Raw genomic sequence first — 72,089 nt, forward strand, 5'->3', positions numbered from 1 at the left:
ACCAGACACATCAGACAAGACTTGAGGGCTTTCATCTTCCTCCCAGTGCAGACGTCACAGGTCACATCTTCAGGTCCAGCATAGCAGAGGTCCTCAGCTGCTCCAGTCTTCTTCAGCTCCTCCACTAACTCCGCTAACACAGTGTTCTTCTGCAGGAGAGGCCTCGGTGTGAAGCTCTGTCTGCACAGAGGACACTCGTAGATGTCCTTGTCCTGCCAGTGACCTTCAACACAGGTCTTACAGTAGTTGTGTCCACAGGGAAGAGTGACTGGATCCTTCAGCAGATCCAGACAGACGGAACAAGAGAAAGATTCTCTCTTCAGATCAACTCTAGTCGTCTCCATGTCTGTGCGACTGAAACCTTCCCTTCACAGGTCAACACTTTTATACTCGCAGTCACCTGGTGACGTAACAATCTGGTCCGACCTGTGGACTCACATACTTTTATACTTCCTGGATAACGCCTGATGATTCTCGACACGCCTTGTGTGCCTCACACTTACACAAACACTACTATACACACAAAAACATATTACAGAAACACACACACAAGCGCATACAAATACACGCAACTTTTTAAGCAAACCATCATAAATCATCGTCATGGCAACCAGGGTCGCTACGGTAGCATCCGACATAGTCATAGTCATACGAAGAACGAGCATCGTCTCGTCTCTCTCCATCATCTTCATTCATTCAAACAAACATGAGAGTAAGAGGGGATGAAAGTGGGAGAGGAAAAGAATGACGACAACACATTCGCTTGACCGCTGTTTGCTTCAAAAGATCCCGCTCTGCTGTCAGTGACGCGGCGTCGTCAGTGACGTCATCGGTGCTGAATGTAGGACTTCTGAATGTTTGCTCCATTACTAATAAATCCTTTATTCATAATGATCTTTTCACAAGAGTTAATTTGGATTTATTATGTCTTTCTGAGACTTGGCAGAGAGAGGAAGAGTTTATTCATCTGAACGAACTCTGTCCAGTAGGGAGCGCTGTCTTGGGGAAGCCTTGCCTCTCTGGTCGTGGGGGAGGTCTTCCTACAGTCTTTAGGGAGAGTTGTTCTTGCAAAGTGATTCCGACACAGGAATTCACTTCTTTTGAGTCTCAAATGATCTTGGTTGGTTCTACAAGACCTTTCTATTGTGTGTCAATCTACCGCCCGCCTGGTCCTTCAGTGTTCTTGAAAGACTTCAGTGACTTCTTATCTTCCATTATTCAAATGGAATCTGTTCTTATTCTTGGAGACTTTAATCTGCATGTTGATGATGTCACATCTTGTTCTGCTAAAGAACTTTTAACTTTAACAGAAGCCTTTGATTTTGAGCAACATGTTTCTGAACCCACTCATCAAAAAGGCCAAATTTTAGACTTAGTTTTTACTCTTGGCCTGGACATTTCTAATGTATCTGTACATGATGTCCATCTGAGTGATCATTCTCTTGTCTTGTTTAACCTGGACTTTATCCCTGAACCTAAGCCTTTGAAAGTTAGGTCTCAGAGACGTGTCATCTCAGCTAATACTGCAGACAGTTTTTCTGCTATGTTTGACCGTCTTTCCTTTGATGACTGCCCAGACGTGGACAGTTTGATTCACTGTTTCACTACTCATTGTGTTGAAATACTGGATCAAGTGGCACCTGTTAAATCGAACTTGAAAATTCAGAAAAACGGTGCCCTTGGACAAATGAAGATCTCCTGAGTCTGAAGAGACTTTGTCGAAAGACTGAGCGTCTCTGGAAGTACACTAAACTTGAGTTGCACAGACTTCACCTCAGGGATCTGATGTCTTCTTACAATGAGATGATAGAAACGGCTAGATCTGATTAAATCAGAAAACTGGTAGCAGCAAATAAGAAAAACCCGAAAGTGTTGTTTGACACGATTAATTCTCTTGTGTCTCCTGCTCCTCAAATCACGCCTGTCTTCTGTGAAGCTGACAGCAATGCATTGTTGAGATTTTTCATTGACAAAATTAAATTGATCAAAGAGAAAATCTCTCCCCCTTTGTTTGGAACCCCTACTGTCTCTGAGCCCCTCTCCTCCTCTTGGTCTTCCTTCACTGCTGTATCTTTGGGTGATATTTCGGCACTAGATGAAAACCTTCCTCTTGCTCAGATGACGTCCTTCCTTGTAGGCTTTTTATCAAAGTATTTGATGTAATTGGCCCCTGGGTTACCAATATGGTGAACCTCTCCCTTTCCACAGGGTTTTTTCCCAATGCATTTAAACATGCCATTGTGGAGCCTCTGCTCAAAAAAACAGGCTTAGACCCAACTGACCTCAGTAATTTCAGTAATTTCAGTAATTCAGTAACTCAGTAATTTCAGGCCTATTTTTTTTAGGCAGTTTTAGTGTATCTGCCAATCAAATTAGGTCTGAATCGGCAGATCTGTTGTGTGGAGTCCCTCAATGTTCTGTTCTGGGTCTTTTATTGTTTTTGCTGTACTTGATTCCCCTCGGTAAAATCATTCAGAGATTTCCAGATGTTTCTTATCACATTTTTGCTGATGACATCCAGCTCTACTGCTCTTTTGATCCAACTGAGCCCCAGAGGCTGAACAGCTTACTCAATTGTTTGCTAGAAATCAAACAATGGCTGAGTGAAAACACTCTACAGCTAAATGTGGACAAAACTGAAACACTGGTGATTGCTCCTGATGATAAGGTTCCAGGGTTGAGTCTGTACTTAGGTGACTTAAGTCAGTCTGTCAAACTGAGCCTGAGAAACCTGGGTGTTGTATTTGATAAAGACATGTCTCTTGTTCAACACTGCAGAAAACTGACCAGAAACTGTTTCCTTCAACTGAGAAAAATCTCTAAACTTAGGAAAATGTTGTCGGAACATGATCTGGAGCTTGTAATCCATGCGTTTGTTTCTTCTCGTCTGGACTATTGTAACAGTTTGTTTTCATGTCTTAACAAGAAGGATGTGTCTCGCCTGCAGTTGATTCAGAAGTCTGCAGCGAGAATTCTAACCCGCTCAAGTAGAAGAACTCACATTTCTCCGATCCTTAAAACTCTTCACTGGCTTCCAGTTTCTTTCAGGATCAACTTTAAAATTCTGGTTCTTACTTTCACAGCTATTCATGGTCAGGCTCCTCCTTACATCAGTTGATGTAAGACTTACACCCCAGCTTGGGCTCTGAGGTATGTGGATCATAATCTACTTATGGTTCCACGCACACGACTCAGGACCAGAGGAGAGAAATCTTTTCAGGCTGTTGCTCCTAAGCTTTGGAACAATCTTCCTCTCTCTTTGCGCTTGATGGATCTACTGACTCCTTTAAGAAACATCTTAAGACGTTTCTATTTGTTCAGGCTTTTCCTTGAGTTTCTGGAACTCCTGTGTTGTTCTCAGTATTATCTTAATCTTTAAAGTGCATATACTTTTTTGAGTATTGTTTTGTTTGTTTAAGCGCTTTGTGACCCTGGTCTTGAAAAGCGCTATGTAAATAAATATTACTTACTTACTTACTTACCTATTTCTAAGCTCCCTTTCTTGTCCAAGATCTTGGAGAAGGTGGTGTCTGAACAGCTGTCTTTGTTCCTGGATCAGAGCGACATCCATGAGAAGTTCCAGTCTGGCTTCTGTAAACATCACTCTACAGAGACAGCTTTATTGAAAGTGTCCAGTGACACTATGATGTCGCCTGACTCGGGTAAATTCACTGTTCTGGTTCTCTTGGATCTGTCCTCAGCCTTTGACACAGTTGATCACCAGATCCTGCTGAGAAGACTGAAGGATGAAGACTGTCTGGGTCTGTGTTACAGTAGTTCTCATCTTACCTTTCTGGGCACAGTTTTAGTGTATCTGCCAATCAAATGAGGTCTGAATCGGCAGATCTGTTGTGTGGAGTCCCTCAAGGTTCTGTTCTGGGTCCTTTATTGTTTTTGCTGTACTTGATTCCCCTCGGTAAAATCATTCAGAGATTTCCTGATGTTTCTTATCACATTTTTGCTGATGACATCCAGCTCTACTGCTCTTTTGATCCAACTGAGCCCCAGAGGCTGAACAGCTTAGTCAATTGTTTGCTAGAAATCAAACAATGAGTGAAAACACTCTACAGCTAAATGTGGACAAAACTGAAACACTGGTGATTGCTCCTGATGATAAGATTCCAGGGTTGAGTCAGTACTTGGGTGACTTAGGTCAGTCTGTCAAACTGAGCCTGAGAAACCTGGGTGTTGTATTTGATAAAGACATGTCTTTAGTTCAACACTGCAGAAAACTGACCAGAAACTGTTTCCTTCAACTGAGAAAAATCTATTAACTTAGGAAAATGTTGTCACAACATGATCTGGAGCTTGTAATCCATGCGTTTGTTTCTTCTCGTCTGGACTATTGTAACAGTTTATTTTCATGTCTTAACAAGAAGGATCTGTCTCGCCTCCAGTTGATTCAGAACTCTGCAGTAAGAATTCTAATCCGCTCAAGTAGAAGAACTCACATTTCTCCGATCATTAAAACTCTTCACCGGCTTCCAGTTTCTTTCAGGATCAACTTTAAAATTCTGGTTCTTACTTTCAGATTTATTCATGGTCAGACCTTCCATCAGTGATCTGATCCAGCCTTACACCCCAGCTCGGGCTCTGAGGTCTGTGGATCAGAATCTACTGATGGTTCCACGCAGACGGTTCAGGACCAGAGGAGAGAAATCCTCCCAGGCTATAGCTCCTAAGCTTTGGAACGATCTTCCTCTTTCTTTGCGCTTGATGGAGTCTACTGACTCCTTTAAGAAACATCTTAAGACGTTTCTATTTGTTCAGGCTTTTCCTTGATTTTCTGGAACTCCTGTTGTGTTATCAGTTTTATCTTAACCTTTAAAGTATATACTTTATCGAATATTGTTTTGATTGTTTAAGCGCTCTGTGACCCTGGTCTGGAAAAGCGCTATACAAATAAAAATTACTTACTTACTTACTTACACTACAGTATGGGACACAGGGGTACATTTGGGGCGGCAGGGTTGCAACGTTTACAGCGACATCAGTATCAGAGAGGGTTGTAAAAAACTAACAACTAATAATTTTATCTGTTAAATGTCGCAATTTGTTTTGTTTTTTTTATGATACCATTTTGATATTCAACGGTAACTGAAGATGTTTTTGTTTTCATCATAATCCTTTGATGGTTTATATTTCTTTAATTTTCCTACAAGTGTGAATAAAATCACTTTTGAAGTCATTTTTATTCAAATTAACATAAACATATTCTCTGTGTTTGTCAGTCATTACGTCGCAGAAACTAATGCTAGCACAGGTAACGATCAGACATAAAGATCACAGAAGCTACTAACCAACTAACTAACTAGCACAACATCACCTGATATGTAGGATGACATCACAACTTGGGTTTTAGCAATTTAGCACAGAAGCTAATTCTAGCAAAGCTAACAACCAGACTACAAGATCACAAACGCTACTAACTAACCAACACAATATCACCTGATGTGTAGCATGACATGACAACATGGGTTTGATGACTGAGGACGAGAGGATACAGTGACTCTAGCAGCCTTTAAAGCTGATGTTTGGACATATTTTGGTTTGAAAACAAATGGAAGCAGTTAACACCAGAGTCAAGTACTGGACAATACTACAAATATATACTTGTTACTACACTATCACAACACCAGAGTCAAGTACTGGACAATACTACACATATATACTTGTTACTACACTATCACAATACCAGAGTCAAGTACTGGACTATACTACACATATATACTTGTTACTACACTATCAAAACACCAGAGTCAAGTACTGGACAATACTACACACATATCCTTGTTACTACACTATCACAACACCAGAGTCAAGTACTGGACAATACTACAAATATATACTTGTTACTACACTATCACAACACCAGAGTCAAGTACTGGACAATACTACAAATATATACTTGTTACTACACTATCACAACACCAGAGTCAAGTACTGGACAATACTACACATATATACTTGTTACTACACTATCACAACACCAGAGTCAAGTACTGGACAATGCTACACATATATACTTGTTACTATAGTATCCCAACACCAGAGTCAAGTACTGGACAATACTACACACATATCCTTGTTACTACACTATCACAAAAACAGAGTCAAGTACTGGACAATACTACACACATATCCTTGTTACTATACTATCAACACTTTTATACTCGCAGTCACCTGGTGACGTAACAATCTGGTCCGACCTGTGGACTCACATACTTTTATACTTCCTGGACAACGCCTGATGATTCTCGACACACCTTGTGTGTCTCACACTTACACAAACACCACTATACACACAAAAACATATTACAGAAACACACACACACGCAACTTTTTAAGCAAACCATCACAAATCATCGTCATGGCAACCAGGGTAGCTACGGTAGCATCCGACGTAGTCATAGTCATACGAAGAACGAGCATCGTCTCGTCTCTCTTCATCATCTTCATTCACTCAAACAATGAGAGTAAGAGGGGATGAAAGTGGGAGAGGAGAAGAATGACGACAACACATGACGACAACACATGACGACAAGCTCCTGCAATAATTGCCAAAAACAGTCGTTTTAACGACTACTTGTCCGGATATTATGCTCATATCACTAAAGATATGTCTCAAGCATCTCGGATCTATGATCGTGATGCTCTTTTCAACATCAGAGAGTCGATGGAGGATTATAATCGCGACCGTTTCCAACGTCCGGTGAACGTGTTTCCGGCTCCGCTTCTCATCGACTCGGACTCTGATGAATATCGTTTGATCTCTCGGGTAGCAGGCGATTTCCACAAGCATTCGAGTCGGTCTGGGGTTCAGGTCCGGATGAGACACGCAGTCGCGATCGCTCTGAAGAACTCTGACGTCATCGGACGTCATCGATGTCTGATCGACATTCCTCTCACTGAAGAGCGTGACGACACATCAGCGGTGCCGTCTGTCCAGACCTCAACGAAAGGTGGTAAGATTTTTTCATTTCCTCTCTTTAATTCGGCTTTTACTACCAAGTTGAACTTCAGTGACAGCTGGTACCCACGTGACCGCTGTTTGCTTCAAAAGATCCCACTCTGCGCGCCTGTCAGTGACGCGGCGTCGTCAGTGACGTCATCGGTGCTGAATGTAGGACTTCTGAATGTTTTACTAATAAATCCTTTATTCATAATGATCTTTTCACAAGAGTTAATTTGGATTTATTATGTCTTTCTGAGACTTGGCAGAGAGAGGAAGAGTTTATTCATCTGAACGAACTCTGTCCAGTAGGGAGCGCTGTCCTGGGGAAGCCTTGCCTCTCTGGTCGTGGAGGAGGTCTTCCTACAGTCTTTAGGGAGAGTTGTTCTTGCAAAGTGATTCCGACACAGGAATTCACTTCTTTTGAGTCTCAAATGATCTTGGTTGGTTCTACAAGACCTTTCTATTGTGTGTCAATCTACCGCCCGCCTGTTCCTGCGGTGTTCTTGAAAGACTTCAGTGACTTCTTATCTTCCATTATTCAAATGGAATATGTTCTTATTCTTGGAGACTTTAATCTTCATGTTGATGACGTCACATCTTGTTCTGCTAAAGAACTTTTAACTTTAACAGAAGCCTTTGATTTTGAGCAACATGTTTCTGAACCCACTCATCAAAAAGGCCACATTTTAGACTTAGTTTTTACTCTTGGCCTGGACATTTCTAATTTATCTGTACATGATGTCCATCTGAGTGATCATTCTCTTGTCTTGTTTAACCTGGACTTTATCCCTGAACCTAAGCCTTTGAAAGTTAGGTCTCAGAGGCGTGTCATCTCAGCTGATACTGCAGACAGTTTTTCTGCTATGTTTGACTCTCTTTCCTTTGATGACTGCCCAGACGTGGACAGTTTGATTCACTGTTTCACTGATCATTGTGTTGAAATACTGGATCAAGTGGCACCTGTTAAATTGAACTTGAAGATTCAGAAAAAACAGTGCCCTTGGACAAATGAAGATCGCCTGAGTCTGAAGAGACTTTGTCGAAAGACTGAGCGTCTCTGGAAGTACACTAAACTTGAGTTGCACAGACTTCACCTCAGGGATCTGATGTATTCTTACAATGAGATGATAGAAACGGCTAGATCTGATTAAATCAGAAAACTGGTAGCAGCAAATAAGAAAAACCCCAAAGTGTTGTTTGACACGATTATTTCTCTTGTGTCTCCTGCTCCTCAAATCACGCCTGTCTTCTGTGAAGCTGACAGCAATGCATTGTTGAGATTTTTCATTGACAAAATTAAATTGATTAAAGACAAAATCTCTCCCCCTTTGTTTGGAACCCCTACTGTCTCTGAGCCCCTCTCCTCCTCTTGGTCTTCCTTCACTGCTGTATCTTTGGGTGATGTTTCGGCACTAGATGAAAACCCTCCTCTTGCTCAGATGACGTCCTTCCTTGTAGGCTTTTTATCAAAGTATTTGATGTAATTGGTCTCTGGGTTACCAATATGGTGAACCTTTCCACAGGGGTTTTTCCCAATGCATTTAAACATGCCATTGTGGAACCTCTGCTCAAAAAGCCAGGCTTAGACCCGACTGACCTCAGTAATTTCAGTCCTATTTCTAAGCTCCCTTTCTTGTCCAAGATCTTGGAGAAGGTGGTGTCTGAACAGCTGTCTTTGTTCCTGGATCAGAGCGACATCCATGAGAAGTTTCAGCCTGGCTTCCGTAAACATCACTCTACGGAGACAGCTTTACTGAAAGTGTCCAGTGACATCATGATGTCGGCTGACTCGGGTAAATCCACTGTTCTGGTTCTCTTGGATCTGTCCTCAGCCATTGACACAGTTGATCACCAGATCCTGCTGAGAATACTAAGGGATGAAGACTGTCTGGGTCTGTGTTACAGTAGTTCTCATCTTACCTTTCTGGGCGCAGTTTTAGTTTATCTGCCAATCAAATGAGGTCTGAATCGGCAGATCTGTTGTGTGGAGTCCTTCAAGGTTCTGTTCTGGGTCTTTTATTGTTTTTGCTGTACTTGATTCCCCTCGGTAAAATCATTCAGAGATTTCCAAATGTTTCTTATCACATTTTTGCTGATGACATCCAGCTCTACTGCTCTTTTGATCCAACTGAGCCCCAGAGGCTGAACTTAGTCAATTGTTTGCTAGAAATCAAGCAATGGCCGAGTGAAAACACTTTACAGCTAAATGTGGACAAAACTGAAACTCTGGTAATTGCTCCTGATGACAAGGTTCCAGGGTTGAGTCTGTACTTGGGTGACTTAAGTCAGTCTGTCAAACTGAGCCTGAGAAACCTGGGTGTTGTATTTGATAAAGACATGTCTCTAGTTCAACACTGCAGAAAACTGACCAGAAACTGTTTCCTTCAACTGAGAAAAATCTCTAAACTTAGGAAAATGTATAATCCATGCGTTTGTGTCTTCTCGCCTGGACTATTGTAACAGTTTGTTTTCATGTCTTAACAAGAAGGATCTGTCTCGCCTCCAGTTGATTCAGAACTCTGCAGCGAGAATTCTGACCCGCTCCACTAGAAGAACTCACAATTTACGATCCTTAAAACTCTTCACCGGCTTCCAGTTTCTTTCAGGATCATTTTAAAATTCTGGTTCTTACTTTCAGATCTATTCATGGTCAGACCTTCCATCAGTGATCTGATCCAGCCTTACACCCCAGCTCGGGCTCTGAGGTCTGTGGATCAGAATCTACTGATGGTTCCACGCACACGGCTCAGGACCAGAGGAGAGAAATCCTTCCAGACTGTTGCTCCTGAGCTTTGGAACCATATTCTCTCTCTTTGCGCTTGATGGATCTACTGACTCCTTTAAGAAACTTCTTGAGACGTTTTTATTTGTTCAGGCTTTTCCTTGATTTTCTGGAACTCCTGTTGTGTTATCAGTGTTATCTTGACCTTTAAAGTATATACTTTATTGAATATTGTTTTGATTGTTTAAGCGCTTTGTGACCCTGGTCTGGAAAAGCGCTATATAAATAAAAATTACTTACTTACTTACTTACTTACTTACTTACTTACTTACACTACAGTATGGGACACAGGGGTACGTTTGGGGCGGCAGGGTTGCAACGTTTACAGCGACATCAGTATCAGAGAGGGTTGTAAAAAACTAACAACTAATAATTATATCTGTTAAATGTCGCAATTTGGTTGTTTTTTTTTATGATACCATTTTGATATTCAACGGTAACTGAAGATGTTTTTGTTTTCATCATAATTCTTTGATGGTTTATATTTCTTTAATTTCCTACAAGTGTGAATAAAATCACTTTTGAAGTAATTTTTATTCAAATTAACATAAACATATTCTCTGTGTTTGTCAGTCATTACGTCGCAGAAACTAATGCTAGCACAGGTAACGATCAGACATAAAGATCACAGAAGCTACTAACCAACTAACTAACACAACATCACCTGATATGTAGCATGAAATCAGAACTTATGTTTTAGCAATTTAGCACAGAAGCTAAATCTAGCAAAGTTAACAACCAGACTACAAGATCACAAACGCTACTAACTAACTAACACAATATCACCTGATGTGTAGCATGACATGACAACATGGGTTTGATGACTGAGGACCAGAGGATACAGTGACTCTAGCAGCCTTTAAAGCTGATGTTTGGACATATTTTGGTTTGAAGACAAATGGAAGCAGTTAACACCAGAGTCAAATACTGGACATATACTAAAAATATATACTTGTTACTACACTATCACAACACCAGAGTCAAGTACTGGACAATACTACAAATATATACTTGTTACTACACTATCACAACACCAGAGTCAATTACTGGACAATACTACACATATATACTTGTTACTACACTATCACAACACCAGAGTCATGTACTGGACAATACTACACATATATACTTGTTACTACACTATCACAACACCAGAGTCAAGTACTGGACAATACTACAAATATATACTTGTTACTACACTATCACAACACCAGAGTCAAGTACTGGACAATACTACACATATATACTTGTACGTTACTACACTATCACAACACCAGAGTCAAGTACTGGACAATACTACACATATATACTTGTTACTACACTATCACAACACCAGAGTACTGGACAATACTACACATATATACTTGTTACTACAGTATCCCAACACCAGAGTCAAGTACTGTACAATACTACACACATATCCTTGTTACTACACTATCACAACAACAGAGTCAAGTACTGGACAATACTACACACATATCCTTGTTACTATACTATCAACACTTTTATACTCGCAGTCACCTGGTGACGTAACAAACTGGTCCGACCTGTGGACTCACGTACTTTTATACTTCCTGGATAACTCCTGATGATTCTCGACACGCCTTGTGTGTCTCACACTTACACAAACACCACTATACACACAAAAACATATTACAGAAACACACACACACGCAACTTTTTAAGCAAACCATCATAAATAATCGTCATGGCAACCAGGGTAGCTACGGTAGCATCCGACGTAGTCATAGTCATACGAAGAAGAAGCATCGTCTCGTCTCTCTTCATCATCTTCATTCACTCAAACAATGAGAGTAAGAGGGGATGAAAGTGGGAGAGGAGAAGAATGACGACAACACATGACGACAACACATGACGACAACACATGACGACAACACATGACGACAACACTTGAATAGAGACGTTGTTCATCCTCACGTCCAAGTTTTCACAGATCAAGAACATCTTCAGGACCTCAAGACACACAGGCTTGAGGGAAACACCACGCACACACACACACACGCACGCACACGCACACGCACACGCACACACACACGCACACGCACACGCACACACACAGTTTAATCCTGAGTCTATACGCTCTATTATACTTGACTGGAAGTTCATTTTGATCAAATACACTTAAGTATTAGTATAGTAACTATACTAAGGTATATGTACTTGTAGTGTAGAGTTGCCCAAAGAAGAAAGTATTATACTCTACTTGAAGTTCATTTTATGAAGTATACTAAAGTATAAGTATAGTGAGGATAGTAAGGTAAATGTACTATGTACAAGACATGTTTACTGTGGAACAGACCTCTCTGTTACAATGGTACCATCAGGATTCAGGAAGGTTTTGAAGGTTTCTTCGTTCACTTGTATGAAACAAAGTTCACAACGATAAAACTAACAATAGAAAGTGATTAAAATGAATACATTTAAATGTGACTGGGATTAAAGGAAGGACCGATTCAGACGTCAAGTGTTCCTTTACAAACTGTTGCACGTCATCGATGTTTGATTGACGTTCCTCTCGCTGAAGAGCATGACGACACGTCAGCGCTGCCGTCTGTCCAGACCTCAACGAAAGGTGGTAAGATTTTTTCATTTCCTCTCTTTAATTCGGCTTTTACTACCGAGTTGAATGTGAGTGACAGCCGTCACCCCCGTGACCGCTGTTCGCTTCAAAAGATCCCGCTCTGCTGTCAGTGACGCGGCGTCGTCAGTGACGTCATCGGTGCTGAACGTAGGACTTCTAAATGTTTGCTCCATTTATAATAAATCCTTTATTCTTAATGATCTTTTCACAAGAGTTAATTTGGATTTATTATGTATTTCTGAGACTTGGCAGAGAGAGGAAGAGTTTATTCATCTGAACGAACTCTGTCCAGTAGGCAGCGCTGTACTGGGGAAGCCTCGCCTCTCTGGTCGTGGGGGAGGTCTTCCTACAGTCTTTAGGGAGAGTTGTTCTTGCAAAGTGATTCAGACACAGGAATTCACTTATTTTGAGTCAGATGATCTTGGTTGGTTCTACAAGACCTTTCTATTGTGTGTCAATCTACCGCCCGCCTGGTCCTACGGCGATGTTCTTGAAAGACTTTAGTGACTTCTTATCTTCCATTATTCAAATGGAATGTGTTTTTATTCTTGGGGACTTTAATCTTCATGTTAATGAACTTTTAACTTTAACAGAAGCCTTTAATTTTGAGCAACATGTTTCTGAACCCACTCATCAAAAAGGCCACATTTTAGACTTAGTTTTTACTCTTGGCCTGTATATCTCTAATGTATCTGTACATGATGTCCATCTGAGTGATCATTCTCTTGTCTTGTTTAACCTGGACTTCATCCCTGAACCTAAGCCTTTGAAAGTTAGGTCTCAGAGACGTGTCATCTCAGCTGATACTGCAGACAGTTTTTCTGCTATGTTTGACTCTCTTTCCTTTGATGACTGCCCAGACGTGGACAGTTTGATTCACTGTTTCACTACTCATTGTGTTGAAATACTGGATCAAGTGGCACCTGTTTAAATCGAACTTGAAAATTCAGAAAAAACGGTGCCCTTGGACAAATGAAGATCTCCTGAGTCTGAAGAGACTTTGTGGAAAGACTGAGCGTCTCTGGAAGTCCACTAAACTTGAGGTGCACAGACTTCACCTCAGGGATCTGATGTCTTCTTACAATGAGATTGTAGAAACTGCTATATCTGATTAAATCCGAAAACTGGTAGCAGCAAATAAGAAAAACCCCAAAGTGTTGTTTGACACGATTAATTCTCTCGTGTCTCCTGCTCCTCAAATCACGCTTGTCTTCTGTGAAGCTGACAGCAATGCATTGTTGAGATTTTTCATTGACAAAATTAAATTGATCATAGAGAAAATCTCTCCCCCTTTGTTTGGAACCCCTACTATCTCTGAGCCCCTCTCCTCCTCTTGGTCTTCCTTCACTGCTGTATCTTTGGGGGATATTTCGGCACTAGATGAAAACCTTCCTTTTGCTCAGATGACGTCCTTCCTTGTAGGCTTTTTATCAAAGTATTTGATGTAATTGGCCCCTGGGTTACCAATATGGTGAACCTCTCCCTTTCCACAGGGTTTTTTCCCAATGCATTTAAACATGCCATTGTGGAGCCTCTGCTAAAAAAAACAGGCTTAGACCCAACTGACCTCAGTAATTTCAGTAATTTCAGTAATTCAGTAACTCAGTAATTTCAGGCCTATTTTTTTTAGGCAGTTTTAGTGTATCTGCCAATCAAATGAGTTCTGAATCGGCAGATCTGTTGTGTGGAGTCCCTCAATGTTCTGTTCTGGGTCCTTTATTGTTTTTGCTGTACTTGATTCCCCTCGGTAAAATCATTCAGAGATTTCCAGATGTTTCTTATCACATTTTTGCTGATGACATCCAGCTCTACTGCTCTTTTGATCCAACTGAGCCCCAGAGGCTCTAAACTTAGGAAAATGTTGTCACAACATGGTCTCGAGCTTGTAATCCATGCGTTTGTTTCTTCTCGTCTGGACTATTGTAACAGTTTATTTTCATGTCTTAACAAGAAGGATGTGTCTCGCCTGCAGTTGATTCAGAACTCTGCAGCGAGAATTCTGACCCGCTCTAGTAGAAGAACTCACATTTCTCCGATCCTTAAAACTCTTCACCGGCTTCCAGTTTCTTTCAGGATCAACTTTAAAATTCTGGTTCTTACTTTCAGATCTATTCATGGTCAGACCTTCCATCAGTGATCTGATCCATCCTTACACCCCAGCTCGGGCTCTGAGGTCTGTGGATCAGAATCTACTTATGGTTCCACGCACACGGTTCAGGACCAGAGGAGAGAAATCTTTTCAGACTGTTGCTCCTAAGCTTTGGAACGATCTTCCTCTCTCTTTGCGCTTGATGGATCTACTGACTCCTTTAAGAAACATCTTAAGACGTTTCTATTTGTTCAGGCTTTTCCTTGATTTTCTGGAACTCCTGTTGTGTTCTCAGTGTTATCTTGATCTTTAAAGTATATACTTTATTGAATATTGTTTTGATTGTTTAAACGCTTTGTGACCCTGGTCTGGAAAAGCGCTATACAAATAAAAATTACTTACTTACTTACTTACACTACAGTATGGGACACAGGGGTACGTTTGGGGTGGCAGGGTTGCAACGTTTACAGCGACATCAGTATCAGAGAGGGTTGTAAAAAACTAACAACTAATAATTATATCTGTTAAATGTCGCAATTTGGTTGTTTTTTTTTATGATACCATTTTGATATTCAACGGTAACTGCAGATGTTTTTGTTTTCATCATAATTCTTTGATGGTTTATATTTCTTTAATTTTCCTACAAGTGTGAATAAAATCACTTTTGAAGTAATTTTTATTCAAATTAACATAAACATATTCTCTGTTTGTCAGTCATTACGTCGCAGAAACGAATGCTAGCACAGGTAACGATCAGACATAAAGATCACAGAAGCTACTAACCAACTAACTAACACAACATCACCTGATATGTAGCATGAAATCACAACTTATGTTTTAGCAATTTAGCACAGAAGCTAAATCTAGCAAAGTTAACAACCAGACTACAAGATCACAAACGCTACTAACTAACTAACACAATATCACCTGATGTGTAGCATGACATGACAACATGGGTTTGATGACTGAGGACCAGAGGATACAGTGACTCTAGCAGCCTTTAAAGCTGATGTTTGGACATATTTTGGTTTGAAGACAAATGGAAGCAGTTAACACCAGAGTCAAATACTGGACATATACTACAAATATATACTTGTTACTACACTATCACAACACCAGAGTCAAGTACTGGACAATACTACACATATTTACTTGTTACTACACTATCACAACACCAGAGTCAAGTACTGGACAATACTACACATATATACTTGTTACTACACTATCACAACACCAGAGTCAAGTACTGGTCAATACTACACATATATACTTGTTACTACACTATCACAACACCAGAGTCAAGTACTGGACAATACTACAAATATATACTTGTTACTACACTATCACAACACCAGAGTCAAGTACTGGACAATACTACACATGTTTACTTGTAACTACACTATCACAACACCAGAGTCAAGTACTGGACAATACTACACATATTTACTTGTAACTACACTATCACAACACCAGAGTCAAGTACTGGACAATACTACACATATATACTTGTTACTACACTATCACAACACCAGAGTCAAGTACTGGACAATACTACACATATTTACTTGTAACTACACTATCACAACACCAGAGTCAAGTATTGGACAATACTACACATATTTACTTGTAACTACACTATCACACACCTTAACGCAAGATGGCGCCGACAGGACGGCATCTTTAACAGCAGCTCCGAGTGCTTTTTTGGGTTTATTACTTTTTTCCGAGGATTGCCTCCGTCTTTTCAAACGTTTCTTTTCATCACACTGTCTCTTTAAGACTCGCGGACATTTCTCTACAAGAATTGGAAACTTTCAGTGAAAAAGGAAAGTTTTCATCGCTTTTTCTGGTGCGCAACGGGCGTCCTGCGCGCGTAATGGCCATTGTCTACAGTCGGGATCAGCTGCTGGCGCTGCGTTTCTCTGCGGTGCGGCCGGAGGAGCGACCCATCATCCCCCGGGAATTTATGAAGAGGAGACGGGGACGCCGCGCCGGAGTTAAACGCCGGGACCTGAGGAGAGCTTATCGACCGGCGCTCCCGTCCGTCGTCATAGGCAACGTGAGATCTCTGCCAAACAAGATGGACGAACTCGCGGCGGCGACCAGGTTCGACCCGGAATATCGACGGTGCAGTATGCTGATGCTCACGGAGACGTGGCTGAACCAGAACCACACGGACGCGATTGCTGAGCTGGATGGATTCTGTTTATTACACACGGACCGGACGGAGATGAGCGGGAAGGGAAAGGGCGGAGGACTGGCGGTGTTCGTTAACGAGAAGTGGTGCCTTTCCAGGCACGTCACTCTAAAGGATCAACACTGCTCTCCTGACATTGAACTTTTGGCGCTGAGTCTGAGACCTTTCTACTTGCCACGGGAGTTTTCACATGTTGTCGCGGTGCTTGTGTACATTCCACCGTTGGCGAGCGCGGAGGCAGCATGTGACGTCATCACTGGAGGAGTGAACGGATTACAGACTCAGAGCCCTCAGGCCCTCTTTATCATCTCCGGTGATTTTAATCACACATCTCTTTCCCCCTGTCTGCCCAAATTCATGCAGTTCGTCACTTGTGCCACCAGGGACAATAACACACTGGACCTTTTTTATGTGAACATTAAAGACGCTTATTTATCATCCCCCCTTCCTCCTTTGGGACGAGCTGACCACTGTCTGGTCCATCTCCTACCTGTTTACAAGCCACTTGTGAGCAGGCAACCAGCAGTGACTCGCTAGGTCAAGAAGTGGTCTGAAGAAGCTGAGGAAGCTGAGGAAGCTCTGAAGGTCTGCTTTGAGACCACGGACTGGAGCATCTTCAGTGAGTTCCACAAGGAGGATATTGACGGTCTGACCACATGTGTCACGGACTACATCAACTTCTGTGTGGAGAGCATTGTACCAACCAGAACTGTACGATGCTTCTCCAACAACAAACCCTGGATTAATCCTGATATAAAGGCTCTCTTAAAGGAGAAGAAGAGAGTCTTTAGGTCAGGAAACAAAGAGGATCTGAGGGCAGTTCAGAAGGAGCTCAGAAGAAAGATCAGGGAGGGAAAGGAGAGGTACAGGAGGAAGATGGAAGAGAGTCTGGCCAACAACAACACCAGAGATGTCTGGAGAGGTTTTGAAATCCATATCCGGACATCAGACCAGGCTCTCTGTAGCGGCGGGGGATGATTCTGAGTCAAGTACTGGACAATACTACACACATATCCTTGTTACTACACTATCACAACACCAGAGTCAAGTACTGGACAATACTACACATATATACTTGTTACTACACTATCACAACACCAGAGTCAAGTACTGGACAATACTACACACATATCCTTGTTACTACACTATCACAACACCAGAGTCAAGTACTGGACAATACTACACATATATACTTGTTACTACACTATCACAACACCAGAGTCAAGTACTGGACAATACTACACATATATACTTGTTACTACACTATCACAACACCAGAGTCAAGTACTGGACAATAATACACATACATATATTGTTACTACACTATCACAACACCAGAGTCAAGTACTGGACAATACTACACATACATATATTGTTACTACACTATCACTATATATTTTATCGTTGACCCTGTATCGTGACATGTATCGTATTAACGTATTCTTGACACTCCTTGAATCTATGGCTTCTAACAGGGGTTGCTATGGCAACAGCGGCACTGTAGTGTTGACGTCTCTCTTCACAAAAATGCAGGAGCCCAGTCCAGCAAAGATGGCCGCCACGGACCCCAGCTGTCCATCAGCGGCAGAGCCGGGCGGCCAGTGGCAGGAAGGGGAGCAGAGCAGGGGGACGGAACAGAGCCCCATCTGGACCGTCACAGACCAAGACCCCCCGAGTCCGGAGCAGACCCCTGCAGGTGCGGCGACACACACACACACACACACACACACACACACACACACACACACACACACACACACACACACACACACACACTTCAATCGTAAAATATCTTTATTTAAAATTAAAAAATTAAAGTTACTTCATTCGATTTTTTTTTTATTTTTAATTAAAAAAAAAAAACTTCATAAAGATGTAAATATTTTAAATTTACTTAAATCGAAAAATATGTATATTTAAAATTTTCAATTAAATTAAATTTCAAAATCTTTTTTGTTTCTGTATTATAATCCCCCAAAAAATACAATTAAATAAAACTTTCAATCAAAGAAAATATTTTGAAACAGTTTAATTTGATTGAATAAATAGTTTTTAATGAAATCATTTTTTTTAATTTGGATAAAAAAATGTTTAAAAATCATTAAAGTAGAAACTTGAGCAACAAATACTTTGTACCTTCAAGAACTCGACTGAACAATAAGTCAAACAACACAGTTTTCAGCTTCATTTATAAAATCTTTTTATTTAAGAAAGTGCGTCACAAACATGTTAATTTCATAAGTTACAGGTTAAAGACAGAAGGACTACAAACATGGCCGACGAGCAGGAGGAACGGGTCTACGGTGGCTCTGAAGGACAATCTTCAAATCATGATAAGAAAAAACACTTCTATTCCGGCTGTTGTTTGTCCTCCCGGGGCCACCGTACTGGTCGCAGGTGTGAGGGAACATCAGGACCACGAGAGGACCACAAGAGGACCACGAGAGGACCACGAGAGGACCACGAGAGGACCACGAGAGGACCACGTGAGGACCACGAGAGGACCACGTGAGGACCACGGGAGGACCACGGGAGGACCACGGGAGGACCACGGGAGGACCACGTGAGGACCACGAGAGGACCACGAGAGGACCACGTGAGGACCACGGGAGGACCACGGGAGGACCACGGGAGGACCACGGGAGGACCACGTGAGGACCACGAGAGGACCACGAGAGGACCACGTGAGGACCACGTGAGGACCATGTGAGGACCACGAGAGGACCACGAGAGGACCACGTGAGGACCACGTGAGGACCACGAGAGGACCACGTGAGGACCACGTGAGGACCACGTAAAGGACCACGCGAGGACCACGCGAGGACCACGTGAGGACCACGTGAGGACCACGAGAGGACCACGAGAGGACCACGTGAGGACCACGTGAGGACCACGTGAGGACCACGAGAGGACCACGAGAGGACCACGTGAGGACCACGTGAGGACCACGTGAGGACCACGAGAGGACCACGAGAGGACCACGTGAGGACCACGTGAGGACCACGTGAGGACCACGTGAGGACCACGTGAGGACCACGTGAGGACCACGTGAGGACCACGTGAGGAACGTCTGGACCACCTCGGGGTCAGGTCAGCTCCAGCGCCTGATTGGCCAGCCTCAGCTTCTCCCTCAGCTCCTCCAGCTCTCGCTCGGCTCTGGTTCTGACCGCGCTCAGCTCGGCGCGCGAGTCCTCGTACATGCGGGCGGCGCTCCGGCGCTCCTGCCAGGGGGACGGGATGTGACTCGGGTCTGGCGCCGGTGCGAGGTCCGACTCACCTTCTGAGCGACCTGCAGGTCTTCCTTCAGCGACGAGACCTCCTGCTTCAGACTCTGCAGCTCCGACTCTCGGACTCGCAGGCTGACCTGAGGAGGAAGTGACGGTGAGTCGCCGTGACCTCGGCTCCGTCGGTGACTCACGGACCTGCAGCGTGTAGACCTCCGTCCTCGGACCCGGACCCGGCGAGCACAGGCGAGTGATCTCGGCGGCGAGGCTGCTGCTCAGCTCCTGATCCGGAACATGTGGTTACACAACCAGGTGGAAGGTCGTGACCCCGAGACTCACCTGGTTCCTGGTCCTCAGGTCCTGGTTCTCCTGCTGACACTGACTCAGAGCTTCTCTCTCGGCGTCCAGAGCCTGGACCAGGTGACAGTTCTCCAGACACTTGAGGGAAAACTGCTGCGAGAGAACCTGCAGCTCCTGCTGAGACCAGGCCGCCTCCTCGCTGCACACACACATGTACACATGTACACACATGTACACACACATGTACACACACATGTACACACACATGTACACACACATGTACACACATGTACACACACATGTACACACACATGTACACACACATGTACACACACATGTACACACATGTACACACACATGTACACACACATGTACACACACATGTACACACACATGTACACACATGTACACACACATGTACACACACATGTACACACACATGTACACACATGTACACACACATGTACACACACATGTACACACACATGTACACACATGTACACACACATGTACACACACATGTACACACACATGTACACACACGTGTACACACACATGTACACATGTACACACGTGTACACACACATGTACACATGTACACACACATGTACACACACATGTACACACACATGTACACACACATGTACACATGTACACACACGTGTACACACACATGTACACACACGTGTACACACACATGTACACATGTACACACACATGTACACACACATGTACACACACGTGTACACACACATGTACACATGTACACACACATGTACACACACATGTACACACACATGTACACACACATGTACACATGTACACACACATGTACACACACATGTACACATTTACACACACATGTACACACACATGTACACATGTACACACACATGTACACATGCACACACACACACACACACACACACACATGTACACACAAATGTACACATGTACACACACATGTACACACACACGTACACATGTTCACACACATGTACACACACACACACACACACGTACACACATGCACGCACACACACACACACACACACACACACACACACACACACGCGCGCAAACGCACACACACATTTACACACACATGTACACACACACATGTACACACACATGTACACACACACATGTACACACACACATGTACACACACACATGTACACACACGCACACACATACGCACACACACGCACACACATGTACACAAAACATGGCAAGTCAGAAAATATTAAATAAATATAAATATATATAAATATTATAATCAAATACTTCTTACTACTTCAGTTTCATGACATCAATTACAAGTTCATTTTAAACTGTATACGTCTATTAAAGTACATTTACTTTTATGACATTTTACTATAATATTAAGTCTTATTTAATAGTTAAAAATCTACTCGAGTTAAAGTACTTTTACATTAGTATAAGTAAATTCAAGAATATAAAAATCTACTCAAGTTAAAGTACTTTTACGTGAGTATAAGTGGAGTATAAAAATATCCATGAGTAAAAGTGCTTCTACTGAAGTACAATGTAAAGTCAGGAGTATTAAATCTACTCCAGTAAAATTAATTTGACTTAAGTTCAAGTACATTTAAGAGTATAAAATCTACTTGAGTTCAAGTATTTTAACTGATGCTGAAGTACATTTAAGATCCTATGAAAGAGTTACTTTTAGTTAATTACAAATGAAAGTACCAATAATTGAACGAGTAAAAACAACAACTAGTAAGTACTATGTAAAAGTACTTTTAGTATAATTTAAATGTAAGTATAAAAATCTACACAACTGAAGTACACGTCAAGTCAAGAGTGTAAGAAAGAGTAAAAGTACATCTTGTCCAGAGTGTAACGTAGGACTTGAGAACTGGACGAACCTGTGCCGTCTGCACACCTGGTCCAGGCGAGCGTCTCCGCTGCTCCTCTCCGCCTCGCGCCTCCTCCTCACCTCCTGCTGCAGCTGCAGACGATGCGCCTCCTCGATGGCGTCGATGGCTGCGACACAAACACACGCTCGTCCTTCGCTCGCTCCGAGGCTCACCTGGCGCCTCACCTGTGGCCGTGGCCGACGCCTCCTCCTGCAGCAGACGCTCGCTCTCCAGCAGGAGGCGCTGCACCTCCTGCCGCTGACTCCTGCGCAGCTCCTCCACCAGCTTGAGGTGAGACTCCTCCAGGGAGGTCAGGGCGGAGTCGCACGCCGCCTGTGCGCAGGTCAAAAGGTCACGACCCGGACGAGTCCCGACGGCTCCTCGACTCACCTTCAGCTCCTCCATCTACTCGTCGTGTCTCCCCTGCTCCTCCTGGACCTCCATGAGTTCCTCCGTCTGCGAGCCGGTGCTGACCTCCTCCCTCGTGCTCCTCAGCCTCTCCAAGAGGAGCTGGTTCTCCTCCCGCAGCGAGCAGCAGCAGCTGGAGGAGGCGAGGAGCTGCTCTCTGGTCTCCTCTTGTGGTGGCCCTCTCGCCGTCGCTCCGGAACACTGAGGGGTTTGGGTTCCGTAGACTCCTGGGTCAGGTCCGGTTTGGGGAGGACTTCAGGAGCGCCGCAGGAGAGGTGAAGGCCCGGCAGGCTGGAGACATGGAGACCAATGTATAAGATATATATTATATATAGTAGCGACTGGTGCATTATGGGTCCTCAAGTTTGGCACCATGAGTGAGAGGTGTGGGAGAATTAGTCTCCGTCACATGTTTAGACAAGCCTGTACGGTCTCTGTTAAATAAAAGGCACCTGTCTGTGGCAGTGTGGAAAAGACACCCTTGTTCTTCTTGCCTGACGCTCGCTACATTGGTGTCAGAAGTGGGATTTCTCTTGAACAATGGACAGAGAAATCTACGAACTTGAGCGAGCAATCGAGCTAAATCTTGGGCTGCAGCGCCAACACCGTCCTCCCCTGGTGGAAAAGAGAGCAACGCCAAAGATGATTTCTGATCGCCCCCTGGTGGCTGGAGGAGCCCGGCTTCTGAGGAAAGACAGACCTGATGGAGCAAGTGCCATACGGAAACACCTCCCTCTACTGGAAGAGAAGACCGGAGAGGAGGAGCCGCCTGCGCACTGCCCCCTGGGGGTAGGGAGGACTTGGCCACCGGCGGATAGAAGATTGGATCGGCATTCTCTACCACCAGAAGAGTGAGCAGAGGAGCAGCCTGGCAAGTGTCACCTGTTGGCGGAAAGAACAAGACTACATGCAGATGATGGCCCGGACACAATGATACAGATGAGTACGCCTCCACACACGCGAACGGTTAAGCTGCCCAAGTACAATGGACTGGTACCACTTGCGCCATACCTGGCACAGGTGCAACTAACAATGCGGCATAATGGGTGGAGCAATGCTGAAGCTGTGACCCATTTGGCTCTGGCTTTGGAAGGAAAGGCGACACAAGTGCTTCTAGACCTAGCCCCAGTGGAAACCATCGACTTCCCCAACCTGACCACTGCACTTCAGAGACGGTTTGGCCAGCCGTGTCATGCCGACCAGAGCAGAGAGCAGCTGACTAGTCGCCATCTACGAGAAGGGGAGAATTTGGGCACCTTCGCCGCTGACGTGCAGCAGTATGCCCGGCAAGGCTATCCGCATTTCAATGCTACATCCCAAGAAGAACTAGCACTCCACGCTTTTCTACGAGGGCTGGCACCAGAAAAACTACGACAGCATGTTCGTCTCTCCATGCCGGTGTCCCTAACCGAGGCACTGAGGGAAGCCTCAGTGCCGCCACAATCCAGACGACGACCCCGTCCGACAGATCGATGCCTTCGGTGTGACCAGCTCGGCCACTTCGCAAGAGATTGCCCTGCTCCGACCCCTATTACCAGGGTGGTGGGAAACTGCAGTGGAGTGACGCAATGAGGGACCGCCCACTCCAAAATCCACTTTCCCTCCAAGGCAGATGGACATTGGTTGGACGTTGTGGACATACACAAGGATTGTACCTGTACTGCCAACTGGATGGTCAGCCATGTCAAGCCTTGGTGGACACTGGGTCCACCATCTCTTTGGTCCGTCCAGGCACCCTCCTTGAGGCCAATAGCCGAGTTTCCGAAATGTGGGCCCCAACCAACACCAAATTGATGTCAGTAACTGGAGAAAAGTTTAAAATTTTAGGGAAAAAGATGGTGACAGTTCGAGCGGGAGACCAAGTGTTGGAGCATGAGTTTTGGCTTGCCAACATCCATGATCCGTGTATCATTGGGCTGGACCTGTTGAGTCGTTGGGAAGCTCAAGTCGACGTAGTAGGAAAGACCATAATCCTGGGCAAGGAAAAAGTGGAGCTCAAGTCTAGTAGGGAGGAGAAGGCACAGCCTGATCATCGGAGGATGACAGCAGCAGTTCAAGAGATGCCAAGATCTTGTGCTCCACAAACGGCATTATCACCAACCCTACTAGCTTCTTCCTCTGCAGAGACTGCGGAAGCAATCCACCAACTTTGGCAGCGCAGTAGTGACGGCATGGAACCTCAGCAAGGCCAGCAGTTGAAATGTCTGCTTGACGAGTATAAAGACATTTTTGCTGCCAGGGATGAGGACTGTGGGCGGACTGGACTTGTCCAGCACGCTATTGAGACTGGTAACGCTCAACCCATACGTCTACGCCCCCATCGGTTAGCCCTCTCCAAGCGGAAGGTTGCAGTTGAAAAGATCCAGGAGATGTACAATGCTGGAGTAATTGAACCATCAGATAGCCCCTGGGCAGCCCCCGTTGTCTTGGTCAAGAAGAAGAACGGTACTTGGAGGTTCTGCGTGGACTATCGGCACCTGAATGCAGTCACCAAGAAAGACTCGTATCCTCTTCCTCACATTGATGATGCGCTTGACAACATTGCTGGGTCCAGTTGGTTCAGCTCCCTTGACCTCCGCAGTGGATACTGGCATTTGGAATTGGCCCCGGAGGCAAGACCAAAGACAGCCTTCACCATTGGACAAGGACTGTGGCAATTCAGGGTTATGCCTTTTGGACTCTGCAATGCACCTGCTACGTTCGAGCGACTGATGGAGAGAGTTCTAGCTAACGTGCCCCGTGACCGCTGTGTGGTGTACCTGGATGATCTGCTGGTGCATGCCGCTGACTTCGACGGAGCCCTGGCTAACCTAGGTGAGGTTTTCTCGGCTATACGTCAGGCTGGGTTACGGTTGAACCCTGCAAAGTGTCATCTGCTGACCAGAGAGACTGAGTTCCTTGGCCACATTGTCAGTACTCATGGGGTCGCCACCAACCCAGAAAAGATAGCTGCAGTTCGTGATTGGCCTACTCCTGCAAATGTCGGCCAGTTGCGAAGCTTCTTGGGTCTGGCTTCGTACTACCGACGGTTCATCCAGGGTTTTGCCACCATTGCCAGCCCACTCCATCGTCTCACAGATAAGGGCAAAACATTCAACTGGGATGCTGACTGTTCTGCTGCCTTTACTCAGCTCAAGACTTCCCTCACTGAAGCTCCCGTCTTGGCATATCCTGATGGGCAGCGGCCCTTCATTGTGGACACGGATGCCAGTAATGTTGGCGTTGGGGCTGTCCTTTCACAGCAAGGGGAAGATGGAGAACGAGCTGTGGCCTATTTCAGTCGGGCACTTAGCAAGGTGGAGAAGAATTACTGCGTCACCCGTCGTGAGCTGCTGGCCATGGTCCTGGCCCTGCGTCAATTCCGGCCATACTTGCAAGGTAATCACTTCCTTATTCGAACTGAACATGCTTCGCTCACCTGGCTCTTGAGTTTCAAGAACCCTGAAGGTCAAGTGGCTCGATGGCTGGAAACGCTCCAAGGTTTTGACTTTGAGATCAAGCACCGGGCAGGAAAGCTCCATGGAAATGCTGATGCCCTCTCACATCGCCCCTGTGCTGAAGCTGAGTGTCGGTACTGTTGCCGACAGGAAGAACGGGACCATGTGGCACAAAGGGTGATATCGGTGCGCGCCAGCAGCAGGGAAGAGGATGGGTTGGAACTTACACTTCCAGAGCTGAAGCAACAACAGGCCGCCGACGCAACCTTGGCGTCGGTGAAGGGTTGGTTGGAGGCCGGACAACGTCCAAGCTGGTCGGAGGTGTCGGCTTTAGGACCCGAGGTGAAGGCATACCACTCCCAATGGGGCAACTTCGAGGTCCACACTGGTGTGATGTACCGGCAGTGGCAAGCACCAGGGGGAGGAAGAGACCTCCTGCAGCTCATGGTGCCCAAGGCTCTCCGGCCCAAAGTTCTTCAGCATGTCCACGGCTCAGTGGGGGCAGGACACTATGGAAATACAAAGACCCTACATCGCCTTCGGAGTCGGTTCTACAGGCCAGGATGCAGACGAGATGTGGAGCTGTATGTCCACTGCTGTGATGCCTGCACTGCCCAGAAGGGGCCAACACAGCGGTCCCATGCCCCACTCCAACAGTACTTGGTGGGGGCTCCGATGGAGAGAGTTGGAGTGGACATTCTTGGTCCCTTTCCGGTGTCAGACTCTGGCAATCGCTATGTCTTGGTGGCCATGGATTATTTCACCAAGTGGCCAGAGGCCTACGCAGTACCAGATCAAAGTGCCATCACAACAGCAGAGAAGTTGGTGGACGAGATGTTCTCTCGGTTTGGAGTTCCTGACGAGCTCCACAGTGACCAAGGGCGAAACTTTGAGTCCCGGGTGTTCCAGGAAGTCTGCAGACGGCTGGGGGTGAGGAAGACAAGGACCATGCCGCTCCACCCACAGAGCGACGGTTTGGTGGAGCGATTTAATCGGACTCTTGCCACTCAGCTTGCTATCTTGACGAGTGAACATCAAAAGGACTGGGATCGTCACTTACCCCTGGTTCTGTGGTCATACCGATCTGCTGTGCAGGAATCCAGCCAATGCACTCCTGCTGCTCTGATGTTCGGGAGAGAGCTGCGGACACCAGTGGATTTGGTATTTGGCGCCCCGCCAGAACCTGAGATTCCTGGAGGAAAGGAGATGGATTACCTCCGCAGACTGAAGGACCGACTACAGGTGGTACACGACTACAGTCGGCAGTCTCAAGACAGTGCTGGCGCCCGGCAAAAGAGGACCTATAATACACGCTGTCGAGGGCGTGCCTTTGAGCCGGGAGACAAGGTGTGGGTTTACTGTCCGGTCCGCAAAAAGGGAGTTTCCCCTAAGCTCCGCAGTCACTGGCAAGGACCTGGTGAAGTAATTGACCGCTTGTCTGAAGTGGTGTATCGGGTGCGGCTGCCAAACAGAAGACGCATGGTGGTACTGCACCAGGACAGACTTTCACCATACCGTCCCCTGAGTCCTTCCCCAGCCGGTTGTGATTTTCCTGAAGACGGCACCTTGAGCCCCATGGACCCTTACTCTCCATCTACACCTGTCGCACCTAGACAGCCTACCCAAAAGCATCGGCGACCTGGGAGGTTTAGAGACTTTGTGCTAGATGTTGGGGTTGTCGGGGACGACTGACCCCTCAGGTGGGGGCTATTTAGCGACTGGTGCATTATGGGTCCTCAAGTTCGGCACAATGAGTGAGAGGTGTGGGAGAATTAGTCTCCCTCACCATGTTTTACATGTTTAGACAAGCCTGTACGGGCTCTGTTAAATAAAAGGCACCTGTCTGTGACAGTGTGGAAAAGACACCCTTGTTCTTCTTGCCTGACGCTCATTGAAGCTCGCTACAATATTATATATATTTATATTAATGTTCATAATGTGTTGAAAGATTGTTATTTTAATTGAATCAAATGCATCTTTTTAAAATGAAAAACTTTTAAATTCTACTAAAAAAATAAATACAATTTTTCTCTTTTTTTTATTCTTCTTTTATAATTAATATAAAAATATGGCATAACTATTTTTATACACATACGCATTTCTTTATTTAATTAAATTGTATTATTCAATAAAAACATGTCTAACCTTCAATAAATATTTCAATAATTACATTTATTGAATCTGAAAAAATCGGACATATTTTAAATAATATATATATATATATTTTTTTTTTACACATAGAGTTTAATATTCTGATTTGAATAAATAAAAAATAAATGTTCTAAATGAAATACTGTTTAATTCATAGTTTTTTAAATTCAATATAAAAATGTTGCTATAATATTTTCACCAGAGAACTTAGTTCTAGTATATTAACTATATATATATATATATATATAGTAATAAAGAAATGATTTCACCAAATTATTAAAAAAATTAACAAAGTATATAAACGAATTCAACTAAAAACAAACAATATATCTCAAACTGTATTTTTAAGAGGAAAATTCATTCAATTAAAAATTATTCCTTTTTCTAAATTAAATCATTAAAATTAAATGAACAAATTCAACCTTAGATATATGGATTATTGAATTCAATTATTAAGTAAAATATATATTCAGTGCTTAAAAACACATTTCAATGAAGTTTTTGAAACAATTCTCTGACGCTGATATATGTACTTCCATACAATAATACTCTGACACTGATATACTTCCATACAATAATACTCTGACACTGATATACTTCAATACAATAATACTCTGACTCTGATATACTTCCATACAATAATACTCGGACACTGATATACTTCCATACAATAAACTCTTAACGCTGATATACTTCCATACAATAATACTCTGACACTGATATACTTCCATACAATAATACTCTGACTCTGATATACTTCCATACAATAATACTCTGACACTGATATACTGCCATACAATAATTCTCTGACTCTGATATACTTCCATAAAATAATACTCTGACACTGATATACTTCCATACAATAAACTCTTAACGCTGATATACTTCCATACAATAATACTCTGACACTGATATACTTCCATACAATAATACTCGGACACTGATATACTTCCATACAATAAACTCTTAACGCTGATATACTTCCATACAATAATACTCTGACACTGATATACTTCCATACAATAATACTCTGACTCTGATATACTTCCATACAATAATACTCTGACACTGATATACTGCCATACAATAATTCTCTGACTCTGATATACTTCCATAAAATAATACTCTGACACTGATATACTTCCATACAATAAACTCTTAACGCTGATATACTTCCATACAATAATACTCTGACACTGATATACTTCCTTACAATAATACTCTGACACTGATATACTTCCATACAATAAACTCTTAACGCTGATATACTTCCATACGATAATACTCTGACACTGATATACTTCCATACGATAATACTCTGACTCTGATATACTTCCATACAATAATACTCTGACTCTGATATACTTCCATACAATAATACTCTGACTCTGATATACTTCCATACAATAATACTCTGACACTGATATACTTCCATACAATAATACTCTGACGCTGATATACTTCCATACAATAATACTCTGACACTGATATACTTCCATACAATAATACTCTGACGCTGATATACTTCCATACAATAATACTCTGACACTGATATACTTCCATACAATAATACTCTGACTCTGACATTCTTCCATACAATAATACTCTGACGCTGAGATACTTCCATACAATAATACTCTGACACTGATATACTTCCATACAATAATACTCTGACTCTGAGATACTTCCATACAATAATACTCTGACGCTGATATACTTCCATACAAGAATACTATTGACGCTGATATACTTCCATACAATAATACTCTGACTCTGATATACTTCCATACAATAATACTCTGACACTGATATACTTCCATACAATAATACTCTGACACTGATATACTTCCATACAATAATACTCTGACACTGATATACTTCCATACAATAATACTCTGACTCTGATATACTTCCATACAATAATACTCTGACACTGATATACTGCCATACAATAATTCTCTGACTCTGATATACTTCCATAAAATAATACTCTGACACTGATATACTTCCATACAATAAACTCTTAACGCTGATATACTTCCATACAATAATACTCTGACACTGATATACTTCCATACAATAATACTCGGACACTGATATACTTCCATACAATAAACTCTTAACGCTGATATACTTCCATACAATAATACTCTGACACTGATATACTTCCATACAATAATACTCTGACTCTGATATACTTCCATACAATAATACTCTGACACTGATATACTGCCATACAATAATTCTCTGACTCTGATATACTTCCATAAAATAATACTCTGACATTGATATACTTCCATACAATAAACTCTTAACGCTGATATACTTCCATACAATAATACTCTGACACTGATATACTTCCTTACAATAATACTCTGACACTGATATACTTCCATACAATAAACTCTTAACGCTGATATACTTCCATACGATAATACTCTGACACTGATATACTTCCATACGATAATACTCTGACTCTGATATACTTCCATACAATAATACTCTGACTCTGATATACTTCCATACAATAATACTCTGACTCTGATATACTTCCAAAAACGTGAGATCTCTGCCAAACAAGATGGACGAACTCGCGGCGGCGACCAGGTTCGACCCGGAATATCGACGGTGCAGTATGCTGATGCTCTCGGAGACGTGGCTGAACCAGAACCACACGGACGCGATTGCTGCGCTGGATGGATTCTGCTTATTACGCGCGGACCGGACGGAGATGAGCGGGAAGAGAAAGGGCGGAGGACTGGCAGTGTTCGTCAACGAGAAGTGGTGCCTTCCCAGGCACGTTACTTTAAAGGTTCAACACTGCTGTCCTGACATTGAACTTTTGGCGCTGAGTCTGAGACCTTTCTACTTGCCACGGGAGTTTTCACATGTTGTCGCGGTGCTTGTGTACATTCCACCGTCGGCGAGCGCGGAGGCAGTCATCACTGGAGTAGTGAACGGGTTACAGACTCAGAGCCCTCAGGCCCTCTTTATCATCTCCGGTGATTTTAATCACGCATCTCTTTCTTCCTGTCTGCCCAAATTCACGCAGTACGTCACTTGTGCCACCAGAGACAATAACACACTGGACCTTTTCTATGCGAACACTAAAGACGCTTATTTATCATCCCCCCTTCCTCCTTTGGGACGAGCTGACCACTGTCTGGTCCATCTCCTACCTGTTTACAAGCCACTTGTGAGCAGGCAACCAGCAGTGACTCGCTCAGTCAAGAAGTGGTCTGAAGAAGCTGAGGAAGCTCTGCAGGTCTGCTTTGAGACCACGGACTGGAGCATCTTCAGTGAGTCCCACAAGGAGGATATTGACGGACTAAATTCATGTGTCACGGACTACATAAACTTCTGTGTGGAGAGCATTGTACCAACAAGAACTGTACGATGCTTCTCCAACAACAAACCCTGGATCAATCCTGATATAAAGGCTCTCCTAAAGGAGAAGAAGAGAGTCTTTAGGTCAGGAAACAAAGAGGATCTGATGGCAGTACAGAAGGAGCTGAGAAGAAAGATCAGGGAGGGAAAGGGGAGGTACAGGAGGAGGATGGAAGAGAGTCTGGCCAACAACAACACCAGAGATGTCTGGAGAGGTTTGAAATCCATATCCGGACATCAGACCGGGCTCTCTGTAGCAGCGGGGGATAAAAATTGGGCCGACAACTTAAACAGTTATTTTTCAAGGTTTGAGGTGTCGGCTCCCCCCCCTGCTCAACCATTCACACCTCTACACTTACCTTCTCCTCTCCCCCGAGCTTGTATTGTTTCAGCCCCCCCGCTGACTCCACAGGGGACAATGCCCCCCCACCCCAGCCTGTCCCTCACACCTCTCCAGGTGAGAAATCAGCTTAGGAGAACCAAGACAACAAAGGCCCCTGGACCAGACGGCATCGGTGGCAAAGTACTCAGGACGTGCTCTGACCAGTTAAGTGAAATTGTTGGACTTCTGTTCAACATGAGCTTGACCCTGGGAAGAGTTCCACTACTGTGGAAGACGTCCTGTGTGGTACCGGTGCCGAAGACTCAGCACCCTAAGGATCCCAGCTGCTACAGACCTGTGGCCTTGACATCCCACCTTATGAAGGCTCTGGAGCGGCTGGTCCTTAGTTACCTGAGTCCTCTGGTGCGCTCCTCCATGGATCCGTTGCAGTTTGCCTACCAACCTGACATCGGCGTGGAGGACGCCATCATCTTCCTTCTCCACCGAGCACTTTCTCACCTGGAGTTGCCTGGAAGCACTGTGAGGATCCTTTTCCTGGATCTAAGCAGTGCTTTCAATACCATCAGGTCAAACATCCTGAGGGACAAGCTGGAGCTGTCTGGAGCGGACACTCACCTCACGGACTGGATTGTGGACTACCTCACCAACCGTCCACAGTTCGTGAGGACCCGGGATGGTGTTTCGAGGACTGTACTGTGCAGTGTAGGGGTCCCCCAGGGAACAGTGTTAGCACCGTTCCTCTTTTCACTGTACACTGCAGACTTCCAACACCTGTCTCCCACCAGTCACCTGCAGAAGTTCTCGGACGACTCCGCCATCGTCGGCCTCATTAGGGACGGGGATGACGGGCCGTACCGGGGACTTGTCCAGGACTTTGTTGACTGGTGCCTGGAAAACCACCTTCAGATCAACTCCAGCAAAACTAAGGAGTTGATCGTGGATTTCCGGCGGTGTCCCTCCATCTCCCCCTCACCACTGAACATCCAGGGACAGGACATTGAGATTGTCACGACTTACAAGTTCCTGGGTGTTCACCTCAACAACCGCTTGGACTGGGTGGATAACACTGCTGCTCTTTATAAAAAAGGGCGGAGTAGAATCTACCTGCTCCGGAGGTTGAGGTCGTTTGGTGTCCGGGGGCCGCTCCTGAAGTCATTCTATGACTCAGTAGTGGCCTCTGCCATCTTCAACGGTGTGGTCTGCTGGGGGAGCAGCATGACAGCAAAGGATAGGGCTAAACTGGACAGCCTTATTAAGAAGGCCAGTTACGTCCTAGGGCGCCCCCTGGATCCTGTGGAGGAAGTGACTGGAGGGAGGATGCGGAGCAAGCTGGGCTCCATGAGGAGGAACTTGTCTCACCCTCTCCAGCACACACTGAGGGCATTGAGGAGCTCCATCAGTGATAGGATGCTCCATCCCCGGTGTGTGAGGGAGAGGTACCGCAAGTCTTTCCTCCCTGCTGCCATCAGACTCCACAACAAAAACACACCAAGATAACTATTTAACTGCACCTCTTGTTATTTATGTAAATATGATTGTGTAAATATTATATAGCTCAGATTTATCTTTTATTCCATTTAGATTTTATTTCTCGTGCTGTTGTTAAACCGAATTTCCCCTCGCGGGACTAATAAAGGTTTTCTGATTCTGATTCTGATTCTGATTCCATACAATAATACTCTGACACTGATATACTTCCATACAATAATACTCTGACGCTGATATACTTCCATACAATAATACTCTGACAGTGATATACTTCCATACAATAATACTCTGACTCTGATATACTTCCATACAATAATACTGACGCTGATATACTTCCATACAATAATACTCTGACACTGATATACTTCCATACAATAATACTCTGACTCTGACATTCTTCCATACAATAATACTCTGACGCTGAGATACTTCCATACAATAATACTCTGACACTGATATACTTCCATACAATAATACTCTGACTCTGAGATACTTCCATACAATAATACTCTGACGCTGATATACTTCCATACAAGAATACTATTGACGCTGATATACTTCCATACAATAATACTCTGACTCTGATATACTTCCATACAATAATACTCTGACACTGATATACTTCCATACAATAATACTCTGACACTGATATACTTCCATACAATAATACTCTGACTCTGATATACTTCCATACAATAATACTCTGACTCTGATATACTTCCATACAATAATACTCTGACTCTGATATACTTCCATACAATAATACTCTGACACTGATATACTTCCATACAATAATACTCTGACTCTGATATACTTCCATATAATAATACTCTGACACTGATATACTTCCATACAATAATACTCTGACTCTGATATACTTCCATACAATAATACTCTGACTCTGATATACTTCCATACAATAATACTCTGACACTGATATACTTCCATACAATAATACTCTGACTCTGATATACTTCCATACAATAATACTCTGACTCTGATATACTTCCATACAATAATACTCTGACACTGATATACTTCCATACAATAATACTCTGACTCTGATATACTTCCATACAATAATACTCTGACACTGATATACTTCCATTAAATAATACTCTGACTCTGATATACTTCCATACAATAATACTCTGACTCTGATATACTTCCATACAATAATACTCTGACTCTGATATACTTCCATACAATAATACTCTGACACTGATATACTTCCATACAATAATACTCTGACACTGATATACTTCCATACAATAATACTCTGACTCTGATATACTTCCATACAATAATACTCTGACTCTGATATACTTCCATACAATAATACTCTGACTCTGATATACTTCCATACAATAATACTCTGACACTGATATACTTCCATACACTAATACTCTGACTCTGATATACTTCCATACAATAATACTCTGACACTGATATACTTCCATACAATAATTCTCTGACTCTGATATACTTCCATAAAATAATACTCTGACACTGATATACTTCCATACAATAAACTCTTAACGCTGATATACTTCCATACAATAATACTCTGACACTGATATACTTCCTTACAATAATACTCTGACACTGATATACTTCCATACAATAATACTCTGACTCTGACATTCTTCCATACAATAATACTCTGACGCTGAGATACTTCCATACAATAATACTCTGACACTGATATACTTCCATACAATAATACTCTGACTCTGAGATACTTCCATACAATAATACTCTGACGCTGATATACTTCCATACAAGAATACTATTGACGCTGATATACTTCCATACAATAATACTCTGACTCTGATATACTTCCATACAATAATACTCTGACACTGATATACTTCCATACAATAATACTCTGACACTGATATACTTCCATACAATAATACTCTGACTCTGATATACTTCCATACAATAATACTCTGACTCTGATATACTTCCATACAATAATACTATGACTCTGATATACTTCCATACAATAATACTCTGACACTGATATACTTCCATACAATAATACTCTGACTCTGATATACTTCCATACAATAATACTCTGACACTGATATACTTCCATACAATAATACTCTGACTCTGATATACTTCCATACAATAATACTCTGACACTGATATACTTCCATACAATAATACTCTGACACTGATATACTTCCATACAATAATTCTCTGACTCTGATATACTTCCATAAAATAATACTCTGACACTGATATACTTCCATACAATAAACTCTTAACGCTGATATACTTCCATACAATAATACTCTGACACTGATATACTTCCTTACAATAATACTCTGACACTGATATACTTCCATACAATAATACTCTGACTCTGACATTCTTCCATACAATAATACTCTGACGCTGAGATACTTCCATACAATAATACTCTGACACTGATATACTTCCATACAATAATACTCTGACTCTGAGATACTTCCATACAATAATACTCTGACGCTGATATACTTCCATACAAGAATACTATTGACGCTGATATACTTCCATACAATAATACTCTGACTCTGATATACTTCCATACAATAATACTCTGACACTGATATACTTCCATACAATAATACTCTGACACTGATATACTTCCATACAATAATACTCTGACTCTGATATACTTCCATACAATAATACTCTGACTCTGATATACTTCCATACAATAATACTCTGACTCTGATATACTTCCATACAATAATACTCTGACACTGATATACTTCCATACAATAATACTCTGACTCTGATATACTTCCATACAATAATACTCTGACACTGATATACTTCCATACAATAATACTCTGACTCTGATATACTTCCATACAATAATACTCTGACTCTGATATACTTCCATACAATAATACTCTGACACTGATATACTTCCATACAATAATACTCTGACTCTGATATACTTCCATACAATAATACTCTGACTCTGATATACTTCCATACAATAATACTCTGACACTGATATACTTCCATACAATAATACTCTGACTCTGATATACTTCCATACAATAATACTCTGACACTGATATACTTCCATACAATAATACTCTGACTCTGATATACTTCCATACAATAATACTCTGACTCTGATATACTTCCATACAATAATACTCTGACTCTGATATACTTCCATACAATAATTCTCTGACACTGATATACTTCCATACAATAATACTCTGACACTGATATACTTCCATACAATAATACTCTGACTCTGATATACTTCCATACAATAATACTCTGACTCTGATATACTTCCATACAATAATACTCTGACTCTGATATACTTCCATACAATAATACTCTGACACTGATATACTTCCATACAATAATACTCTGACTCTGATATACTTCCATACAATAATACTCTGACACTGATATACTTCCATACAATAATTATCTGACTCTGATATACTTCCATAAAATAATACTCTGACACTGATATACTTCCATACAATAAACTCTTAACGCTGATATACTTCCATACAATAATACTCTGACACTGATATACTTCCTTACAATAATACTCTGACACTGATATACTTCCATACAATAAACTCTTAACGCTGATATACTTCCATACGATAATACTCTGACACTGATATACTTCCTTACAATAATACTCTGACACTGATATACTTCCATACAATAAACTCTTAACGCTGATATACTTCCATACAATAATACTCTGACACTGATATACTTCCATACAATAATTCTCTGACTCTGATATACTTCCATAAAATAATACTCTGACACTGATATACTTCCAAACAATAAACTCTTAACGCTGATATACTTCCATACAATAATACTCTGACACTGATATACTTCCTTACAATAATACTCTGACACTGATATACTTCCATACAATAATACTCTTAACGCTGATATACTTCCATACGATAATACTCTGACACTGATATACTTCCATACGATAATACTCTGACTCTGATATACTTCCATACAATAATACTCTGACTCTAATATACTTCCATACAATAATACTCTGACTCTGATATACTTCCATACAATAATACTCTGACACTGATATACTTCCATACAATAATACTCTGACGCTGATATACTTCCATACAATAATACTCTGACACTGATATACTTCCATACAATAATACTCTGACTCTGACATTCTTCCATACAATAATACTCTGACGCTGAGATACTTCCATACAATAATACTCTGACACTGATATACTTCCATACAATAATACTCTGACTCTGAGATACTTCCATACAATAATACTCTGACGCTGATATACTTCCATACAAGAATACTATTGACGCTGATATACTTCCATACAATAATACTCTGACTCTGATATACTTCCATACAATAATACTCTGACGTTGATATACTTCCATACAATAATACTCTGACACTGATATACTTCCATACAATAATACTCTGACTCTGATATACTTCCATACAATAATACTCTGACACTGATATACTTCCATACAATAATACTCTGACTCTGATATACTTCCATACAATAATACTCTGACTCTGATATACTTCCATACAATAATACTCTGACACTGATATACTTCCATACAATAATACTCTGACTCTGATATACTTCCATACAATAATACTCTGACACTGATATACTTCCGTACAATAATACTCTGACACTGATATACTTCCATACAATAATACTCTGACTCTGATATACTTCCATACAATAATACTCTGACTCTGATATACTTCCATACAATAATACTCTGACACTGATATACTTCCATACAATAATACTCTGACTCTGATATACTTCCATACAATAATACTCTGACACTGATATACTTCCATACAATAATACTCTGACTCTGATATACTTCCATACAATAATACTCTGACTCTGATATACTTCCATACAATAATACTCTGACTCTGATATACTTCCATACAATAATACTCTGACACTGATATACTTCCATACAATAATACTCTGACACTGATATACTTCCATACAATAATACTCTGACTCTGATATACTTCCATACAATAATACTCTGACTCTGATATACTTCCATACAATAATACTCTGACTCTGATATACTTCCATACAATAATACTCTGACACTGATATACTTCCATACAATAATACTCTGACACTGATATACTTCCATAGAGTTCCCACCTGGCAACATCGGGAGCGTGGGCCGGGTGGACGTTCTTCATCAGGGCCTGGATCCAGTTCTTGCGGATCCCGGCCGTCATGGCCGAGAGCGTGAAGACGCCTCTGCTGGTCTGAGAGTAGAAACATCAACGTTTGTCCTGAAGAACATCACCTGCTGGTCTTCAAACTCTCACGTGGATCTGGAAGCCGTAGTTCCTCTGGACCTGCAGCTCGGACACGTTGTAACACTTGGAAAGATCCAGTTCTCCCTCCAGGTCTGACGCCTGGAGATTGATGAGAGTGATTGACGAGAGTGAATCGAAGAGAGTGATCGACGAGAGTGATTGATTGACAGCTCAGGGGACGACGACTTCAAAAGTACAAACCTCTTCGGCGACGGAGTCCTTGTAGTACCTCAGTCTGTCCGCGGAGAGAACGAACCAGTATTTCTTCCACTGAGAGAAGAATCAAAGAGTCAATGAAGTACAAACTGTTGACGTGTGGAAGTGTTTCTACCTGCTCGCTGTCGTCCAACAGAACCATCCAACCTTTCTTGAAGTTCAGCAGATCAGGCTGCAGACGAGAAACATTTGGTTTTCACTTTCAAACCTCAGACGCCTTTTAGTTCATTCTTACATATTTAATCTTTGAATTAATGAATTATATCTAAATAATGTCATTTCTTTGCTCGTTATTAAAGCAGCACTAGGTAACATTTGTATTTTAAATATGTATTTCCTGCAATATTTGGTCACATTTGAGCTCCGACATCAATTCTCGATGTACATCACTTTACATGGAGAATCTGTGACTCTAATGCAGAAGAAAATGTTACGTAGTGCTGCTTTAAAAGTTTTAAAAGTAACATTGTGTTATAACAATTGTTATAATCAGTTTTTCTTTTGTTTATTGTTGTTAAGGTGGTTCCTCGCGATATCGGGGTTCACCTCACGCAGTATTGTTGTTTCACAGATTATTTTTCATATTTCCATATTATTATTTTATAATTATTATTATTTTATACAATATATTGTATAAAACTTCAGTCAGAAAATACAACAATCCGCCTCCTCATCATATTTACCGCACCGGCCTTACTTAGGGTGCCAGCTAAACTCCCATGATGCCTTTCTTCACACTGCTCTATTTAGTGACGGCTGACTGGTCGCTACAATACTAAGTAAGCAAGTAAGTCATTTGTATTTATAGAGTCTTTTCCAGACCAGGGTCACAAAGCGCTTAAACAATCAAAACAATATTCAATAAAAATATATACTTTAAAGAGTCATCAAATCAAGGAAAAGCTATGATAATGTTTAAACATCTATGTTGCGTGTGTGTGGCGGGCTGGGCGGCAAAGCACCATCAGGTAATAACTAAGATGGTTGTCTATGAACGAGGTAAAAAAAAGGTCTTCATTTTGTTTTTCTTTAAAAGGTTTACAGCGTTGACCGGGTCTTGAGACGGAGGCGCTGATCCTCATCATCACCACCAGTCAACTCTTAGTCAAATGATCAGGAAGTTCCCGCAGACGACTGTCATCTCTGAGCAGATGAGTACAAACGAGAGGACGGGAGGATGACGACGAGGACGGAAAGATGGAAAGAATGAGTCTCGTTCATGACGACACCACATCAGCCTCGCAGGCATCGGAACCGGTTTCGTACCGGAACAAAAGAAAGAGTCGGTGGTGAATGAATAAGTTGCTCCTTCTCACCCGCCGACACATGGAGCTCCGCGGGCTTCTGTCCAAACACTCCTGACACCAGAGCTATAAAAGCCGTGAGTCATGTTCCGTGCTCCGTTGGATTTGTATTTAAAAGGCTACAAATAAAAGAATGTTGTTCTATTTCGTCCTTACTGACCGCCAGAGGCGGTGCTTCAAGCACTGAATGTATCCATCTCGCGCATGCGCTGTTCGAGTTAATACCAACAAAGTCACCTGTGACCCCTGATGACCCCGGATAGGGTATATCTTCCGGTGACATCAGAGGATCTGTTCCTTTTCATCTTCTCGCTGCGCAGGTTGCATCTCACGAGCTAGTTCAAGGACTAGTTCTTTTGTGCGTTGCTGGTAGTCTCGCGGCTTCTGTCGGAGCTGCGAAACTTTCGCCCTCCAGAGGCTGCAAAGAACTTTGACGCTGAGAAGTTGTAGCGGCTCGCCGTGGACAACTTTCCTTGTTACATTTTGTTCGGTGCAACCTGTTGTACTCGCCTTTGGTTGCATTAATTCTTTGTTGGTGACGGGAGTGTGTTCGCTCCCTCTCCCGACATTGTACACTAAATATTTATATATCAGTACAACCTGTTGTACTCGCTTTTGGTTGTATTTTGATTTCTTTTGGTGACGGAAGTGTATTCGCTCCCTCTCCCGACATTTGTACCGCTGATATACAGCTACTGTTATTGAGTGCCGGTGCAACCTATTGCACTCACTTGGTTATTTTTTACATTTGTTGGTGACGGCAGTGTTTTCGCTCCCTCTCCCGACATTTGTACCGCTGATATTCAGCTACCGTTTTTGAAGTACCCTTGCAATCTATTGCACTCGCTTTTGTTTATATTTTTATATTTGTTGGTGACGACAGCGTATTCGCTCCTTCTCCCAGCATTTGTGCTACTTCTATCTCATATGTGTAACACTCGTTGGTGAAGGCTGTGTTTTCGCTCCCGCTCCCAGCGTTTGTTGTTTTTTCTCTGTGTGGCCTTCTGCTCGTTACTAACATGCTTGGCGGCCACTCTTGCTCAGCCTGTGTGGCTTCTCTGCAGCCTGAATATGGCCATGATATATGTCCCTCATGCCTTGGTCTCGAGCATCTGAGGGAAGGTCTTTCAGAAGATCCCTGCATGAACTGCAGCTTCATGCCCCGGAGAGTAAGGGCTGCCAGACTTGCTGAGGTGGAACAACTGTTGGGCCCCGTTTCGTTGCCTGAGCAGCCCAGCGAATAAAACCATTTATTCCCCCGGAAGGGGAAGACAGGTTGGGAGTGCTGTGCCCTGTGCGGGCTCTGAGGACCTATGTAGCTGCAACCGCAAGTATAAGACGGTCGGACCAGCTCTTCCTTTGCTATGGTGGCCCTAGGAAAGGCTTTGCTCTTTCCAAACAGCGACTGTCTCACTGGATCGTGAATGTTATTACCCACGCATATAAAGGAAGAGGTCACACCCTGCCATTCGGGGTGAGGTGCCACTCTACCAGAGCGATGTCTACATCATGGGCGGCCCTACGCGGGGTACCCCTGGAGGACATCTCTGAGGCAGCGTCATGGGCCTCGCCAAGCACTTTTTTCAGGTTCTACCGGGTGAATGTCGCCACTCCTCATCCACTAGGTGTGGTCCTGTTGCCCGACTCTGCTGCTTCCTCTCAATGAGGTATGTACTGGGATTCCTCGTGACCTTGTTGTTATGTATCATCCAGTGCCTGAAGCACTTGAAGGGCTAAATAGAACGAAAGTTACGTATGTAACTACGGTTCTATGAGTCCTGGATGACCGCCAGAGCGTGCTGTCACTTGTGACTTCGCGAGAAGATTCTGCAGGAACAGATCCTCTGATGTCACCGGAAGATAAACCCATATCCGGGGTCATCTGGATACATTCAGTGCTTGAAGCACCACCTCTGGCAGTCATCCAGGACTCATAGAACCGTAGTTACATACGTAACTTTCTATTTATAACATTTATTTTTGAATGATCAGAATAAGAATATGAAACTCTATTAATGAAACTATTTAATATGCTATTTTAGATAAAACTTCAACCCTTCATATAGTAATTGTTCAAATTAAAAAAACAAACTATTAAATGCTTTAAAAATAACAAAAAAAGTCAAAATTTCGACATATGAAATATTGACCTCAACCGTTCAACACTTTTATCTGACGTCCGATGACTTCTCTGTCGTTACCTCTCGAGTGGAGGCTCGTGTTTCACGGCGTCCGGTCCTGAAGACGCCCTCGTCCGCACTCGTCTCCTCGTCCGCACTCGTCTCCTCGTCCGCACTCGTCTCCTCGTCCGCACTCGTCTCCTCGTCCGCACTCGTCTCCTCGTCTGCACTCGTCTCCTCGTCCGCACTCGTCTCCTCGTCCGCACTCGTCTCCTCGTCCGCACTCGTCTCCTCGTCCGCACTCGTCTCCTCGTCCGCACTTGTCTCCTCGTCCACGCTGAGGAAACACAAACGGCTCATTAACAGGCAGCAGAGTCTGTTTTGTGTGTGCACATGTTTGTGTGTACACTAATGTGTGTGTAAATGTGTGTGTGTACATGTGTGTTTGCGTGTGTGCATCAGTGTGTCTGTACATGCTTGTGTGTGTGCACATGTTTGTGTGTACACTAATGTGTGTGTGTACACTATGTGTGTGAGTACATGTGTGTTTACGTGTGTGCATCAGTGTGTCTGTACATGCTTGTGTGTGTGCACTAATGTGTGTGTGTAAATGTGTGTGTACGCTAATGTATGTGTATATGCATGTGTGTACATGCATGTGTGTACACTAATGTGTGATGAATAAACACGTGTCATCGACACAACTAAAGGGGAGCAGTTCAAAGGTCAAAGGGTTGACCTCTGATGAGGAAGGAGACGCACCAGTCTGACCATGAACCATGTTTATTAAAGATCAGTTACAAGAAGACGTTCTCATCATCGTCAGTAAGAATCTAAATCACACTCGAGTCACATGACGTCACTGTGTCTTCACTGCAGCACAAACAACGAACGAACCTTCTCAGAGACCTTCATCCAAACATTGAAGCTTCACGTGAGGATGAGACTCACAAGTTCTCAGAGACCTTCAGAATCAGAATCAGAATCAGAAAACCTTTATTAGTCCCGCGAGGGGAAATTCGGTTTAACAACAGCAAGAGAAATAAAAACACCCAGAAATAAAAACGAGAAAGAAAATCTAAATAGAATAAAAGATAAATCTGCGCTATATAATATATACACAATCATATTTACATAAATAACAAGAGGTGCAGTTAAATAGTTATCTTGGTGTGTTCTTGTTGTGGAGTCTGATGGCAGCAGGGAGGAAAGACCTGCGGTACCTCTCCCTCACACACCTGGGATGGAGCATCCTTCATCCAAACATTGAAGCTTCACGTGAGGATGAGACTCACAAGTTCTCAGAGACCTTCATCCAAACATTGAAGCTTCACGTGAGGATGAGACTCACAAGTTCTCAGAGACCTTCATCCAAACATTGAAGCTTCATGTGAAGATGTCACTCCTGGAGACTCACAATCTCACTGTCGTCTACTTCAGCTTCACAAACTCACACGAGGATGGAAAACAAACATAGACTCCAGCATATAGAGGTTGAGAGAACTTGGTCTGGACTCTGTGGAGGAGAGTCATGGTCTCAGAGACGCTGTAGAAGGACAGAAGACCAGCAGAGTGATCCAGGTACACCCGCACTGTGGAGGGTACGACACTGGAGACCTTAGTTGTGATGTTGTTGTGTGTAAATGAACAAACAGAGTTGATACAATATAAACACCAAGATTTGTCATTATATCCAAAAGGACTTTCACCTCCTGATCTGCTGATGTTCTTGTATGAAACTGCTACTGCAACAGATCCTGTTATCTTCACCTCAAAGTAACAACATCCAGTCAGAGGCTCTTGACTCAAGACCTGATTAAAATCATTGAATCTGTCTGGATGATCAGGACGAGGCTGATCTTCACTCATGAATGTCACTTTCTTGTTTCCTTCAGACAACATCAACCTTGAGCCTGCAGTGTTTGGATCCAGAGTGATGTCCTGTGAGTGTGTGAGGAACTGCTCTCTGGAAGGAAGGAACATCATCGAGATGTCGGTCCACATCTCTCTCAGAAGGTCCTGGAGTTGGTCTCTGCAGGTTGACATGTAGGCTGACACTTCTTCAAAGCGAGTTTGCTCAAGGGTCGTGGAGGAGGTCGTGTCCTCACTGACCTCTGAGAGTGAGGTTGTGTCTTCACTGACCTCTGAGAGTGAGGTCAGGTTCTGCAGGAAGACGGTGTGACTGTCGGTGAGTGACAGCTGCTGCAGCTCAGCATCTTTCTTCTTCAGCTCAGAGATCTTCTGCTCCAGCTGCTCCTTAAGTCCTCGGACTCGAGCGTCTTCAGTCTCCTGCAGAGATCTGATCTTCTGCTCCACATCAGACCTTTTTCTCTGGAGCATCTGGATCATCTGGTCCAGGGTCTCCTGACTGCCCTTCACTGCTTTATCAGCGGAGACTCTGATGTTCTTCTCCTCCTGCTGGAACAGCTTCACGTCCTCCTCCGTCTTCTGGATCATCTGCTGGATCCTTCCTCGACTCCGATCCACGTCTTTCTCTCGCTCCCTCCTCTCTGCTGTGGTCGAGACGATGTCATGATCTTTGTGTTGGTCCTCAGCACAGAGAGAACAGATGAGCTGCTGATCAGAACGACAGAACATCTTCTTCTCCTCCTCCTCGTGTTGAGGGCAGATCATCTCCTGGAGCTGCTTGGACGGCCGGACCAGCTTGTGTCTCCTGAAGGCCGGAGCTTCTAGACGAGGCTGGAGGTGAAGGTCACAGTAGGAGACCAGACACATCAGACAGGACTTGAGGGCTTTCATCTTCCTCCCAGTGCAGACGTCACAGACCACATCTTCAGGTCCAGCATAGCAGAGGTCCTCAGCTGCTCCAGTCTTCTTCAGCTCCTCCACTATCTCTACTAACACAGTGTTCTTCTGCAGGAGAGGCCTCGGTGTGAAGCTCTGTCTGCACTGAGGACACTCGTAGATGTCCTTGTCCTGCCAGTGACCTTCAACACAGGTCTTACAGTAGTTGTGTCCACAGGGAAGAGTGACTGGATCCTTCAGCAGATCCAGACAGACGGAACAAGAGAAAGATTCTCTCTTCAGATCAACTCTAATCGTCTCCATGTCTGTGCGACTGAAACCCTCCCTTCACAGGTCAACACTTTTATACTCGCAGTCACCTGGTGACGTAACAATCTGGTCCGACCTGTGGGCTCACATACTTTTATACTTCCTGGATAACGCCTGATGATTCTCTACACACCTTGTGCGTCTCACACTTACACAAACACCACTATGCACACAAAAACATATTACAGAAACACACACACACGCAACTTTTTAGTAGTCATAGTCATACGAAGAACGAGCATCGTCTCGTCTCTCTCCATCATCTTCATTCACTCAAACAATGAGAGTAAGAGGGGATGAAAGTGGGAGAGGAGAAGAATGACGACAACACATGACGACAACACATGACGACAACACATGACGACAACACATGACGACAACACATGACGACAACACTTCCGCTTCCGGTGAGCCTTTGATCGGCTGCTTGAACGTAAGAGTCGATGGAGGATTATAATCGCGACCGTTTTCCAACGTAAGGAAACACGTAAGGAAACACGTTCACCGGACGTTGGAAACGGTCGCGATTATAATCCTCCATCGACTCTCTGATGTTGAAAAGAGCATCACGATCATAGATCCGAGATGCTTGAGACATATCTTTAGTGATATGAGCATAATATCCGGACAAGTAGTCGTTAAAACGACTGTTTTTGGCAATTATTGCAGGAGCTTACATTCAAGCAGCCGATCAAAGGCTCACCGGAAGCGGAAGTGTTGTCGTCATGTGTTGTCGTCATTCTTCTCCTCTCCCACTTTCATCCCCTCTTACTCTCATTGTTTGAGTGAATGAAGATGATCAAAAGAGACGAGACGATGCTCGTTCTTCCTATGACTATGACTATGACTATGACTACGTCGGATGCTACCGTAGCTACCCTGGTTGTCATGACGATGATTTGTGATGATTTGCGTGTGTGTGTGTTTCTGTAATATGTTTTTGTGTATAGTGGTGTTTGTGTAAGTGTGAGACACACAAGGTGTGTCGAGAATCATCAGGCGTTATCCATTAAGTATAAAAGTATGTGAGTCCACAGGTCGGACCAGTTTGTTACGTCACCAGGTGACTGCGAGAATAAAAGTGTTGATAGTATAGTAACAAGGATATGTGTGTAGTATTGTCCAGTACTTGACTCTGTTGTTGTGATAGTGTAGTAACAAGGATATGTGTGTAGTATTGTCCAGTACTTGACTCTGGTGTTGGGATACTGTAGTAACAAGTATATATGTGTAGTATTGTCCAGTACTTGACTCTGGTGTTGTGATAGTGTAGTAACAAGTATATATGTGTAGTATTGTCCAGTACTTGACTCTGGTGTTGTGATAGTGTAGTAACGTACAAGTATATATGTGTAGTATTGTCCAGTACTTGACTCTGGTGTTGTGATAGTGTAGTAACAAGTATATATTTGTAGTATTGTCCAGTACTTGACTCTGGTGTTGTGATAGTGTAGTAACAAGTATATATTTGTAGTATTGTCCAGTACTTGACTCTGGTGTTGTGATAGTGTAGTAACAAGTATATATGTGTAGTATAGTCCAGTACTTGACTCTGGTGTTGTGATAGTGTAGTAACAAGTATATATGTGTAGTATTGTCCAGTACTTGACTCTGGTGTTGTGATAGTGTAGTAACAAGTATACATTTGTAGTATTGTCCAGTACTTGACTCTGGTGTTAACTGCTTCCATTTGTTTTCAAACCAAAATATGTCCAAACATCAGCTTTAAAGGCTGCTAGAGTCACTGTATCCTCTCGTCCTCATTCATCAAAGCCATTTTGTCATGTCATGCTACACATCAGGTGATATTGTGTTAGTTAGTTAGTAGCGTTTGTGATCTTGTAGTTGTTCAGGTCCGGATGAGACACGCAGTCGCGATCGCTCGGAAGAACTCTGACGTCATCGGACGTCATCGATGTCTGATCGACATTCCTCTCACTGAAGAGCGTGACGACACATCAGCGCTGCCGTCTGTCCAGACCTCAACGAAAGGTGGTAAGATTTTTTCATTTCCTCTCTTTAATTCGGCTTTTACTACCAAGTTGAACATGAGTGACAGCTGGTACCCACGTGACCGCTGTTCGCTTCAAAAGATCCCGCTCTGCTGTCAGTGACGCGGCGTCGTCAGTGACGTCATCGGTGCTGAACGTAGGACTTCTGAATGTTTGCTCCATTACTAATAAATCCTTTATTCTTAATGATCTTTTCACAAGAGTTAATTTGGATTTATTATGTCTTTCTGAGACTTGGCAGAGAGAGGAAGAGTTTATTCATCTGAACGAACTCTGTCCGGTAGGAAGCGCTGTCCTGGGGAAGCCTTGCCTCTCTGGTCGTGGGGGAGGTCTTCCTACAGTCTTTAGGGAGAGTTGTTCTTGCAAAGTGATTCAGACACAGGAATTCACTTCTTTTGAGTCTCAGATGATCTTGGTTGGTTCTACAAGACCCTTCTATTGTGTGTCAATCTACCGCCCGCCTGGTCCTTCAGTGTTCTTGAAAGACTTCAGTGACTTCTTATCTTCCATTATTCAAATGGAATCTGTTCTTATTCTTGGAGACTTTAATCTTCATGTTAATGAACTTTTAACTTTAACAGAAGCCTTTGATTTTGAGCAACATGTTTCTGAACCCACTCATCAAAATGGCCACATTTTAGACTTAGTTTTTACTCTTGGCCTGGACATTTCTAATGTATCTGTACATGATGTCCATCTGAGTGATCAGTCTCTTGTCTTGTTTAACCTGGACTTTATCCCTGAACCTAAGCCTTTGAAAGTTAGGTCTCTGAGACGTGTCATCTCAGCTGATACTGCAGACAGTTTTTCTGCTATGTTTGACTCTCTTTCCTTTGATGACTGCCCAGACGTGGACAGTTTGATTCACTGTTTCACTGGTCATTGTGTTGAAATACTGGATCAAGTGGCACCTGTTAAATCGAACTTGAAGATTCAGAAAAAACGGTGCCCTTGGATAAATGAAGATCTCCTGAGTCTGAAGAGACTTTGCCGAAAGACTGCGCGTTTCTGGAAGTCCACTAAACTTGAGTTGCACAGACTTCACCTCAGGGATCTGATGTCTTCTTACAATGAGATGATAGAAACGGCTAGATCTGATTAAATCAGAAAACTGGTAGCAGCAAATAAGAAAAACCCCAAAGTGTTGTTTGACACGATTAATTCTCTCGTGTCTCCTGCTCCTCAAATCACGCCTGTCTTCTGTGAAGCTGACAGCAATGCATTGTTGAGATTTTTCATTGACAAAATTAAATTGATCAAAGAGAAAATCTCTCCCCCTTTGTTTGGAACCCCTACTGTCTCTGAGCCCCTCTCCTCCTCTTGGTCTTCCTTCACTGCTGTATCTTTGGGTGATATTTCGGCACTAGATGAAAACCCTCCTCTTGCTCAGATGACGTCCTTCCTTGTAGGCTTTTTATCAAAGTATTTGATGTAAGTGGTCTCTGGGTTACCAACATGGTGAACCTCTCCCTTTCCACAGGGGTTTTTCCCAATGCATTTAAACATGCCATTGTTGAGCCTCTGCTCAAAAAGCCAGGCTTAGACCCAACTGACCTCAGTAATTTCAGTCCTATTTCTAAGCTCCCTTTCTTGTCCAAGATCTTGGAGAAGGTGGTGTCTGGACAGCTGTCTTTGTTCCTGGATCAGAGCGACATCCATGAGATGTTTCAGTCTGGCTTCCGTAAACATCACTCTACGGAGACAGCTTTATTGAAGGTGTCCAGTGACATCATGATGTCGGCTGACTCGGGTAAATCCACTGTTCTGGTTCTCTTGGATCTGTCCTCAGCCTTTGACACAGTTGATCACCAGATCCTGCTGAGAAGACTAAGGGATGAAGACTGTCTGGGTCTGTGTTACAGTAGTTCTCATCTTACCTTTCTGGGCGCAGTTTTAGTGTATCTGCCAATCAAATGAGGTCTGAATCGGCAGATCTGTTGTGTGGAGTCCTTCAAGGTTGTGTTCTGGGTCCTTTATTGTTTTTGCTGTACTTGATTCCCCTCGGTAAAATCATTCAGAGATTTCCAGATGTTTCTTATCACATTTTTGCTGATGACATCCAGCTCTACTGCTCTTTTGATCCAACTGAGCCCCAGAGGCTGAACAGCTTAGTCAATTGTTTGCTAGAAATCAAACTATGAGTGAAAACACTTTGCAGCTAAATGTGGACAAAACTGAAACTCTGGTGATTGCTCCTGATGATAAGATTCCAGGGTTGAGTCAGTACTTGGGTGACTTAAGTCAGTCTGTCAAACTGAGCCTGAGAAACCTGGGTGTTGTATTTGATAAAGACATGTCTCTAGTTCAACACTGCAGAAAACTGACCAGAAACTGTTTCCTTCAACTTTGAAAAATCTCTAAACTTAGGAAAATGTATAATCCATGTGTCTTAACAAGAAGGATCTGTCTCGCCTCCAGTTGATTCAGAACTCTGCAGCGAGAATTCTGACCCGCTCCACTAGAAGAACTCCCAATTTACGATCCTTAAAACTCTTCACCGGCTTCCAGTTTCTTTCAGGATCATTTTAAAATTCTGGTTCTTACTTTCAGATCTATTCATGGTCAGACCTTCCATCAGTGATCTGATCCAGCCTTACACCCCAGCTCGGGCTCTGAGGTCTGTGGATCAGAATCTACTGATGGTTCCACGCACACGGCTCAGGACCAGAGGAGAGAAATCCTTCCAGACTGTTGCTCCTAAGCTTTGGAACCATATTCTCTCTCTTTGCGCTTGATGGATCTACTGACTCCTTTAAGAAACTTCTTGAGACGTTTTTATTTGTTCAGGCTTTTCCTTGATTTTCTGGAACTCCTGTTGTGTTATCAGTGTTATCTTGACCTTTAAAGTATATACTTTATTGAATATTGTTTTGATTGTTTAAGCGCTTTGTGACCCTGGTCTGGAAAAGCGCTATATAAATAAAAATTACTTACTTACTTACTTACTTACACTACAGTATGGGACACAGAGGTACGTTTGGGGCGGCAGGGTTGCAACGTTTACAGCAACATCAGTATCAGAGAGGGTTGTAAGAAACTAACAACTAATAATTTTATCTGTTAAATGTCGCAATTTGGTTGTTTTTTTTTATGATACCATTTTGATATTCAACGGTAACTGCAGATGTTTTTGTTTTCATCATAATTCTTTGATGGTTTATATTTCTTTAATTTTCCTACAAGTGTGAATAAAATCACTTTTGAAGTAATTTTTATTCAAATTAACATAATCATATTCTCTGTGTTTGTCAGTTATTACGTCGCAGAAACTAATGCTAGCACAGGTAACGATCAGACATAAAGATCACAGAAGCGACTAACTAACTAACTAACTAGCACAACATCACCTGATATGTAGCATGACATCACAACTTGGGTTTTAGCAATTTAGCACAGAAGCTAATTCTAGCAAAGCTAACAACCAGACTACAAGATCACAAACGCTACTAACTAACTAACACAATATCACCTGATGTGTAGCATGACATGACAACATGGGTTTGATGACTGAGGATGAGAGGATACAGTGACTCTAGCAGCCTTTAAAGCTGATGTTTGGACATATTTTGGTTTGAAAACAAATGGAAGCAGTTAACACCAGAGTAAAGTACTGGACAATACTACAAATATATACTTGTTACTACACTATCACAACACCAGAGTCAAGTACTGGACAATACTACAAATATATACTTGTTACTACACTATCACAACACCAGAGTCAAGTACTGGACAATACTACACATATATACTTGTTACTACACTATCACAACACCAGAGTCAAGTACTGGACAATACTACAAATATATACTTGTTACTACACTATCACAACACCAGAGTCAAGTACTGGACAATACTACACATATATTCTTGTTACTACACTATCACAACACCAGAGTCATGTACTGGACAATACTACAAATATATACTTGTTACTACACTATCACAACACCAGAGTCAAGTACTGGACAATACTACACATATATACTTGTTACTACACTATCACAACACCAGAGTCAAGTACTGGACAATACTACACATATATACTTGTCCGTTACTACACTATCACAACACCAGAGTCAAGTACTGGACAATACTACACATATATACTTGTTACTACACTATCACAACACCAGAGTACTGGACAATACTACACATATATACTTGTTACTACAGTATCCCAACACCAGAGTCAAGTACTGTACAATACTACACACACATCCTTGTTACTACACTATCACAACAACAGAGTCAAGTACTGGACAATACTACACACATATCCTTGTTACTATACTATCAACACTTTTATACTCGCAGTCACCTGGTGACGTAACAAACTGGTCCGACCTGTGGACTCACATACTTTTATACTTCCTGGATAACTCCTGATGATTCTCGACACGCCTTGTGTGTCTCACACTTACACAAACACCACTATACACACAAAAACATATTACAGAAACACACACACACGCAACTTTTTAAGCAAACCATCATAAATAATCGTCATGGCAACCAGGGTAGCTACGGTAGCATCCGACGTAGTCATAGTCATACGAAGAAGAAGCATCGTCTCGTCTCTCTTCATCATCTTCATTCACTCAAACAATGAGAGTAAGAGGGGATGAAAGTGGGAGAGGAGAAGAATGACGACAACACATGACGACAACACATGACGACAACACATGACGACAACACTTGAATAGAGACGTTGTTCATCCTCACGTTCAAGTTTTCACAGATCAAGAACATCTTCAGGACCTCAAGACACACACAGGCTTGAGGGAAACACCAGGCACACACACACACACGCACGCACACGCACACGCACACGCACAAGCACACGCACACGCACACGCACACGCACAGTTTAATCCTGAGTCTATACGCTCTATTATACTTGACTTGAAGTTCATTTTGATCAAATACACTTAAGTATTAGTATAGTAACTATACTAAGGTATATGTACTTGTAGTGTAGAGTTGCCCAAAAAAGAAAGTATTATACTCTACTTGAAGTTCATTTTATGTAGTATACTGAAGTATAAGTATAGTGAGGATAGTAAGGTAAATGTACTATGTACAAGACATGTTTACTGTGGAACAGACCTCTCTGTTACAATGGTACCATCAGGATTCAGGAAGGTTTTTAAGGTTTCTTCGTTCACTTGTATGAAACAAAGTTCACAACGATAAAACTAACAATAGAAAGTGATTAAAATTAATACATTTAAATGTGACTGGGATTAAAGGAAGGACCGATTCAGACGTCAAGTGTTCCTTTACAAACTGTTGCACGTCATCGATGTTTGATTGACGTTCCTCTCGCTGAAGAGCATGACGACACGTCAGCGCTGCCGTCTGTCCAGACCTCAACAAAATGTGGTAAGATTTTTTCATTTCCTCTCTTAATTCAGCTTTTTCAACCGAGTTGAAGGTCAGTGACAGCTGGTACCCACGTGACCGCTGTTCGCTTCAAAAGATCCCGCTCTGCTGTCAGTGACGCGGCGTCATCAGTGACGTCATCGGTGCTGAACGTAGGACTTCTAAATGTTTGCTCCATTTATAATAAATCCTTTATTCTTAATGATCTTTTCACAAGAGTTAATTTGGATTTATTATGTCTTTCTGAGACTTGGCAGAGAGAGGAAGAGTTTATTCATCTGAACGAACTCTGTCCAGTAGGGAGCGCTGTCCTGGGGAAGCCTTGCCTCTCTGGTCGTGGGGGAGGTCTTCCTACAGTCTTTAGGGAGAGTTGTTCTTGCAAAGTGATTCAGACACAGGAATTCACTTATTTTTTGAGTCAGATGATCTTGGTTGGTTCTACAAGACCTTTTTATTGTGTGTCAATCTACCGCCCGCCTGGTCCTACGGCGATGTTCTTGAAAGACTTTAGTGACTTCTTATCTTCCATTATTCAAATGGAATGTGTTTTTATTCTTGGGGACTTTAATCTTCATGTTAATGAACTTTTAACTTTAACAGAAGCCTTTAATTTTGAGCAACATGTTTCTGAACCCACTCATCAAAAAGGCCACATTTTAGACTTAGTTTTTACTCTTGGCCTGAACATTTCTAATGTATCTGTACATGATGTCCATCTGAGTGATCATTCTCTTGTCTTGTTTAACCTGGACTTTATCCCTGAACCTAAGCCTTTGAAAGTTAGGTCTCTGAGACGTGTCATCTCAGCTGATACTGCAGACAGTTTTTCTGCTATGTTTGACTCTTTCCTTTGATGACTGCCCAGACGTGGACAGTTTGATTCACTGTTTCACTACTCATTGTGTTGAAATACTGGATCAAGTGGCACCTGTTAAATCGAACTTGAAAATTCAGAAAAAACGGTGCCCTTGGACAAATGAAGATCTCCTGAGTCTGAAGAGACTTTGTGGAAAGACTGAGCGTCTCTGGAAGTCCACTAAACTTGAGGTGCACAGACTTCACCTCAGGGATCTAATGTCTTCTTACAATGAGATGATAGAAACTGCTAGATCTGATTACATCAGAAAACTGGTAGCAGCAAATAAGAAAAACCCCAAAGTGTTGTTTGACACGATTAATTCTCTTGTGTCTCCTGCTCCTCAAATCACGCCTGTCTTCTGTGAAGCTGACAGCAATGCATTGTTGAGATTTTTCATTGACAAAATTAAATTGATCAAAGAGAAAATCTCTCCCCCTTTGTTTGGAACCCCTACTATCTCTGAGCCCCTCTCCTCCTCTTGGTCTTCCTTCACTGCTGTATCTTTGGGGGATATTTCGGCACTAGATGAAAACCTTCCTCTTGCTCAGATGACGTCCTTCCTTGTAGGCTTTTTATCAAAGTATTTGATGTAATTGGCCCCTGGGTTACCAATATGGTGAACCTCTCCCTTTCCACAGGGTTTTTTCCCAATGCATTTAAACATGCCATTGTGGAGCCTCTGCTCAAAAAAACAGGCTTAGACCCAACTGACCTCAGTAATTTCAGTAATTTCAGTAATTCAGTAACTCAGTAATTTCAGGCCTATTTTTTTTAGGCAGTTTTAGTGTATCTGCCAATCAAATGAGGTCTGAATCGGCAGATCTGTTGTGTGGAGTCCCTCAATGTTCTGTTCTGGGTCCTTTATTGTTTTTGCTGTACTTGATTCCCCTCAGTAAAATCATTCAGAGATTTCCAGATGTTTCTTATCACATTTTTGCTGATGACATCCAGCTCTACTGCTCTTTTGATCCAACTGAGCCCCAGAGGCTGAACTTAGTCAATTGTTTGCTAGAAATCAAACAATGGCTGAGTGAAAACACTTTACAGCTTAATGTGGACAAAACTGAAACTCTGGTGATTGCTCCTGATGATAAGATTCCAGGGTTGAGTCAGTACTTGGGTGACTTAAGTCAGTCTGTCAAACTGAGCCTGAGAAACCTGGGTGTTGTATTTGATAAAGACATGTCTCTAGTTCAACACTGCAGAAAACTGACCAGAAACTGTTTCCTTCAACTGAGAAAAATCTCTAAACTTAGGAAAATGTTGTCACAACATGATCTGGAGCTTGTAATCCATGCGTTTGTTTCTTCTCGTCTGGACTATTGTAACAGTTTATTTTCATGTCTTAACAAGAAGGATGTGTCTCGTCTGCAGTTGATTCAGAACTCTGCAGCGAGAATTCTGACCCGCTCTAGTAGGAGAACTCACATTTCTCCGATCCTTAAAACTCTTCACTGGCTTCCAGTTTCTTTCAGGATCAACTTTAAAATTCTGGTTCTTACTTTCAGATCTATTCATGGTCAGGCTCCTCCTTACATCACTGATCTGATCCAGCCTTACACCCCAGCTCGGGCTCTGAGGTCTGTGGATCAGAATCTACTTATGGTTCCACGCACACGGCTCAGGACCAGAGGAGAGAAATCTTTTCAGGCTGTTGCTCCTAAGCTTTGGAACAATCTTCTCTCTCTTTGCGCTTGATGATCTACTGACTCCTTTAAGAAACATCTTAAGACGTTTCTATTTGTTCAGGCTTTTCCTTGCATTTCTCGAACTCCTGTGTTGTTCTCAGTATTATCTTGATCTTTGAAGTATGTACTGTTTTGAGTATTGTTTTGATTGTTAAAGCGCTTTGTGACCCTGGTCTCGAAAAGCGCTATATAAATAAATATTACTTACTTACTTACTTACTTACTACACTATCACAACACCAGAGTCAAGTACTGGACAATACTACACATATATACTTGTTACTACACTATCACAACACCAGAGTCAAGTACTGGACAATACTACACATACATATATTGTTACTACACTATCACTATATATCGTATCATTGACCCTGTATCGTGACATGTATCGTATTAACGTATTCTTGACACTCCTTGAATCTATGGCTTCTAACAGGGGTTGCCATGGCAACAGCGGCACTGTAGTGTTGACGTCTCTCTTCACAAAAATGCAGGAGCCCAGTCCAGCAAAGATGGCCGCCACGGACCCCAGCTGTCCATCAGCGGCAGAGCCGGGCGGCCAGTGGCAGGAAGGGGAGCAGAGCAGGGGGACGGAACAGAGCCCCATCTGGACCGTCACAGACCAAGACCCCCCGAGTCCGGAGCAGACCCCTGCAGGTGCGGCGACACACACACACACACACACACACACACACACACACACACACACACACACACACACACACACACACACACACACACACACTCACACACACACACACACACACACACACACACACACACACACACACACACACACACACACACACACTCAATCGTAAAATATCTTTATTTAAAATTAAAAAATTAAAGTTACTTCATTCGATTTTTTTTTTATTTTTAATTAAAAAAAAAACTTCATAAAGATGTAAATATTTTAAATTTACTTAAATCGAAAAATATGTATATTTAAAATGTTCAATTAAATTAAATTTCAAAATCTTTTTTGTTTCTGTATTATAATCCCCCAAAAAATACAATTAAATAAAACTTTCAATCAAAGAAAATATTTTGAAACAGTTTAATTTGATTGAATAAATAGTTTTTATTGAAATCATTTTTTTTAATTTGGAATAAATGTTTAAAAAATCATTAAAGTAGAAACTTGAGCAACAAATACTTTGTACCTTCAAGAACTCGACTGAACAATAAGTCAAACAACACAGTTTTCAGCTTCATTTATAAAATCTTTTTATTTAAGAAAGTGCGTCACAAACATGTTAATTTCATAAGTTACAGGTTAAAGACAGAAGGACTACAAACATGGCCGACGAGCAGGAGGAACGGGTCTACGGTGGCTCTGAAGGACAATCTTCAAATCATGATAAGAAAAAACACTTCTATTCCGGCTGTTGTTTGTCCTCCCGGGGCCACCGTACTGGTCGCAGGTGTGAGGGAACATCAGGACCACGAGAGGACCACGTGAGGACCACGTGAGGACCACGAGAGGCCCACGAGAGGACCACGAGAGGACCACGAGAGGACCACGAGAGGACCACGAGAGGACCACGAGAGGACCACGAGAGGACCACGTGAGGACCACGTGAGGACCACGTGAGGACCACGTGAGGACCACGAGAGGACCACGAGAGGACCACGTGAGGACCACGAGAGGACCACGAGAGGACCACGTGAGGACCACGTGAGGACCACGTGAGGACCACGAGAGGACCACGTGAGGACCACGAGAGGACCACGGGAGGACCACGTGAGGACCACGAGAGGACCACGTGAGGACCACGAGAGGACCACGTGAGGACCACGAGAGGACCACGTGAGGACCACGTGAGGACCACGAGAGGACCACGGGAGGACCACGTGAGGACCACGTGAGGACCACGTGAGGACCACGTAAAGGACCACGTGAGGACCACGTGAGGACCACGAGAGGACCACGTGAGGACCACGTAAAGGACCACGTGAGGAACGTCTGGACCACCTCGGGGTCAGGTCAGCTCCAGCGCCTGATTGGCCAGCCTCAGCTTCTCCCTCAGCTCCTCCAGCTCTCGCTCGGCTCTGGTTCTGACCGCGCTCAGCTCGGCGCGCGAGTCCTCGTACATGCGGCCGGCGCTCCGGCGCTCCTGCCAGGGGGACGGGATGTGACTCGGGTCTGGCGCCGGGGCGAGGTCCGACTCACCTTCTGAGCGACCTGCAGGTCTTCCTTCAGCGACGAGACCTCCTGCTTCAGACTCTGCAGCTCCGACTCTCGGACTCGCAGGCTGACCTGAGGAGGAAGTGACGGTGAGTCGCCGTGACCTCGGCTCCGTCGGTGACTCACGGACCTGCAGCGTGTAGACCTCCGTCCTCGGACCCGGACCCGGCGAGCACAGGCGAGTGATCTCGGCGGCGAGGCTGCTGCTCAGCTCCTGATCCGGAACATGTGGTTACACAACCAGGTGGAAGGTCGTGACCCCGAGACTCACCTGGTTCCTGGTCCTCAGGTCCTGGTTCTCCTGCTGACACTGACTCAGAGCTTCTCTCTCGGCGTCCAGAGCCTGGACCAGGTGACAGTTCTCCAGACACTTGAGGGAAAAGTGCTGCGAGAGAACCTGCAGCTCCTGCTGAGACCAGGCCGCCTCCTCGCTGCACACACACATGTACACATGTACACACACATGTACACACACATGTACACACACATGTACACACATGCACACATGTACACACACATGTACACATGTACACACACATGTACACACACATGCACACATGTACACACACATGTACACACACATGTACACACACATGTACACACACATGTACACATGTACACACACATGTACACACACATGTACACATGTACACACATGTACACACACATGTACACACACATGCACACATGTACACACACATGTACACACACATGTACACACACATGTACACACGTACACACACATGTACACACACATGTACACACACATGTACACATGTACACCCACATGTACACACACATGCACACATGTACACACACATGTACACATGTACACACACATGTACACACACATGTACACATGTACACACATGTACACACACATGTACACACACATGTACACACACATGTACACACACATGTACACACACATGTACACATGTACACACACATGTACACATGTACACACATGTACACACACATGTACACACACATGGACACATGTACACACACATGTACACACACATGTACACATATACACACACATGTACACACACATGTACACACACATGTACACACACATGCACACATGTACACACACATGTACACACAAATGTACACACATGCACACATGTACACACACATGTACACATGTACACACACATGTACACACACATGCACACATGTACACACACATGCACACATGTACACACACATGTACACACACATGTACACATGTACACATGTACACACACATGTACACATGTACACACACATGTACACACACATGTACACATGTACACACACATGTACACACACACACACACGTACACATGTTCACACACACATGTACACACACATATACACACACATGTACACATGTACACACAATTGTACACATGTACACACACATGTACACACACATGTACACACACACACACACACGTACACATGTTCACACACACATGTACACATGTACACACATACATGTACACATGTTCACACACACATGTACAACACATGTACACACACGCATACATGTACACATGTTCACACACACATGTACACATGTTCACACACACATGTACAAACACATGTACACACACACACACATATTCACACACGCACACACACACGCACACGCACACACATGTACACAAAACATGGCAAGTCAGAAAATATGATAACCAAATACTTCAAGTTTCATGACATCAATTACAAGTTCATTTTAAAGTGTATAAGTCTATTAAAGTACATTTACTTTTATGACATTTTACTATAGTATTTAGTCTTATTTAATAGTTAAAAATCTACTCAAGTTAAAGTACTTTTACATGAGTATCAGTGAGTTAAAGATTATAAATTATGGAGTATAAAAATATCCATGAGTAAAAGTGCTTCTACAGAAGTACAATGTAAAGCCAGGAGTATTAAATCTACTCCAGTAAAATTAATTTGACTTAAGTACAAGTACATTTAAGAATATAAAAATCTACTTGAGATAAAGTATTTTAACTGATGCTGAAGTACATTTAAGATCCTATGAAAGAGTTACTTTTAGTTAATTACAAATGAAAGTACCAATAATTGAACGAGTAAAAACAACAACTAGTAAGTACTAAGTAAAAGTACTTTTAGTATAATTTAAATGTAAGTATAAAAATCTACACAACTGAAGTACACGTCAAGTCAAGAGTGTAAGAAAGAGTAAAAGTACATCTTGTCCAGAGTGTAACGTAGGACTTGAGAACTGGACGAACCTGTGCCGTCTGCACACCTGGTCCAGGCGAGCGTCTCCGCTGCTCCTCTCCGCCTCGCGCCTCCTCCTCACCTCCTGCTGCAGCTGCAGACGATGCGCCTCCTCGATGGCGTCGATGGCTGCGACACAAACACACGCTCGTCCTTCGCTCGCTCCGAGGCTCACCTGGCGCCTCACCTGTGGCCGTGGCCGACGCCTCCTCCTGCAGCAGACGCTCGCTCTCCAGCAGGAGGCGCTGCACCTCCTGCCGCTGACTCCTGCGCAGCTCCTCCACCAGCTTGAGGTGAGACTCCTCCAGGGAGGTCAGGGCGGAGTCGCACGCCGCCTGTGCGCAGGTCAAAAGGTCACGACCCGGACGAGTCCCGACGGCTCCTCGACTCACCTTCAGCTCCTCCATCTCCTCGTCGTGTCTCCCCTGCTCCTCCTGGACCTCCATGAGTTCCTCCGTCTGCGAGCCGGTGCTGACCTCCTCCCTCGTGCTCCTCAGCCTCTCCAAGAGGAGCTGGTTCTCCTCCCGCAGCAAGCAGCAGCAGCTGGAGGAGGCGAGGAGCTGCTCTCTGGTCTCCTCTTGTGGCGGCCCTCTCGCCGTCGCTCCGGAACACTGAGGGGTTTGGGTTCCGTAGACTCCTGGGTCAGGTCCGGTTTGGGGAGGACTTCAGGAGCGCCGCAGGAGAGGTGAAGGCCCGGCAGGCTGGAGACATGGAGACCAATGTATAAGATATATATTATATATAGTAGCGACTGGTGCATTATGGGTCCTCAAGTTCGGCACCATGAGTGAGAGGTGTGGGAGAATTAGTCTCCGTCACATGTTTAGACAAGCCTGTACGGTCTCTGTTAAATAAAAGGCACCTGTCTGTGGCAGTGTGGAAAAGACACCCTTGTTCTTCTTGCCTGACGCTCGCTACATTGGTGTCAGAAGTGGGATTTCTCTTGAACAATGGACAGAGAAATCTACGAACTTGAGCGAGCAATCGAGCTAAATCTTGGGCTGCAGCGCCAACACCGTCCTCCCCTGGTGGAAAAGAGAGCAACGCCAAAGATGATTTCTGATCGCCCCCTGGTGGCTGGAGGAGCCCGGCTTCTGAGGAAAGACAGACCTGATGGAGCAAGTGCCATACGGAAACACCTCCCTCTACTGGAAGAGAAGACCGGAGAGGAGGAGCCGCCTGCGCACTGCCCCCTGGGGGTAGGGAGGACTTGGCCACCGGCGGATAGAAGATTGGATCGGCATTCTCTACCACCAGAAGAGTGAGCAGAGGAGCAGCCTGGCAAGTGTCACCTGTTGGCGGAAAGAACAAGACTACATGCAGATGATGGCCCGGACACAATGATACAGATGAGTACGCCTCCACACACGCGAACGGTTAAGCTGCCCAAGTACAATGGACTGGTACCACTTGCGCCATACCTGGCACAGGTGCAACTAACAATGCGGCATAATGGGTGGAGCAATGCTGAAGCTGTGACCCATTTGGCTCTGGCTTTGGAAGGAAAGGCGACACAAGTGCTTCTAGACCTAGCCCCAGTGGAAACCATCGACTTCCCCAACCTGACCACTGCACTTCAGAGACGGTTTGGCCAGCCGTGTCATGCCGACCAGAGCAGAGAGCAGCTGACTAGTCGCCATCTACGAGAAGGGGAGAATTTGGGCACCTTCGCCGCTGACGTGCAGCAGTATGCCCGGCAAGGCTATCCGCATTTCAATGCTACATCCCAAGAAGAACTAGCACTCCACGCTTTTCTACGAGGGCTGGCACCAGAAAAACTACGACAGCATGTTCGTCTCTCCATGCCGGTGTCCCTAACCGAGGCACTGAGGGAAGCCTCAGTGCCGCCACAATCCAGACGACGACCCCGTCCGACAGATCGATGCCTTCGGTGTGACCAGCTCGGCCACTTCGCAAGAGATTGCCCTGCTCCGACCCCTATTACCAGGGTGGTGGGAAACTGCAGTGGAGTGACGCAATGAGGGACCGCCCACTCCAAAATCCACTTTCCCTCCAAGGCAGATGGACATTGGTTGGACGTTGTGGACATACACAAGGATTGTACCTGTACTGCCAACTGGATGGTCAGCCATGTCAAGCCTTGGTGGACACTGGGTCCACCATCTCTTTGGTCCGTCCAGGCACCCTCCTTGAGGCCAATAGCCGAGTTTCCGAAATGTGGGCCCCAACCAACACCAAATTGATGTCAGTAACTGGAGAAAAGTTTAAAATTTTAGGGAAAAAGATGGTGACAGTTCGAGCGGGAGACCAAGTGTTGGAGCATGAGTTTTGGCTTGCCAACATCCATGATCCGTGTATCATTGGGCTGGACCTGTTGAGTCGTTGGGAAGCTCAAGTCGACGTAGTAGGAAAGACCATAATCCTGGGCAAGGAAAAAGTGGAGCTCAAGTCTAGTAGGGAGGAGAAGGCACAGCCTGATCATCGGAGGATGACAGCAGCAGTTCAAGAGATGCCAAGATCTTGTGCTCCACAAACGGCATTATCACCAACCCTACTAGCTTCTTCCTCTGCAGAGACTGCGGAAGCAATCCACCAACTTTGGCAGCGCAGTAGTGACGGCATGGAACCTCAGCAAGGCCAGCAGTTGAAATGTCTGCTTGACGAGTATAAAGACATTTTTGCTGCCAGGGATGAGGACTGTGGGCGGACTGGACTTGTCCAGCACGCTATTGAGACTGGTAACGCTCAACCCATACGTCTACGCCCCCATCGGTTAGCCCTCTCCAAGCGGAAGGTTGCAGTTGAAAAGATCCAGGAGATGTACAATGCTGGAGTAATTGAACCATCAGATAGCCCCTGGGCAGCCCCCGTTGTCTTGGTCAAGAAGAAGAACGGTACTTGGAGGTTCTGCGTGGACTATCGGCACCTGAATGCAGTCACCAAGAAAGACTCGTATCCTCTTCCTCACATTGATGATGCGCTTGACAACATTGCTGGGTCCAGTTGGTTCAGCTCCCTTGACCTCCACAGTGGATACTGGCAGGTGGAATTGGCCCCGGAGGCAAGACCAAAGACAGCCTTCACCATTGGACAAGGACTGTGGCAATTCAGGGTTATGCCTTTTGGACTCTGCAATGCACCTGCTACGTTCGAGCGACTGATGGAGAGAGTTCTAGCTAACGTGCCCCGTGACCGCTGTGTGGTGTACCTGGATGATCTGCTGGTGCATGCCGCTGACTTCGACGGAGCCCTGGCTAACCTAGGTGAGGTTTTCTCGGCTATACGTCAGGCTGGGTTACGGTTGAACCCTGCAAAGTGTCATCTGCTGACCAGAGAGACTGAGTTCCTTGGCCACATTGTCAGTACTCATGGGGTCGCCACCAACCCAGAAAAGATAGCTGCAGTTCGTGATTGGCCTACTCCTGCAAATGTCGGCCAGTTGCGAAGCTTCTTGGGTCTGGCTTCGTACTACCGACGGTTCATCCAGGGTTTTGCCACCATTGCCAGCCCACTCCATCGTCTCACAGATAAGGGCAAAACATTCAACTGGGATGCTGACTGTTCTGCTGCCTTTACTCAGCTCAAGACTTCCCTCACTGAAGCTCCCGTCTTGGCATATCCTGATGGGCAGCGGCCCTTCATTGTGGACACGGATGCCAGTAATGTTGGCGTTGGGGCTGTCCTTTCACAGCAAGGGGAAGATGGAGAACGAGCTGTGGCCTATTTCAGTCGGGCACTTAGCAAGGTGGAGAAGAATTACTGCGTCACCCGTCGTGAGCTGCTGGCCATGGTCCTGGCCCTGCGTCAATTCCGGCCATACTTGCAAGGTAATCACTTCCTTATTCGAACTGAACATGCTTCGCTCACCTGGCTCTTGAGTTTCAAGAACCCTGAAGGTCAAGTGGCTCGATGGCTGGAAACGCTCCAAGGTTTTGACTTTGAGATCAAGCACCGGGCAGGAAAGCTCCATGGAAATGCTGATGCCCTCTCACATCGCCCCTGTGCTGAAGCTGAGTGTCGGTACTGTTGCCGACAGGAAGAACGGGACCATGTGGCACAAAGGGTGATATCGGTGCGCGCCAGCAGCGGGGAAGAGGATGGGTTGGAACTTACACCTCCAGAGCTGAAGCAACAACAGGCCGCCGACGCAACCTTGGCGTCGGTGAAGGGTTGGTTGGAGGCCGGACAACGTCCAAGCTGGTCGGAGGTGTCGGCTTTAGGACCCGAGGTGAAGGCATACCACTCCCAATGGGGCAACTTCGAGGTCCACACTGGTGTGATGTACCGGCAGTGGCAAGCACCAGGGGGAGGAAGAGACCTCCTGCAGCTCATGGTGCCCAAGGCTCTCCGGCCCAAAGTTCTTCAGCATGTCCACGGCTCAGTGGGGGCAGGACACTATGGAAATACAAAGACCCTACATCGCCTTCGGAGTCGGTTCTACTGGCCAGGATGCAGACGAGATGTGGAGCTGTATGTCCACTGCTGTGATGCCTGCACTGCCCAGAAGGGGCCAACACAGCGGTCCCATGCCCCACTCCAACAGTACTTGGTGGGGGCTCCGATGGAGAGAGTTGGAGTGGACATTCTTGGTCCCTTTCCGGTGTCAGACTCTGGCAATCGCTATGTCTTGGTGGCCATGGATTATTTCCCCAAGTGGCCAGAGGCCTACGCAGTACCAGATCAAAGTGCCATCACAACAGCAGAGAAGTTGGTGGACGAGATGTTCTCTCGGTTTGGAGTTCCTGACGAGCTCCACAGTGACCAAGGGCGAAACTTTGAGTCCCGGTGTTCCAGGAAGTCTGCAGACGGCTGGGGGTGAGGAAGACAAGGACCATGCCGCTCCACCCACAGAGCGACGGTTTGGTGGAGCGATTTAATCGGACTCTTGCCACTCAGCTTGCTATCTTGACGAGTGAACATCAAAAGGACTGGGATCGTCACTTACCCCTGGTTCTGTGGTCATACCGATCTGCTGTGCAGGAATCCAGCCAATGCACTCCTGCTGCTCTGATGTTCGGGAGAGAGCTGCGGACACCAGTGGATTTGGTATTTGGCGCCCCGCCAGAACCTGAGATTCCTGGAGGAAAGGAGATGGATTACCTCCGCAGACTGAAGGACCGACTACAGGTGGTACACGACTACAGTCGGCAGTCTCAAGACAGTGCTGGCGCCCGGCAAAAGAGGACCTATAATACACGCTGTCGAGGGCGTGCCTTTGAGCCGGGAGACAAGGTGTGGGTTTACTGTCCGGTCCGCAAAAAGGGAGTTTCCCCTAAGCTCCGCAGTCACTGGCAAGGACCTGGTGAAGTAATTGACCGCTTGTCTGAAGTGGTGTATCGGGTGCGGCTGCCAAACAGAAGACGCATGGTGGTACTGCACCAGGACAGACTTTCACCATACCGTCCCCTGAGTCCTTCCCCAGCCGGTTGTGATGTTCCTGAAGACGGCACCTTGAGCCCCATGGACCCTTACTCTCCATCTACACCTGTCGCACCTAGACAGCCTACCCGACAGCATCGGCGACCTGGGAGGTTTAGAGACTTTGTGCTAGATGTTGGGGTTGTCGGGGACGACTGACCCCTCAGGTGGGGGCTATTTAGCGACTGGTGCATTATGGGTCCTCAAGTTCGGCACAATGAGTGAGAGGTGTGGGAGAATTAGTCTCCCTCACCATGTTTTACATGTTTAGACAAGCCTGTACGGGCTCTGTTAAATAAAAGGCACCTGTCTGTGACAGTGTGGAAAAGACACCCTTGTTCTTCTTGCCTGACGCTCATTGAAGCTCGCTACAATATTATATATATTTATATTAATGTTCATAATGTGTTGAAAGATTGTTATTTTAATTGAATCAAATGCATCTTTTTAAAATGAAAAACTTTTAAATTCTACTAAAAAAATAAATACAATTTTTCTCTTTTTTTTATTCTTCTTTTATAATTAATATAAAAATATGGCATAACTATTTTTATACACATACGCATTTCTTTATTTAATTAAATTGTATTATTCAATAAAAACCTGTCTAACCTTCAATAAATATTTCAATAATTACATTTATTGAATCTGAAAAAATCGGACATATTTTAAATAATATATATATATATTTTTTTTTTTTACACATAGAGTTTAATATTCTGATTTGAATAAATAAAAAATAAATGTTCTAAATGAAATACTGTTTAATTCATAGTTTTTTAAATTCAATATAAAAATGTTGCTATAATATTTTCACCAGAGAACTTAGTTCTAGTATATTAACTATATATATATATATATATAGTAATAAAGAAATGATTTCACCAAATTATTAAAAAAATTAACAAAGTATATAAACGAATTCAACTAAAAACAAACAATATATCTCAAACTGTATTTTTAAGAGGAAAATTCATTCAATTAAAAATTATTCCTTTTTCTAAATTAAATCATTAAAATTAAATGAACAAATTCAACCTTAAATATATGGATTATTGAATTCAATTATTAAGTAAAATATATATTCAATGCTTAAAAACACATTTCAATGAAGTTTTTGAAACAATTCTCTGACGCTGATATATGTACTTCCATACAATAATACTCTGACACTGATATACTTCCATACAATAATACTCTGACACTGATATATTTCAATACAATAATACTCTGACTCTGATATACTTCCATACAATAACACTCGGACACTGATATACTTCCATACAATAAACTCTTAACGCTGATATACTTCCATACAATAATACTCTGACACTGATATACTTCCATACAATAATACTCTGACTCTGATAAACTTCCATACAATAATACTCTGACACTGATATACTGCCATACAATAATTCTCTGACTCTGATATACTTCCATAAAATAATACTCTGACACTGATATACTTCCATACAATAAACTCTTAACGCTGATATACTTCCATACAATAATACTCTGACACTGATATACTTCCATACAATAATACTCGGACACTGATATACTTCCATACAATAAACTCTTAACGCTGATACACTTCCATACAATAATACTCTGACACTGATATACTTCCATACAATAATACTCTGACTCTGATATACTTCCATACAATAATACTCTGACACTGATATACTGCCATACAATAATTCTCTGACTCTGATATACTTCCATAAAATAATACTCTGACACTGATATACTTCCATACAATAAACTCTTAACGCTGATATACTTCCATACAATAATACTCTGACACTGATATACTTCCTTACAATAATACTCTGACACTGATATACTTCCATACAATAAACTCTTAACGCTGATATACTTCCATACGATAATACTCTGACACTGATATACTTCCATACGATAATACTCTGACTCTGATATACTTCCATACAATAATACTCTGACTCTGATATACTTCCATACAATAATACTCTGACTCTGATATACTTCCATACAATAATACTCTGACACTGATATACTTCCATACAATAATACTCTGACGCTGATATACTTCCATACAATAATACTCTGACACTGATATACTTCCATACAATAATACTCTGACGCTGATATACTTCCATACAATAATACTCTGACACTGATATACTTCCATACAATAATACTCTGACTCTGACATTCTTCCATACAATAATACTCTGACGCTGAGATACTTCCATACAATAATACTCTGACACTGATATACTTCCATACAATAATACTCTGACTCTGAGATACTTCCATACAATAATACTCTGACGCTGATATACTTCCATACAAGAATACTATTGACGCTGATATACTTCCATACAATAATACTCTGACTCTGATATACTTCCATACAATAATACTCTGACACTGATATACTTCCATACAATAATACTCTGACACTGATATACTTCCATACAATAATACTCTGACACTGATATACTTCCATACAATAATACTCTGACTCTGATATACTTCCATACAATAATACTCTGACACTGATATACTGCCATACAATAATTCTCTGACTCTGATATACTTCCATAAAATAATACTCTGACACTGATATACTTCTTTACAATAAACTCTTAACGCTGATATACTTCCATACAATAATACTCTGACACTGATATACTTCCATACAATAATACTCGGACACTGATATACTTCCATACAATAAACTCTTAACGCTGATATACTTCCATACAATAATACTCTGACACTGATATACTTCCATACAATAATACTCTGACTCTGATATACTTCCATACAATAATACTCTGACACTGATATACTGCCATACAATAATTCTCTGACTCTGATATACTTCCATAAAATAATACTCTGACACTGATATACTTCCATACAATAAACTCTTAACGCTGATATACTTCCATACAATAATACTCTGACACTGATATACTTCCTTACAATAATACTCTGACACTGATATACTTCCATACAATAAACTCTTAACGCTGATATACTTCCATACGATAATACTCTGACACTGATATACTTCCATACGATAATACTCTGACTCTGATATACTTCCATACAATAATACTCTGACTCTGATATACTTCCATACAATAATACTCTGACTCTGATATACTTCCATACAATAATACTCTGACACTGATATACTTCCATACAATAATACTCTGACGCTGATATACTTCCATACAATAATACTCTGACACTGATATACTTCCATACAATAATACTCTGACTCTGATATACTTCCATACAATAATACTCTGACGCTGATATACTTCCATACAATAATACTCTGACACTGATATACTTCCATACAATAATACTATGACTCTGACATTCTTCCATACAATAATACTCTGACGCTGATATACTTCCATACAATAATACTCTGACACTGATATACTTCCATACAATAATACTCTGACTCTGACATTCTTCCATACAATAATACTCTGACGCTGAGATACTTCCATACAATAATACTCTGACACTGAAATACTTCCATACAATAATACTCTGACTCTGAGATACTTCCATACAGTAATACTCTGACGCTGATATACTTCCATACAAGAATACTATTGACGCTGATATACTTCCATACAATAATACTCTGACTCTGATATACTTCCATACAATAATACTCTGACACTGATATACTTCCATACAATAATACTCTGACACTGATATACTTCCATACAATAATACTCTGACTCTGATATACTTCCATACAATAATACTCTGACTCTGATATACTTCCATACAATAATACTCTGACTCTGATATACTTCCATACAATAATACTCTGACACTGATATACTTCCATACAATAATACTCTGACTCTGATATACTTCCATACAATAATACTCTGACACTGATATACTTCCATACAATAATACTCTGACTCTGATATACTTCCATACAATAATACTCTGACTCTGATATACATCCATACAATAATACTCTGACACTGATATACTTCCATACAATAATACTCTGACTCTGATATACTTCCATACAATAATACTCTGACTCTGATATACTTCCATACAATAATACTCTGACACTGATATACTTCCATACAATAATACTCTGACTCTGATATACTTCCATACAATAATACTCTGACACTGATATACTTCCATACAATAATACTCTGACTCTGATATACTTCCATACAATAATACTCTGACTCTGATATACTTCCATACAATAATACTCTGACTCTGATATACTTCCATACAATAATACTCTGACACTGATATACTTCCATACAATAATACTCTGACACTGATATACTTCCATACAATAATACTCTGACTCTGATATACTTCCATACAATAATACTCTGACTCTGATATACTTCCATACAATAATACTCTGACTCTGATATACTTCCATACAATAATACTCTGACACTGATATACTTCCATACAATAATACTCTGACTCTGATATACTTCCATACAATAATACTCTGACACTGATATACTTCCATACAATAATTCTCTGACTCTGATATACTTCCATAAAATAATACTCTGACACTGATATACTTCCATACAATAAACTCTTAACGCTGATATACTTCCATACAATAATACTCTGACACTGATATACTTCCTTACAATAATACTCTGACACTGATATACTTCCATACAATAATACTCTGACTCTGACATTCTTCCATACAATAATACTCTGACGCTGAGATACTTCCATACAATAATACTCTGACACTGATATACTTCCATACAATAATACTCTGACTCTGAGATACTTCCATACAATAATACTCTGACGCTGATATACTTCCATACAAGAATACTATTGACGCTGATATACTTCCATACAATAATACTCTGACTCTGATATACTTCCATACAATAATACTCTGACACTGATATACTTCCATACAATAATACTCTGACACTGATATACTTCCATACAATAATACTCTGACTCTGATATACTTCCATACAATAATACTCTGACTCTGATATACTTCCATACAATAATACTCTGACTCTGATATACTTCCATACAATAATACTCTGACACTGATATACTTCCATACAATAATACTCTGACTCTGATATACTTCCATACAATAATACTCTGACACTGATATACTTCCATACAATAATACTCTGACTCTGATATACTTCCATACAATAATACTCTGACTCTGATATACTTCCATACAATAATACTCTGACACTGATATACTTCCATACAATAATACTCTGACTCTGATATACTTCCATACAATAATACTCTGACTCTGATATACTTCCATACAATAATACTCTGACACTGATATACTTCCATACAATAATACTCTGACTCTGATATACTTCCATACAATAATACTCTGACACTGATATACTGCCATACAATAATTCTCTGACTCTGATATACTTCCATAAAATAATACTCTGACACTGATATACTTCCATACAATAAACTCTTAACGCTGATATACTTCCATACAATAATACTCTGACACTGATATACTTCCTTACAATAATACTCTGACACTGATATACTTCCATACAATAAACTCTTAACGCTGATATACTTCCATACGATAATACTCTGACACTGATATACTTCCATACGATAATACTCTGACTCTGATATACTTCCTTACAATAATACTCTGACTCTGATATACTTCCATACAATAATACTCTGACTCTGATATACTTCCATACAATAATACTCTGACACTGATATACTTCCATACAATAATACTCTGACGCTGATATACTTCCATACAATAATACTCTGACACTGATATACTTCCATACAATAATACTCTGACGCTGATATACTTCCATACAATAATACTCTGACACTGATATACTTCCATACAATAATACTCTGACTCTGACATTCTTCCATACAATAATACTCTGACGCTGAGATACTTCCATACAATAATACTCTGACACTGATATACTTCCATACAATAATACTCTGACTCTGAGATACTTCCATACAATAATACTCTGACGCTGATATACTTCCATACAAGAATACTATTGACGCTGATATACTTCCATACAATAATACTCTGACTCTGATATACTTCCATACAATAATACTCTGACACTGATATACTTCCATACAATAATACTCTGACACTGATATACTTCCATACAATAATACTCTGACACTGATATACTTCCATACAATAATACTCTGACTCTGATATACTTCCATACAATAATACTCTGACACTGATATACTGCCATACAATAATTCTCTGACTCTGATATACTTCCATAAAATAATACTCTGACACTGATATACTTCCATACAATAAACTCTTAACGCTGATATACTTCCATACAATAATACTCTGACACTGATATACTTCCATACAATAATACTCGGACACTGATATACTTCCATACAATAAACTCTTAACGCTGATATACTTCCATACAATAATACTCTGACACTGATATACTTCCATACAATAATACTCTGACTCTGATATACTTCCATACAATAATACTCTGACACTGATATTCTGCCATACAATAATTCTCTGACTCTGATATACTTCCATAAAATAATACTCTGACACTGATATACTTCCATACAATAAACTCTTAACGCTGATATACTTCCATACAATAATACTCTGACACTGATATACTTCCTTACAATAATACTCTAACACTGATATACTTCCATACAATAAACTCTTAACGCTGATATACTTCCATACGATAATACTCTGACACTGATATACTTCCATACGATAATACTCTGACTCTGATATACTTCCATACGATAATACTCTGACTCTGATATATTTCCATACAATAATACTCTGACTCTGATATACTTCCATACAATAATACTCTGACACTGATATACTTCCATACAATAATACTCTGACGCTGATATACT

General features: G+C 42.7%; 6 protein-coding genes across 11 annotated transcripts in view; all 6 read right to left on the reverse strand.

Annotated features, from left to right (window-relative positions):
* Nucleotides 1-347, reverse strand: part of LOC148064422 (tripartite motif-containing protein 16-like) — a 1,611-nt gene extending 1,264 nt beyond the window's left edge. The window contains exon 1 of the mRNA XM_087808934.1: nucleotides 1-347. This exon is cut by the window's left edge and continues 1,264 nt beyond it. Within this exon, the coding sequence (XP_087665060.1) occupies nucleotides 1-344 (344 nt within the window). The 5' untranslated portion in view covers nucleotides 345-347.
* A 19,307-nt stretch (nucleotides 348-19,654) lies between these two features.
* LOC148064423 (myosin phosphatase Rho-interacting protein-like) lies at nucleotides 19,655-22,524 on the reverse strand. Of its 2 annotated transcripts, XM_087809581.1 has the most exons (7): nucleotides 22,426-22,509; nucleotides 22,221-22,368; nucleotides 22,045-22,162; nucleotides 20,189-20,348; nucleotides 20,048-20,131; nucleotides 19,903-19,989; nucleotides 19,655-19,846 (listed from the first exon to the last, which is right to left on the reverse strand). In XM_087809581.1, the coding sequence occupies exons 1-7, from the start codon at nucleotides 22,438-22,440 to the stop codon at nucleotides 19,712-19,714; spliced, it is 747 nt and encodes a 248-aa protein (XP_087665707.1). In that variant the 5' UTR covers nucleotides 22,441-22,509; the 3' UTR covers nucleotides 19,655-19,711. The 2 variants fall into 2 exon arrangements, with proteins under 2 accessions (XP_087665707.1, XP_087665706.1); XM_087809580.1 differs by having other exon boundaries at nucleotides 22,221-22,524.
* LOC148064424 (myosin phosphatase Rho-interacting protein-like) lies at nucleotides 22,441-42,632 on the reverse strand. The gene is made up of 7 exons (XM_087809642.1): nucleotides 42,354-42,632; nucleotides 38,964-39,020; nucleotides 38,834-38,902; nucleotides 38,642-38,731; nucleotides 38,469-38,578; nucleotides 22,630-22,734; nucleotides 22,441-22,576 (listed from the first exon to the last, which is right to left on the reverse strand). Exons 1-7 carry the CDS (start codon nucleotides 42,630-42,632, stop codon nucleotides 22,441-22,443), a joined length of 846 nt encoding a protein of 281 aa, XP_087665768.1.
* Nucleotides 42,633-43,047: 415 nt separating this feature from the next.
* LOC148064425 (tripartite motif-containing protein 16-like) lies at nucleotides 43,048-45,341 on the reverse strand. 2 transcript variants are annotated; one of them, XM_087809142.1, is made up of 2 exons: nucleotides 44,415-45,341; nucleotides 43,048-44,384 (listed from the first exon to the last, which is right to left on the reverse strand). In XM_087809142.1, exons 1-2 carry the CDS (start codon nucleotides 45,339-45,341, stop codon nucleotides 43,704-43,706), a joined length of 1,608 nt encoding a protein of 535 aa, XP_087665268.1. In that variant the 3' UTR covers nucleotides 43,048-43,703. The 2 variants fall into 2 exon arrangements, with proteins under 2 accessions (XP_087665268.1, XP_087665267.1); XM_087809141.1 differs by having other exon boundaries at nucleotides 43,048-45,341.
* Nucleotides 45,342-57,159: 11,818 nt separating this feature from the next.
* LOC148064426 (uncharacterized) overlaps nucleotides 57,160-72,089 on the reverse strand; it is an 80,374-nt gene continuing 65,444 nt past the window's right edge. For all 4 annotated transcript variants that reach the window (XM_087809572.1, XM_087809573.1, XM_087809571.1 and 1 more), the window contains one exon: nucleotides 57,160-57,263. The gene's annotated coding sequence lies outside the window, so the exon portion shown is untranslated. The remainder of the gene's footprint in view (nucleotides 57,264-72,089) is intronic.
* Nucleotides 57,202-61,151, reverse strand: LOC148064427 (myosin phosphatase Rho-interacting protein-like). Its single transcript, XM_087809644.1, has 9 exons — nucleotides 61,127-61,151; nucleotides 60,843-61,024; nucleotides 60,125-60,343; nucleotides 59,920-60,067; nucleotides 59,744-59,861; nucleotides 57,757-57,916; nucleotides 57,616-57,699; nucleotides 57,471-57,557; nucleotides 57,202-57,414 (listed from the first exon to the last, which is right to left on the reverse strand). The coding sequence occupies exons 1-9, from the start codon at nucleotides 61,149-61,151 to the stop codon at nucleotides 57,280-57,282; spliced, it is 1,158 nt and encodes a 385-aa protein (XP_087665770.1). The 3' UTR covers nucleotides 57,202-57,279.

Source organism: Callionymus lyra, chromosome 15 (assembly GCF_982586985.1).
Source record: "Callionymus lyra chromosome 15, fCalLyr1.hap1.1, whole genome shotgun sequence".
In the NCBI taxonomy this organism is placed as follows: Eukaryota; Metazoa; Chordata; class Actinopteri; order Syngnathiformes; family Callionymidae; genus Callionymus; species Callionymus lyra.

Coding starts and splice junctions, on each gene's coding strand:
- LOC148064423 (XM_087809580.1), bottom strand. CDS start 22,440: ATGGAGGAGCTGAAGGTGAGTCGAGGAGCCGTCGGGACTCGTCCGGGT. Junction 22,163..22,220: donor GGCGTCGGCCACGGCCACAG/GTGAGGCGCCAG, acceptor TTTGTGTCGCAG/CCATCGACGCCATCGAGGAG. Junction 20,132..20,188: donor ACCTGAGGACCAGGAACCAG/GTGAGTCTCGGG, acceptor GTTCCGGATCAG/GAGCTGAGCAGCAGCCTCGC.
- LOC148064424 (XM_087809642.1), bottom strand. CDS start 42,632: ATGAGCCGTTTGTGTTTCCTCAGCGTGGACGAGGAGACAAGTGCGGAC. Junction 38,903..38,963: donor TGTTGGACGACAGCGAGCAG/GTAGAAACACTT, acceptor TTCTTCTCTCAG/TGGAAGAAATACTGGTTCGT. Junction 22,577..22,629: donor CTCAGTGTTCCGGAGCGACG/GCGAGAGGGCCA, acceptor CGCCTCCTCCAG/CTGCTGCTGCTCGCTGCGGG.
- LOC148064425 (XM_087809141.1), bottom strand. CDS start 45,341: ATGGAGACGATTAGAGTTGATCTGAAGAGAGAATCTTTCTCTTGTTCC.
- LOC148064427 (XM_087809644.1), bottom strand. CDS start 61,151: ATGGCGCAAGTGGTACCAGTCCATT. Junction 61,025..61,126: donor GCAAGTGGTACCAGTCCATT/GTACTTGGGCAG, acceptor TTCCGCCAACAG/GTGACACTTGCCAGGCTGCT. Junction 60,068..60,124: donor AGGAGATGGAGGAGCTGAAG/GTGAGTCGAGGA, acceptor ACCTGCGCACAG/GCGGCGTGCGACTCCGCCCT.